General features: G+C 33.8%; 8 protein-coding genes across 12 annotated transcripts; 5 read left to right on the top strand and 3 right to left on the bottom strand.

The window, feature by feature from the left end:
- The first annotated feature begins 3282 nt into the window (after window positions 1-3282).
- LOC131004905 (GATA transcription factor 21-like) lies at window positions 3283-4655 on the top strand. 2 transcript variants are annotated; one of them, XM_057931672.1, is made up of 3 exons: window positions 3283-3670; window positions 3759-4028; window positions 4154-4655. In XM_057931672.1, the coding sequence occupies exons 1-3, from the start codon at window positions 3521-3523 to the stop codon at window positions 4454-4456; spliced, it is 723 nt and encodes a 240-aa protein (XP_057787655.1). In that variant the 5' UTR covers window positions 3283-3520; the 3' UTR covers window positions 4457-4655. The 2 variants fall into 2 exon arrangements, with proteins under 2 accessions (XP_057787655.1, XP_057787656.1); XM_057931673.1 differs by having other exon boundaries at window positions 3444-3670; window positions 3804-4028.
- A 6626-nt stretch (window positions 4656-11281) lies between these two features.
- Window positions 11282-14074, top strand: LOC131004904 (uncharacterized). 2 transcript variants are annotated; one of them, XM_057931671.1, is made up of 2 exons: window positions 11282-11599; window positions 13595-14074. In XM_057931671.1, the coding sequence occupies exons 1-2, from the start codon at window positions 11491-11493 to the stop codon at window positions 13903-13905; spliced, it is 420 nt and encodes a 139-aa protein (XP_057787654.1). In that variant the 5' UTR covers window positions 11282-11490; the 3' UTR covers window positions 13906-14074. The 2 variants fall into 2 exon arrangements, with proteins under 2 accessions (XP_057787654.1, XP_057787652.1); XM_057931669.1 differs by lacking the exon at window positions 11282-11599 and adding an exon at window positions 12271-13052.
- A 1184-nt stretch (window positions 14075-15258) lies between these two features.
- Window positions 15259-20167, bottom strand: LOC131004903 (potassium channel AKT1-like). Of its 2 annotated transcripts, none has more exons than XM_057931667.1 (11): window positions 19887-20167; window positions 18733-19098; window positions 18594-18651; window positions 18172-18498; window positions 17832-18077; window positions 17644-17742; window positions 17502-17534; window positions 17224-17409; window positions 16810-17001; window positions 16661-16736; window positions 15259-16326 (listed from the first exon to the last, which is right to left on the bottom strand). In XM_057931667.1, the coding sequence occupies exons 1-11, from the start codon at window positions 20060-20062 to the stop codon at window positions 15515-15517; spliced, it is 2571 nt and encodes an 856-aa protein (XP_057787650.1). In that variant the 5' UTR covers window positions 20063-20167; the 3' UTR covers window positions 15259-15514. The 2 variants fall into 2 exon arrangements, with proteins under 2 accessions (XP_057787650.1, XP_057787651.1); XM_057931668.1 differs by having other exon boundaries at window positions 18733-19117; window positions 19887-20024.
- Window positions 20168-30353: 10186 nt separating this feature from the next.
- LOC131004902 (enhanced ethylene response protein 5-like) lies at window positions 30354-35473 on the bottom strand. Its single transcript, XM_057931666.1, has 9 exons — window positions 35201-35473; window positions 34768-34904; window positions 34594-34687; window positions 34128-34492; window positions 33843-33930; window positions 32909-32985; window positions 32753-32827; window positions 32563-32668; window positions 30354-30914 (listed from the first exon to the last, which is right to left on the bottom strand). Exons 1-9 carry the CDS (start codon window positions 35369-35371, stop codon window positions 30783-30785), a joined length of 1245 nt encoding a protein of 414 aa, XP_057787649.1. The 5' UTR covers window positions 35372-35473; the 3' UTR covers window positions 30354-30782.
- A 13580-nt stretch (window positions 35474-49053) lies between these two features.
- On the top strand, window positions 49054-51596 carry LOC131004900 (uncharacterized). Its single transcript, XM_057931665.1, has 2 exons — window positions 49054-49517; window positions 49959-51596. The coding sequence occupies exons 1-2, from the start codon at window positions 49202-49204 to the stop codon at window positions 50024-50026; spliced, it is 384 nt and encodes a 127-aa protein (XP_057787648.1). The 5' UTR covers window positions 49054-49201; the 3' UTR covers window positions 50027-51596.
- Window positions 51597-51755: 159 nt separating this feature from the next.
- Window positions 51756-53687, top strand: LOC131004899 (uncharacterized). The gene has a single exon (XM_057931664.1). The coding sequence runs from the start codon at window positions 51914-51916 to the stop codon at window positions 53390-53392; it is 1479 nt and encodes a 492-aa protein (XP_057787647.1). The 5' UTR covers window positions 51756-51913; the 3' UTR covers window positions 53393-53687.
- Window positions 53688-55817: 2130 nt separating this feature from the next.
- Window positions 55818-57549, top strand: LOC131004898 (uncharacterized protein At4g29660-like). 2 transcript variants are annotated; one of them, XM_057931663.1, is made up of 3 exons: window positions 55818-56188; window positions 56413-56603; window positions 57099-57549. In XM_057931663.1, the coding sequence occupies exons 2-3, from the start codon at window positions 56421-56423 to the stop codon at window positions 57210-57212; spliced, it is 297 nt and encodes a 98-aa protein (XP_057787646.1). In that variant the 5' UTR covers window positions 55818-56188; window positions 56413-56420; the 3' UTR covers window positions 57213-57549. The 2 variants fall into 2 exon arrangements, with proteins under 2 accessions (XP_057787646.1, XP_057787645.1); XM_057931662.1 differs by having other exon boundaries at window positions 56063-56603.
- A 4655-nt stretch (window positions 57550-62204) lies between these two features.
- LOC131004897 (cytidine deaminase 1-like) lies at window positions 62205-63522 on the bottom strand. The gene has a single exon (XM_057931661.1). The coding sequence runs from the start codon at window positions 63337-63339 to the stop codon at window positions 62302-62304; it is 1038 nt and encodes a 345-aa protein (XP_057787644.1). The 5' UTR covers window positions 63340-63522; the 3' UTR covers window positions 62205-62301.
- Window positions 63523-71456: the final 7934 nt, after the last annotated feature.

Below are 71456 nucleotides of genomic sequence, written 5' to 3'. Positions count from 1 at the left end.
ATACTATTACTCTTTAATTTATATATATACATACATATGCAGGAAGAGGTTCTAATAAAAACCTCTGTTAAAATGAGAACTAGGAACCTAATCTTGACCTTTTAAATATTAGATCTAATGGTTAGGATTTAGTCAACAAAAGAAACCGTGCATCTATTATATTTTACTGTGCACTTAAAAAATATGCAATTTATGCAATTGAAACCAACAATGCAAAATACTCAAGCAAATCGAAATTGTGCATCTATGCAATTGAAACTGTGCATCTATGCAATCGAAATTGTGCTTATGTAGTTTAATCTCAGCCCTCTATTTTATTTAAATCAATAGCTTTAAATTGGTTCCTAGTTTTCATCTTAAGAGGGGTTTTTATATTAACCCTACCCTACATATGCACTCATAAATATAATAAAATTTGTGACATCTATTCATGTAATTAAATTTTACTACAATATTAAGAGTCATTATATAAAAAATTTGTTACACAGAGGTGTCACAATCTCTATCTGTATATGTACAAATTCAAATTCATATTTTCACTTTTTAATTTCTTTCATGCTCTTATTTTATTACTTATGATAACCTTTTTTAAGAACTTGTTATAAATTAATATATATGTTGTCATAATGTATGATTAATTACATGACTTTCACATCCATGTCATAGAAAATAACTATACCTTTAATTATATGTCACAAAAACTAATTACACCCTAAACTATATCATTAAATTTTGACATGCACAATAGCTACGCTGATCACCCAAAAAATATCATAATTTTATTTGGTGACATTTATAAATCTCACAATTCTTCCAAAATCATGTTAATACTGAAATATTTTATTGTTGTGAGATAATCGATCGTTCTCTGTGAAAAATGCCAGCGGGGGTGGAATATTTTACAAATTACCATTGTTGGATCCATATACACTTTAGGAGTATATTACTAGCTACGAAACATACATATCTTTTGTTTTGTTTCTTTTGTAGTGTTTTTTTTAGTTTGGGAAAATGATTAAGCTCGCATAGCCGTAGGGTCTATAGTCATTGACGTACGGAAGCAAAGATATATATGAATTTCGCCATATATTAATTGTAGAATAAATGAACAATATATGTAGCTAGCTAGGCGTTCAACATCATGATAGGATAATTAATTTGTATACCTAAATTAATGCTAGCTTTTCACTTTGATTAACTGCATCAGCATGCCTACCTCCTTGTGTAACTATCAAGAGCTAAACACACCCAATGAAACCAAACAAAACTCACTCACAAGTGTCATGCTATCTATACCCATGCATATAAAATATCCTCAATATTTCATATATGTATATATCCTTAGTAATGAAATTAACATAAATCTTTGGAGAATTTAGGTGGTGAATCTTCGTCCACTATCTTCTCAAATCTCAATGTACTCATCAGGAAAGCTTGAGATCTTAAGAAATTTTCTAAATTTGGAGAAAGAAAATTAATTGGATGATGTGTAGCAGGCAGGGCCGGCCCTGACATTCCGGGGGCCCTAGGCGAAAAGGAAAAAAAGGGGCCCCTAAAAGAAGAAGCTTCGAGTAGCAAATTTGAGATAGTTGTAAACATGTTATATTAATCATAAAGTGCAATAAACTAGAATATGAAAAATGTCTACTAAGCTCATCTATAGGGAATGTGAGATTGCATTCTCTTAAGGGGCCTTTCTCTATCAAAATATCTCTAGTTTTATTATCAAGATTATTCCAAGGTCCAAGGCCCGAGCAAAGGCTGAGCGCTGGAGTCTGGAGCAGAGTTCCGATAGGGTTAGGGAGCAGAATACCTTCCTTCTTCACACTTTAATTTCAGTTGAATGGTAGGGACGGACGAAGCAGTTAAACAAATTGAAATTCACAAATTCACAATCACAAGCAAATAGAGAGATGAGAGTATTGAGAAATTAGAGAGAGAGCAGAGGAAGAGCGCTGGAGTCTAGTGTCTGGAGCAGAGTTTCGATAGGGAGAGAGACTGAGAGAGAGAGTCAGAGTAGAGAGAAAGACGTTGTGAATGAATTAAAGAATGGAGAGAGAGAGACGCTACTTCTGAATCTGGTCTGGAAAAAAAGAATTGAGTGAGATTGTGAGAGACATTGGGCACTTGGGCTTGGGCTGCTGTAAAGTTGAATATTTTTTTTTTGTATAGGGTATAACACTATTGGGCTCTACAATTTTGGGGCCCCTAAAATTTGGGGGCCCTAGGCCATTGCCCCTTGGGCCTATCTAAAGGGCCGGCCCTGGTAGCAGGGCTCGGACACGACCACTAAATAAATAATAGTATCCTCTAAATATAAACGATCTTAAAATAAGCATATTTTTGTGTATGTCACGTACATAGCTAGCTTATTTGGTTTAATTAATTTAAAACTAAATTATATCCTTATTTCGGTAGGTGTTTGGTTTGCTTAAACAATTAAAAGTTTGATTTCTTATAGCTAAAACACATGCATAAAGACGCCTGCAGGCAGCAGAGTATGACTTAATGGAAAACTTAAAATGATATATCCCTCAACCCCAAACGAATTTGAAATGACTGCTATGATGCACGGATTCTTCAAAAATTAGTATGTACGGCGAATCGGATTCTTTTAGGGTGCGATTCTCTCGGATTCTCGTCGGATTCGCACTCGATTCGCCACGTGGCGTATCTTTTAAAACAATTTATAAAAATAAACCGGATTCGCAAATTCAATAGGCGAAATTCACGTGTCTCGTGCACGAAAGGCCTACACAATGTTATTTTGATAATTTTATTTTCGGTTATGACTTTTATATTGGACTAATAATATTTGAATCGTTATATTGTTGCTCAATTAACTTATATAATTGAAAATGCTTAACTTTTGGGTAAAATAAAATGTAAATTACATATAATTAATTTAAGAAAATTTAAATTGTATATATTTTATAAGCATTATATATCATAAAATTTTAATAATTAGATGTATCATTGCCGAATCGCACCCTATAATTTTTAAAAACCCGTATCCCCGTACACGTATCGTATCGCCCCCGCATCCGCACCCCCGTACCTATGCAACATAGAATGACTGCGACCTAAATTCCTAATGTAATATATAGCCCTCCAAAATATATATATAGGCTTGGCATAGAGCAAGTTAATTATGGAAAAGGCAGATAACGACTAAACTAACGGTTGTATATTTGAGGTTATACTAAACTTTTTATTAAGAGTGGATCTGTTAGCCAAAGGAACATAAAATAAGCATTGGTGTGTTAGAAATAGAAGTGTTGGAGATAGGGTTCTGTCGTGTGGTAGCATTCTGCTCCTTCCTTTCTACTTTGTCTTCTTTTGCGTTTTGTTTGTTTGGTTGTCATGATGTCACGTGAATGTCTACTGCACCCCACCCCACCCCCACCCCCCTTCCCTTCTTTTAAAACACCTCTAATCATCAGATCATTTCCACTCCTTAATGTGATCAGCCAACAAATTTCATTGATACTATTTTCCTATCAACCTTAACCTCTCTCCTATGGAGCAAATGAAGGATAAGGAGCAGCAGCCGCCCTTCAACTTTGGCCTTGTTTCTTCCTCCTCCTCCTCTTCTGCTTCATATCGTATTTTCTTCAATCCAACTCAAGATCACATGGGGTTTTATCACCCCCAGTTATACCACCCCCAGGTATATATACAAACTAATTAACTTTTTTATTATTCTTGCATGATCTGTAGCATAAAATGAATCTATGTTGGAATTTGATCCGAATTAGGATGAGTATTATGGGTATGATAGAGGATCATCATCTTATGAGAAGGTCGAAAATGGGGTGAAATTGAGGGTGTGGAAGAAAGCTGAAGATGAGGAAGGTGGAGTAAAATGGATGAGGAAGAAGCAGGATCGCGTAGGTGAAGTTAAAAAAGTGATGCCTTCGTCTTCAGTGGAAACTGATTTGAGCTCATCTTACACCCCAATTAGGGTTTGCTCAGATTGCCACACAACCAAGACCCCTCTTTGGAGAAGTGGTCCCAAAGGCCCCAAGGTACTACTGTTTTTTTTCTTCTTCTTTTTGGCATCTATATATATCATGTATCATACTAATTAATTTCTCTTTTTACATGATTATATGTTCATAAATAAATAAAATGTTAATTTGTTGGTTTGCAGTCTCTTTGCAATGCGTGTGGGATTAGGCAAAGGAAGGCAAGGCGCGCCATGGCGGCGGCTGCCAACGGCGGAGGGGCGCCCTCGCCATCGACGAAGCTGGTGGTGAAGGAGAAGATGGGCAAAAGTGGGTTGAAGAAGCGCAGCAAACTGAGCGGTGGATCATCTAGTGGGAAGAAGATGGATTTCGAGGATTTCTTGATAAATTTGAGCAACAAATTAGCAATTCATAGAGTTTTCCCTCAAGATGAGAAGGAAGCTGCCATCTTGCTCATGGCTCTATCTTCTGGCCTCGTTCATGCCTGATGTTTAATCATCAAGTTTGATTCTTGATTTAGACACACAGACAGGGAGAGATCTTCATTCCATGTGTGAGAGAGAGAGCTTTAATTAGTTTTTCTTTTCTTTTTGTGATCCATCAGTTTGTAGAAGGTCCACCACTTAGATTTTCTGGTGTTGATCGTTTTATGATTTTAAATAAGTAAAAATGAGTATTAATATTGAATATTGTGTGGCAAACCGTTGGAATGATTTGGACGGCTTCATACTTACTTAAGTTGATATGGATCACTTGTTCATCATCTATCATCAACTTACAATGCGGATTCATTCATGAAACCTTAATGATCTCCCATAAAATAAAATTAATCAAAATTATATTCCAAACCATACATATATAGCTCGATCTCAATTTTATATATATCAATATCACATCAAATTATATTAATTATTGTCTCCCTTCAACGATTGGGTAGGATAGATTTAGTTTCGATAATGAATGGATATTAATGTTTTGATTGATTGGATAGATTTGGTGTGAGGAGCCATATATATATGAATATTGAATTCGATAATTAATTGTTATTACATAATTTAAAGATAGATTTGTTATATGTTTATGTAGTATACGGAAACATGGCATGCATGATTTTATCTGATCTGTAATGTTGTAGACAATGGGACAACGGTGACCCTCATCAGCTTGGTTCATATTAATTAATGTAACAACCCTTCTTCCTATATAGAGATGAGCTATATATCCCTTTTATTAATGTACAAGTGTATCACATATATGTATCAATTAGCGCCTGATGTATTAGCAATGATTTATCTAATTCAGAATTTTTAACCTAATCCTTGTATATTTGGTTAATTTACGATTTGCAGAGATTAGTGCAGAGACAGAGAAAGAGAGGGTATAAATCTATTAATTTGTATATATAATCTTAATGCATGTGCGATCAGAAAACATATAGTATATGTTGTGGCAACGGGGGGACTGAAAGTGAAAACTTCCGACGCCATTGGAAAGCACATATTTTTTCTGTCTCAATTCAGTATGCCATATTTTTTTATTTGGACGTCCCTGTTCAATAAACCATTTCTTAAAATAGAAAATCATACATATAACAAACACCTCATGCACACAACTCATTATTTACCTCAAATGTTAAACATAACTTATTTTTCTTTCATTGTGACAATAATATCTTCATTTCTCTCTTTTACTTTTCTTTACAAATTTACCCTAAAAAAGTTACTTTCTCTCTCTTATTTTATAATTTTTTTTTTTAATATTCGTGCCCAAATCTTATGGCCTATTAAAGTAGAATAAAAAAGTTGGCGATTAATATTATGGAAAATGAATGAGTATATAATATGGGGGGCCTGGGCCTCAGTCCGCTTGATTATGATGATACGAAACATGTACATGTCGATCGCACCTTTTAGTCTGTTTAAAAAGTCTTCTTTTTCCCCTGCAGAATCTGCACATACACCTCACCTCTATTATTGCATTTACATGTATCTCAATTAAAACCACATATATACAAATTTCAAATACTGTGTGTCTGCTTTCTTTCTCCTTTTCTTTTTTCTCTTTTCTTCACCACACTTCTCTTCTCCATTTTGAGGCTAAGCCTATTGTAGAAAGTTTCTAAACTCTTATATTTGAACTTATAAATGTGGGATTTTAATTTAAAAGTAAGTCGTTAATTAAAGCATTTACTAGAAACGATTCCTAATATTATATATATTTCCTCCGTCCCACTTCAAATGTCTCAAATTTTTATTTTTATTTTTTTAAAGGAGCTTATAAGATCCTAACATTTTATTTGGGGTGCAATAAAATTATTTTTTAAAATATTTGTCAAATTCATTGAAAGAACTAATTAATTAACTATATGTTTTAAACAACTTATTAATATTACAAGCTCAACCAAACACTCTAAATATCTAGTTACACAGATGTAACCATTTTCGACTCAAACCTATTTTTTTTTCATCTGGCCATCTTCAGAAATCAGACATTTATAACCATATAATTATGGTAATTATCATCAGAGTCACACCTTAGTGTATCTATTATAACTAAATTTAAATTATAATTAATAAAATATAGTAATTAAAAATTGATGAATTCTAATGGAAGTGAATGCACGTTCATCCGGATTTACACCAGTAAGGGTTGGACTTGGAAGTTCATTTCAAGCCCAGTCGTGCTGGGCTATGAAGATCAGCCCATTTTTAAGAATTATTCACCGCCGTGCTGCGTCACTAACATGCCCATAATTATTTTTTCTACGGGTGATTATAGTCCCAATATTCACTCTTTATGGCCGCTTATTTAATACTCCATCCGTCCCCAAAATAAGTTCCTCTTTGGGGATGACACGGGTTTTAAAGAAAAGTGGTAAAGTGTATTAATAGTGGAGAAAAATTTAGTATTGAGAGTGGTGAAAAGGTGAAAAAGTATTATAACTAGTATTGAGAGTGATGAAAAAGTGAAAAGTAAGAATAAATAAAATATTATTAGTGGTGGGGTAGTTGTCCAATAATGAAAAGAAAGAAAGAAGAACTTATTTGGGGGACGTCCCAAAAAGGAAAAAGATGAACTTATTTCAGGGACGGAGGGAGTAAATATTAAAATTATATATATATTTTAATTAAAATTATAAAAAGTATTTAAATATAATCAAATAAGCAAATCGTACGCAGACAAGACCTCAATACCACACAAAGGTGAAAAAATAATCGTACGCAGGTGAGACCACTACCCAAACAAAGCTAGAAACACTAACCACAAAAGTGGAAAATCTACAATACATGCAGGCGGGAATTGAATCTAAGACCTCTCACAAATGATAATCTTTTGTTGCCTCAACTTCGATACTTGAGCTAGGCCTAATTGACATATTAAAAATTTATACTTATTATAAAAGAGTCTTGTTTTAAAAAAATTAATTTGTCTATTATATCCCTCATATATACTTAATGTAAGGTCAATTGTATATACTCTCTTCGTCCACCAATTAAAGGCCTATATGAAAAAACACGGTTTATTAGTTGAGTGAAGAAAGGGTCCCACTTTTTAAGAAAAGGTGTATTTTTATTAGTTGGGTGGAGAAAGGGTCCCACATTTTTGTAAAGAATCTTTGACTTTTTTGATTAAATAATGAATAAAAACTTACCAAAAATAGGTAGGCCTTGTTTTTGTGGACGGACCAAAAAGGCAAGTAGGCCTTGAATTGGTGGACGGAGGGAGTATTTAATAGTATATTAGACATATAATAAATTTAAATATATATTATGATTTACATTTTATATGTTAATAATTATTTAAGTAGTACTCCCTCCGTCTCAAACGAAATAGCCTATTTCTTTTCGGCACGTAGATTAAGAAATGTGTATAAAGTAGATAAAGTGGGTTGGTGGAAATTATTTAAATATTAAGTGTAGAGAGAGTGTGTATTGCCAGAAAAGGAAACAGGACATTTCGTTTGGGACAGCCCAAAAAGGAAAACATGACATTTCGTTTGGGACGGATGAAGTACTACTATTTGGTGAAATTATAATTAAACTCATCGGATATACGGTAGGAATTCTCCTATGATCTACCTGTGTTCCCATGATTATCATATTTTTAGGAAGCTAAAAGAGAGTTCTATTGGAAAAAGAGAGAGAGAGTGTACCGTTTATTTCAAGGTCACGGGTATTTATAGGCATTACAACTGAGGACAAGATAGTAATTTTTCAAAGTCACTTTTTTCGTGCGCTAACCACCTAACTGACTAGGCCTATCATTGACATATGTCTTGTCGGGTCCTTGTCTCCCAAATACAGAGCCAGCTTTCCAAGCCCTCCTCTGGTTCTCTCATCTGAAAACCTGTGGATGCTCATCTTCTCTGGACGAACATCTCAGTTAGTCTGCTCTGGAAGGTTGCTTCGGACTTCTCTTCTCTGCCCAATTTCTGCAGTTCTCTCGAACTCTGCTATTTATGTCGGGAGTGATTTATTCTGCCTTAATACGATCTGCTCATCCACACTACTTTGGTCTGCCCAGTCACGCCACGTGTCCTGATCCTAAAGGCTCACATACTTCACTCCTCATCACTATTCATTAGAACTCTTCATCCACATCCGTTAAAACTTTTTATTTAATAAATTTTAATTACAATATAAAGGATTTGGTTATTAATTTTAGGGTTAATTGCCGTTAAATCCATATACTTTTTCAAAATTCGGCTTTTTCCCATGACAAAAAAAATCTGAACTAGAATCCATCAATTGGAACACTTATAGTAATTTTCCCCCGCGTCCGTTTTTCCCCCAAATTTAATCCGAGCTGGCAGTTGGAGATCCAGCGTGTCATCATTGTTCGTTAAATGAAACGACGCCGTTTAGATTTAAATAAAACGACGTCGTTTTACTGTGCTTGTCTGTTGAAAATTTAAATCCAAAATTAAGGGTTTTGCTTTATTTCCAATCGATAGGGGAGACGAGTTGGGGTTCTTCAAGAAACCTCGAGATACTTGAGCCTGCATGTGAACGCCTTCCTTCTTACACAACCATCACCAAACACTGCGACAAACCGTCACTATAACATTGATGCACTTATCTCCTTCTACGACTTGATCAGAGGACCAGTGGTTCAAAATTATCACTACCGTGTATTTTTTTTTTCTCTCTTTCCATTTAGCATGAACTGGCCTCCAGACTCGCTCTGGCTGAACTCACTGCTTGAGCTTGACTTCTCCACTTGATTGAGGGTCTACATGAACATATTGGCGTCGCTCTTCAAATTGAGGGTCCACAATATTGGATTGGCGGTCTTGATGGAGATCAAGCTCTCAATGTCCAATCAGATGTGGTTCTTGTCGGGATCGTTGAAGTGGAAGTCGAGCTTGGAGTTGAATTCGACGACAACCAAGCTATTCTTAGTTTGTTATGAGGAGTTGACAAGGTCGAGGTAGCCATCAGGGCTGCCAAAGAAGTCTGGTTGTTAGGGTAGAAGAAGAAGGTGAGGCGTAGGTAGTTGTTGTGACTGCTAGAGGTCTAGTTGTTGGGAGGAAGAAAGAAGGTGAGACTCAAACGGCATCGAAATGAAGTTGTGGATAAAAAAGATCTAGTGGAGATGCGAAGAAATAGAACCCACTAAAACATTTTTATTTTATTTTTTTGCTTTTACAATTGAGGGTAGTATCCCATTAGACCATCTCCAATGCTACTTCAAAATAGGTTTAAGACGGTCATCCAACAGGAGATGTTTGACTTTACCTTTCCTTCACATTTGACTGGACAAGAACAAAGCGTCAATCGTTATTTTAAAGCAGCATTTCACTCCAACCATGCATTATTCTACGGTCTACTGGGTGTATTAATGCAATAAACAATGTTGCTCTATTAATATTTAATAGAGCAACATTCATTGTAGTATTTTGTTTTTATTTATTATTATTGTTGTTGTTATTATTTAGCGTAGTGTTTATTCTGCATTAGTTACAATGAATTTCATATATTAATAAAAAATAGATAATTAAAAAATTATCTTTTAATTTTTTTTTTCTTTATGTATAATAGAGATGGCTGAAGGTGGAAATGGAATTATGTGCTCATTTCCGCCACCAAATGAGTACTTGTATATCATTTTTGGTCTGTCCACCAAATGAATACTCATTTCTTTTATTGATAAGTATACCCCACACAATTCACTCACAATAAAAATGGGACCCTTATCCCACTCAAACATGCTTAATTAATTTCTTAAAACCCGTTAATCCCAAATGAGTATTTATTTGGTGTGCAGAGGGATACTATTTAGTGTAATAGTGTCACACTTTTGTATTATAAGGTTGGCAATTGGAGATACTCTTAGTCATTTAAGGTTAATTGTCTGATTTTTTTAATTTGGTCAAAAATATAGTTCATAGTTATATTTGGTTTTTGAGGCATACGTCAGGTCCTCAGGGTATTTGGACTTTTTCCCTTGATGAAATGTTTGGTTTGAATGATAAAACATGATTGATAAAATAATTCAATTTAATTCAATGCATTTGACTAACATGATGAGGCCTTCAAGACATTTTGTTTGCATGATTAGGCTTTTGATGAATAATTCAGCTCACATTTTAATCATCTAATTAGATTATTATTTATCAATTAAAATTTTAGTTGATTATTTAATCATACTTCAATCCTATCAATAATATCATTTTTATTTATCGCATCCATTAAATCAAGCGTCTCATAATTTAAAACCATTTTAATTTTGATTGAATTTGCAATAATAAGCAAAGACTTAGAATATGCTTGGTTTAATTGATAAAGTAATCCAACTTAATCAAAGGTTTGATTTGCATGGTTGAATTTGCGATAGATATCTCAACTTGCACGGTGAATTATTTTATTAATTATGCATTATCATTCAAACCAAACTCCTCATTAAAACAAGAGGTTTTGACAAATAAAATCACAAATTATTGCAATTTTAATGTGAATTTTGAAGTCTAACGAAGTAAATCACTATCTTTTTAGTTTTTGCAATTCTATCCCTCAATTTTTTTTCGATCACCAGAGTGTTGAATTGGAGCCTAGGTGGATTAATAAAGACAACGTCGTTTTTTTGAGACCTAAACGACAATGTTTAGTACAATCTACAACATAATTTTTAATATTAAGCAATTTTATTGTAAACAATATCGTAGATGAATATAAATCCACATAAACTCGAAGTTAATAATTCGGCAATCGAAAAAAATTTGAGGAACGTGATTATAAAAATTGAAAAGATATTAATTTAATTAGCCATACTTTAAAAAGTCACTATAAAACTACAACTTCAAAATAATTCATAATTTTATTTGTCAAAATCCCTTCAAACATACTCCTCTTACTTACTTTCTAGAACTAAATTAAAGTCCCAAATTTTCAACAAAACATCTCCTAATCATTTCCTTTTTCAAATCAAAAACTAATTTACTGCAAAATCCCAAGCCCTAAATGCAAGGAACATTCAAGTGGTAGTTCAGTTGTTTACATTCCGTTAACAAGGAAAAAGGGAAATGGAGGGGAGCCCACATGGAAATCAAGTTCAGGTTCCAAGTGAACCTGCTGTGAAACGTTTCAGGATTCTTTGGCGTGTTTTTCTGATTTTCAACTTCGGCCTTGGCGGTGAGTATCGTTTCTCTTCTATCAACAATCGTTATAATCTGAAAGTCCATTACGAAAATTCTGTTGTTTCTTAGTCATTTTAGTTTATTCAGCGTTCTTGTGCTCTGATTATGGATATGTGCACTTGTTTGAATTATGCTTGCTACACCTTCAAATTTATTCTCCATAAAAGTATTTATGTTTCCAGATCGGGACTATGCTTCCAGATTAGGGTAATGTATAAATCTGAGAGTTTCAGATGAAAATTACAGTCTGGCTTGGTAGATTGATCCGGTCGCTCATTTGATGTTTCTTCGTTTTCTTTAATGTTTCAGTGCAGCGCATTTTGAAGAAAATCACAACTGAAATCTTGAGTTGACTGCTAATTTAAGTATCTGTATTTCCATGAATTTTTGCTAAAGCTCAATGATGAGAACCATTTCCCTTTTTCTGGCAACGGGAAATGCATTGACATTAATTGTCCTTAATGCGGTTTGAAATTTCATCTCTCAAGTAGTGGATGCATATCTTTCCCTATCTTGGTGGGTTTGTAGAACAGTCTAATAACAACAGCTTTAGATAGTAGCCCTTTTTTGTGCAATTTTTGCTCCTAGCTGGTGATTCCCATTGGCAGTATGGAGCTATGTATCAAGAACGAGTTTGAATAATTTTATGATTTTCCATTGTGTCAGGAAGATGATTGTGAAATCGAGCTCACTTTTGTGACTTTCATTTGGTATTTGACTTAATGAAGAATTCAATTTGAATGGTGCCTTAAAAAGTGTGGCCTTTCCTTGCTACAGCCTCTGATTCATGAACTAGCGGAGTTGTGATGGTTGAAATATATTGTGGAGATGCAAGTTAGAAGTGACTGCTATGCTGGGGGAGATTGCTAATTCTATGAGTGTGTTGGTAATTATTATACTTTGCTTTCATAGTTGGGTAAAGTGAGGGGTATGTCATGGTTTTTTGCCATGGCTTGTTATATTCAACCTCACTGAAATAAGAGTTGATAGGACCTGGACCAGCGATGGCTTCAGATATGGTTGTTAACGAGTTATTATGGAAACTATTGGTGGCAAACAATCATGCTGGTGCTAGAGCTCCTAGTATCGCCAGAAACTAGGTCGTGTCATAGTATGACCATGATTATGATAGCATTGCAATGGAAGAACTACAGTCAGTTAACTAAGTTTACAGTTGCTGAAAGTAGATACTACTATCTGATGCCTATATCATTCATGATTATGTCTAACGGCTTTTGCTTTGGCCGGAGAGGGTCATAGGATATCTGGATAGCATGTTGCTGAAGATTTTATGGCCTATGTATGGTCTGGAATCAAGATAATGATTAAGGTTTATGGCGTTTCTGTTGTCATGAAATTGGGGAGATCTGTTAAGCCTTTAGTAGCAGTGATTGGTTGCATTGTTTTGTTGGTAGCGGCATCAATTTCCACACCTGGGAAAAAAAATGGTGAGGTCTGCATTGAATTTTTGTTTTGAGTTTCTGGAATTTCAGAGGTGCAAGAATGCCTGGCAGATCACATTGTTTAAAGAAGCGATTCATGCTGTTACGTTCTTAGAAGACTCTGTGCTGTGAAGGGAATGACCACTAAAACAAAATGACTAATAGTGAAGTTGGGAATAATAAGATGATTTAGCATAGCAGAGACTGGCAGAAAGTGCAGATGTAATTGTTGTGGTTTGTAACATAAACACTCAGGTTCACGGAAGATATACTGATTGAATGCGATTAAACAAAAATGACACTTAATGCATTGCTCCATTACTCGACTAGCTGGCGTGTTTTGCTTGTCCACGGCAACTGGCTCCTCTTGCCAGTCAGATTGTTTTCATGAAATTTATCCATGCGGTGTCCTATTCTATTAGAAAGAGAGACTGGGAATGACCAACTTGTTCTTGTGTCTCCTGTGCTCTTGATTTTTAAGTTATATGGAGCCATTGATGAATGATGCCTCAGAGGGATCTGATATTTGTTTGTTTATGTATTTGCAGCTTACATGTTTGCACAGGGCGGTAAGAAAGAAAGAGCGAAACAAAAAGCCATAGAAGAGCCTCATCCCTCCCCTCCTACCGCAGTGACTGCCCCTGCCCAAGAAGAGCCCATAATCATCACTCCCCCTGTCGAAAGGCCCGTGCCAGTGCGAAAACCGGTTCCCGAGGATCAGCAACGTGAGATCTTCAAGTGGATATTGGAAGAGAAAAGAAAGGCAAAGCCTCAAAACAGACAAGAGAAGAAGCGTATTGATGAAGAGAAAGCGATTCTTAAAGAGTTCATTCGTGCAGAGTCGCTTCCAAAGATTTGATGTCTAGTGACCATATAGTGCTTGTTGTTTGTCATTAGATACGCTGTAATTTTTTAAGCATCAAAAACAACATCTTCATCATTAGACTTGTAAGAAAATCAGAGATTTTATGGACCTGAGGAATTGTTTATTCTTTTGTTCATTGGCTGTGAATCTATCACTCTAGAAACCACTGTGTCATCTGAAATTTTCTTTTATTACAATTTGCAGTCTAAATTCTTGCTTTTCAAGCAGACTTTTTGTTTACCCCCAAAATCATCATTTAGGTTATTTTCATCATTTTAGGAGTGATAGTTGGATCTAGTTGTTCAAGTTTACATAAAATGTTCATGATCTGAGTTTCTTCTTCTTCTCCTTCTTCTTTATTATTATTATTATTATTATTATTATTATTATTATTATTATTATTATTATTATTATTATTATTATTATTATTATTTCTTCTCTTTTTTTTTAGTAGTTGGAATATAGGAGTGAGGATTGACTTATATAGGTGAACAATCGCTATTACATCAGTGCAACTGAATTATATGTAAATTTATTGAAATGATGCGTACTTCATGTGAGAGTAGAATCAATATTATTCTTAAAAGATAAGCTACAGCTCATATATTATTCTTAAAAGATAAACTGAAGCTTATCAATTCGCAGTTGATGTGTATTTAGTTATAAACATAAGTTGAGGTCAAGAAAAGATATTTTTTCACACAAAGTTCAAGTTGCAGGCGGATCCAGAATTTTTAAATTGGGGATGCAAAAAATAATCTTATAAACACTGGCGGAGCTAGGATTTTTTTGAGGGAGTTGAACTTCTATGCCCCCGATTTTTTTTTTTTTTGAGGCCTTCAATACATTTTAGACATTTTTTTTTACTAAAATACAAATATAATAGTAATAACTTTGCATTCGAAATGCAAAATGTATACTTTCAACTTTTTTGTTTAATTAAGAATTGAGGTAATTGATTGATTAAATGATGGGTTTGATCAAAAGAATGAAAAAAAAGAGATGATGAGCTCTCTTTTTTAGTTGGGGCAATGGAATTTAAGATTTTAAAAACTGAATTTCTCTTTTATTTTGGATTAAAACTTTTAATTGGTGGTGTAAAAACTAAATCTAAAATAATTTATATATGAATATTAATACTACTAATATTTTTTTTGGGGGCAGCTGCACCCCCATGTTCCTATCTGCATCCGCCATTATTCATGCAGTATGACAAAACAAAAAGGAACAGAGGTCAAAAGACAATTTTAACTCGAGTGGCAAACAGTAATTTTCCCAACTACTAATCATCCTTCAATCAACCCGAACCATCATACAAGCATCAAAATTAGATTTGTGAGTTGACATGTTCCCTAATTACAAGTTCTAATTCCTTTCGAAGTTCCATTAGGAGTAACCATATCAGTGAAAATAATATTGAATAGTTACATTATTATTTAAACCGGCGGCACGCAGTTATGTCGTCTCTAACAGCATGCATGCCAATCTAAACAAAAAGAATATTAATAATAAAAAACAAAAACTAATAAGTATATTTCATCACATGGAAACAAGGTGATCACTTGGTAATCACTCATCCCCGTGGACGTCAAGTTCCCGTCGATCACTCGGTGGCGGCGAAAGCCAAGCGATCGCCGTCTCTGACCACCTGGATATCATCAATCTCAGCTCCCCCTTTGCCCAACACTCTCACAAAGGAAGCACCATATCTCTTGGCACCCATCTCCTTCAGCTCTTCCAAGCTACCGGGGCGCACCACCAGCTTCCCGCCAACATCTCCCTTCTCCGGGCAGGTTACCGTGATCCGGGCGGGCGCCTCTTCCACCGATGACAGCAAGGTGTCGTCCCCAGTCTGCGCTGCCGCCTTCATGATCCCAAACAGGGAGTTGTGGTAACTGTTCGTTCTTCTCCTCCTTGCCGTCGTCCGAGATCTGCCCCACGATCCCTCGTCTTGACTCATAGGCGACATGATCGGATCGCTCTTATATCGTCCCAAGAAGCGGACCCCACTGACGCGTGCTTCGTCCACGTTGGCGGCGATTCCCTTTAATGAGGCGAAGAGCTCCTTGATGTCGTCGTGGCCTTGCTGCTCGGCTAGGTCCCTCGATGTGAAGCCATTTTCGTCTGCGACGTCGATGTTGGCACCTTGGTCGAGGAGAAATTTCACCATTTCGATGTTGCCTTCACAAACGGCGACATGAAGAGCTCTGCGCCCTTCGTGGTTCGGCCACGTCACGTCGCCGCCGTGACGGACTATTTCTTTGAGAAGATCCAAGTTGTTCTGCTCTGCCGCTGTGCAAGAAAACAGACCTATGTCGCCGGTGGATAATTTGGCGCCGTTATCGGAGAGTAGCTTGATGACCGGTTTGTGACCGCCTAGCATGGCCTCCCACAGTGGTACACTTCCTTCTGAATCTGCACAAAAAGGTGTTCATGGCGTTAGTGGGATTAGATGAAGAGAAAAAGTACAAAGTGGACTAGCCGTACGCGTGGAAATGTTGCAACATGTACTTTTCCAACAGCTATAATTTCGATCCATGTTGTAAACCACAAAAAATTTCGATTCATGTTTCTTGTGTCAAGATTTAAAGGTCGTGTTAGTAAATTAGAAAACGAAGAAATGGTGTTATTATATGCAATCGACAAACTAAGATGGTTTATAAGAACATTGACAAGCAAGCAACAAATTTCTAGTGTTAATTTTGACCAAGCAAAACAATGTTTTTTAATGGGAAAAATGATTAATTACCTCTGCAATTGGGATCAGCCCCAGAATCAAGCAAGAGACGGACACAATTCTCATTTCCTTGAGATGCTGCAATGTGCTGAAAGCGACGCACCACAAAGTGTTTTAGAGCCGAGCTTGAATCAGTCGATAAAATAGAAAAATGTACTCACCAGAGCTGTTCTTCCATTATTGTCTGTTTCATTTGGATCAATACCTCTCTTCAACAAATGATGCAACAGCAAGTCATCTCCTCTGAGTGCTGCAAAACATAGGGTGAGCAGATCCATTCTTCCACGTGCAATCATGTTCTCGATCTCCACCAGAATCCCCTCCATTATCGGGTTCTTCACTTCTTTCAAATGCTGCCAACAACACATCCCATTGCTTTAAATGTAATGGAGCAACATGAAAACTAATACAATTTTGCTTTCTTCAGCGAGTAAAAATATTAGCCAGTCGCGATCTCAACAATTGAAGAAACCATTTGCTTCTTTCTTTGTTCATTTGATAGTATATACACACTTTTGTATGAGACCCTAGAGAAGATAAAGATCATATCCAAAGATATATATCTATATACATACCTGCAGAAGGTTGTTCATGATTATTGTCCCATCTCCAACGTTGGCTTGAACGATGTTCAAAAATGTGGTGCGGTTCAGCCTTAATAGTTGAGTTAACCTCTTTGTTCTCACTGTGAACAGTTGAGGCCTATAACAAAGTACACCAATCTCTCCACAAAGCTCACCAGTTCGCGCCTCGCCAATAACCTGCATTTTTTTTTTTGCAGCAACTATCATCAGTCTTGTTATGGGTAGAGATATTTATCAACAAATATTTTGAACCCTTGAAATAAACTTGCCTGTTGAACTCCATTTTTCATAACCAGTAGCTCCTGTAAAGCAATTTATAGATGATGAGATTTGAATATTCAACACAAGGTTAAGATAGTACATATGAAAGAGAAATCGTGAGGAGAGAAGGTTTAGGGATCCAATTTTTACCACTGCCCCAGTGGCAAGAATATAAAAGTCGGTGGGTGTTTCATTCTGCAATATCACATCTTCTTTGGGAGGGAAATACTCTGCCCTCATCTCGGAGACCTGTAAAAAACAGAGTGGTTTATGAGGATGACAAAAGTGGTGAAGGGAAAAACAAAGAAAGCAAAGTTGAAGTGTTAGGGTGAATTTACTAGCTGGAAGAGTAAGTCGTTGGAGACTCCACGAAACAAGTAGACCTTATCCACCAGAGAGTAGAAAAGGTAGTGTGAAATACTCGACCTAATGGCCTTTGGAAGTGAATCGAGCGTCTCTTGCTGTTGCAGCCCCTCGGAGTTGGTTCTAAACTTCAAGGACAGATGTGAGAGCATCTGCTCTTGAAGGCGAGAAGGCAGTTGGTTCCTCTGTGAAAAACTCGTGGCAGCTTGAATCGTATCTCTCTATTGTTGGATCAAAAAAATGAACATAGAAATCAATAAACTCAATCCTCAAATTCGCCATATTTCCAATTGAGTCTTGGTAGAAGCTACTTACATAGTGCCTGGTCTTACTAGTGCCATGGACCACCAAATTGGTCATATTTCCGATCAAATATGCCGTCAGTCCAAGGTTGAAGAGCATGTAGAAGACGGTAAACACCATCTCCTTTGCATTCACAGCATGCAAATCACCATAGCCAACGGTGGAGAGGGTCGTGATGGACCAGTACATCGAAGTAACATAACGAAACCATAGGCTCAGTTGGCGGAAATCAACTCCAGGAGGCATAGATTTACCGATCCAAGTGTTTGTTGGATCATCATTATGAGCAGCAAGCAGATAATTGAAGCAACCAGCACAATGAACAGAAAAAACAGTAACCTATACGCAACAAACAACGGAATAGTTCAGTAACTAAATCAATGTTTCTTTATCCATAAACTGATCAATGAGTCTATAAATTATAGTGTACTTACACATATAAGCTTTGCACACCTCACCCAAAAGTAGTTGAAGTTTCTATTCTTCTCCATTCTGTTTTTGAGGTAGAAAAAGAATATTAGCCAGCAACATAACATGGGGTTCTTAACATGAGATGAGAAAGTATATTTTTACCTAGCAAATAAGGCACTAACTCGTCTGAGACGCCAGAGACGAAGCATGTTAAACAAGCCATATTCCCTCAAAGGCCTTGGGGAGATGTACCAAATAAGTTCAGAAGGGATTGTGGAAATCACATCAAAAGCCAACCAAGAAGTTGCATATTTCCTTGCAATCTTCCCACGATTGTCAATGAGAAGATACGTGCTTCTGTCCAAGTACGCTACGAAGAATGTGAGGATGATATCAATCGCGAAGAATCCATTGACAACATTGTCCAAGATAGACATAGGCCTCCTTGGTCTATCAAGAAAGCCGAGCTCAAACGGAGACGCCCAAGCCGTGTAGATAACCAGAATAACCAGAAACGCCTCCCAAACTCTGTCATATCAATCCAAGCCTGATGTGTTTTCAGTAAAAAGCAAACTATCCTTTTGAAGCAGAGGATTGTAAAAAAAAAGGATATTTTCATTTAAACATCCAAATTTATTTCATGTGTAACAATAAATTTCAGCCTCCATTATACAAGGTTGCAAGTCACTTGTTTCTGCAAGAAAATCCTCTCTATAGATGGCATATTCCAAGAAAAATGAAACGGAAACGAAAAATAATAAGAAAAGTTTAATGAATATATTGCAATACAAAGAAACTATGTCCCTCCATTAACCATTGATAGAGCATGCAAGATCGTGTATTTGGAATAAAAGGTGTGAATTAGAAGAATCCGAATCTTGAAGAAAAGGGGATGTTGATGTCGTAATTGTATGCGAAAGATTCGGAAAGGAGGTAGGTGAAGCACGTAGTGTAAAAGCACCACAAAAAAAAGTTAAAGTTGAAAATTCATTGAAAACGAATCAACGCAGATTTTGCTGGGGTTTAATTTTGACCAAAACAGACGTCGCAAAACAGTCAACTAAGCACTCACTGTTTGAAAAAAAAAAGAAAAAACATAGTTAAAAAAAAAAAAAAAAGGACTCAAATCTAGAGAGTATTTCGGCTATATCCCTGCAAGTGCAACCAACAATCTGAATTGGGGAAAACTCATGATTTTTCAAATAACAAGAAATTATTGATAAAACAGACAAGATTTATTTATACTATTATTCTACAAGAAGTAGTAAAACTAAGTAGAAGAAGAACATGCAAAACATGTAGAGAGAGAGAGGAACCTGTAGCGGCGATCATAAGGAGAGAGAACGAAAGAGCGGAGCTTGATTCTGCGATTGCTTCCGGCGCCGAGAGCGGGAAGAATGGTGGTGGAGAGGCTGTAATGGCTGCCGTCGCGGGAGAGCTGGTCAATGTCGGGCTGCCATGAAGCTCTTCTGTTGGTGAAGGAATCCTCCATTGTTATGGTTATGCAGAGAGAGAGAGGTAATGGAGATGTATATATAGGTGTGACGGCAGGCAGTTATGCGGTACGGGAGAATCAAGGGTGTGTCAAATATTTTATGCCTAAATATTAATATTGTTGGTTTATTCTGTCCCCACAGCCACGAATACATCCTTCGCTCTCAACAAACCTTGTCTTCTGCCGTTGGGCTTTGGGACTCGATCACTCTTTTCTTTCCTTCCTTTGACCCACTGTCTTCTCCTATCTTCTTATTCATTTTTTTCCATATTAATACTCCTTTTCTCTATCAAAATTATTATCGTATTTTTGCTATTTATGGTTTCTACCAAAACTATATTGTTTTCCTTTTTAGAATATCTCTCTAGATTTTACTCCTATAAATAATTTTTATTTACAAAAATAATATTTTTGACCCACATCTAATTTAAGATTAACCATTCATTTTAGACCTAATCAAACTCTTTGTCCATCACGTAAATCAAATATTACATTAAAATTTGTGTCATTCCAAATTACCATAATTTTAGTGGACAGAGCCAGAGGGAGTAATGTTTATTGTAAAATTGACAGTTATAGTTATATAGTATGTGAACCGTTGTTACAAGTTTAAGCGCTTATAAAAATTAGTATGACTTAATTATTGGATGATCAATCCTGATACAGTTATTAATTAAAAATAATTAAATAAATTTCAGAATCAAGTTACACAAAACGTAGCATTGGGTGTCTATTTATTTGTCGCCCTAATTTGTGTCACGGCAATTAATTCAAATCGCGTTAGAGGTCAATTTATTCATTTCCGATTTAATTTTTTTAAATGAGAGTATGACATAAAACGACGTCGTCTTGTATCATGTCATTTAGAAAAAAGTAAAATATAATTACACGGTAATACCCGATGAGTCACGTCATAATTATGGGGACGGAAAAATGGATGTGGGACATGTTTTATACAAACCAAATAATTTAAGGTTTTTAAAAATATTTCTTATAATTTGAAATATGCTTGATAAAGCACATATAATTTGGAATTTAATATGCTACTTACCCTAAAAATTATAAATTAAATGTTAAAAATAATTATATAATTATAAAGGGACGTTTGCACAATACTAGTTTGAATCTACTAATTTACTAAAATATATTGAAACTTCAAAACAGAACTAATATGTAAATAAGAAATATTATCTCAACGTTTCAGCTTATTCTGTCTCAAATATCCTCGGATCCTCGAATATTTACGTGTCGGGTTCCCTAATTACGCTTCTTTTTCACTTTTGTTTAAATATATATTTAATATTCTTTCTATACTTGAAAAAATAATTATTTTTACTTTTTGACACGTTTACAAAAAAATAATCTCTTTCCATTTATAAATATTACCCAACAACATATCTAATTTATTTACTTATTATATCATATCACATAATAAGCCTTTTTTTTTTACAATACAATTAATTATATATAATTATTAATACTACCTCGTAGATGGACTCTTTTCCACTTTTAAAAAAAAATTGTACAACACTATATATATCTAAAAAAGTGGGAAAAAAAAATAGCAAATATAATCTTATTAATTGTAGTCCACAATAATTAAATCAATAAGAGATCGATAATTTGTAAATATATAAGGGTATACTAAGGGGAAATGGTCTAAATGCATCTTTGACAATTAAAAGGAAGTTCAAATTTGTAAAGAAATAATCTTTTTTGTGGAAGGGATGAATAGTTATCAATATTTCGATAATATTTATGTGTGTCCCCCATCTAAATAACATTAATGATATAGAATTACATAAACTGTATGTGTTTGTTATAGAGTACGTAATCGACGCAAGTCACGCAACCTTTATGATGAAAATTGAAACTTCTTTTCAATTTTTTTTTTCCGAGAATTACAAGAGATATCTAAATATATAATCAAATCAGTAATTCACACGTAGACGAAACATTACCCACACAAAGATGGAAACATTATCCGCACGCAGACGGGCGATTGAACCCAAGACCTCTCACAAATAAGAGTTTTCGAGTGCCTCAACTACTTGAGCTAGGCCTTATCGGCGAGACTTCTCGTCAATTTAGTGATGATCTAATAATTGAGTGATTATTTTAAAAATAAAACATATTAAATTTGAACCTTACCAATTATCACATATTAAAGAATCTAAAAAGACACATTTCTTCAAAGATCAATCAATCGATGATCAATTAACTTGAAGAGATTCAAGTTCGAAGTTCAAATATAAGAAGCTTAAAGAAACATATTTCTTCAAATATCATTTGATGATCAACAAACTTGAAGAAAAGAATTGAAGAATCAAAATAGAAATTGTACGTACCGGCGCACATATATATGTATATATATGGGCCGCTCCAATGAGACCCCCTAATTTTAGTGAGATCTAGGGCACGATCTGGTGCGTTTATTTTATTAATCCTATGGGCTATGGCTGATATTGTATCTGGAGGGTGATTTTTTTTCGCATGGTTCGAATCATGGAGGGAGCAGAATATTTTAAATTTTATTATTCATCAGTATATACTACTTTGTTCATCAGTATATATGTCTTATTCATTACCAATTTTTTAAATTTTGTTTTTCATCAGTATATACATCTTGTTCGTTAGATATACGTCTTGTTCATTAGTATTATATGTCTTATTCATTGTCCTCATGTTACACAAAAAATAGGGTGTTTCACGGGAGGGCACTCCCACAATTTTGTTGTTTATTATATGAAACACAATAAATTTGTGTTTACAAAGTGTTGGTAAAACTCGAAACTTAAGACGTTGATCATGTGAGTAATTAATGTCAGAAAATCATTCTTTTACAACTCGGTATATAGCTCCAAACTCCACCTCTTCACAAATATATCTTTGATGAAAATTTGGTTAATTGTGATATACTCCCTCCGTCTCACTTCAATTGGCATATTTACCTTTTTGTTTGTCCCGTTTCAATTGACACTTTCCTAAAATAGTATGTGGTCTTTACTTTCTCTACTCACATAAAATAAGTGGACCCTACCTATTTTACACTCTTAACCATTTATTCTTAATCTCCTTGCCCAACTCAAAAGTACCAATTAAAGTGGGGCGGATGGAGTATATATATGATATGCATGTTGTAATGCCATTTGCAAATGGTATAATAAGAGCATCCGCAACGCCCCTACTCGATCTCCCTTACTCGAGTAGGGAGTTGCAAGCCCTCTCTACTCGAGGGTTACTCGAGCTGTCGAGTGATACTCGATGAGCGGTGTGTGAGGCGTGTGTTTTACATGCGCCCTATTAAAAAAAATTGAAATTTGAAACTAACGGCTACTTCCAATTTTTTGTTTTTTGTCTTTTTTTTTTTTTGCATTCAACGGTTATTTTGTCCGAATTTTCCTTTTTTTTGTTTTTTAAAATTTCATATCTATAAATACCACTAAACTCCTTCTTCATTCACACAACAACAATTCTTCTCATTCACTCTTCCAATATTTCTCTTTCAATATTTCCTTATTTTTCTTCAAAAAATGACAGAACCGTTGGACGATTCTTCGTCTGATTCATCCGACGGTGTAGCTCAAGCGATCATGGACGAGATAGAGTTGCACAAACAAATGTCTCAAATCTACTCCCAACCGGCGCCGGAACGTGTTAAACGCCCCCGGTCTTACATCCACCATGATCGTGATGATGCCCATCTACGTCTTATGCATGACTACTTCAACGACAATCCAAAGTACGAGCCTACATTTTTTCGACGTCGTTTTCGAATGCAGAAGGAGTTGTTCTTGTGAATCGTGGAAGTTGTCCAAGGTGTGGATAGTTACTTTCAGATGAGCAGTAATGCAATAGGTCGGGACTCTCTCACGCCTTTGCAGAAATGCACGGCGGCTATCCGCCAATTAGCCACCGGCGTCAGTGCGGATACGTTTGACGAGTATCTCAAGGTGGCCGAATCGACGGGGCGTGTATGCCTCAAGAGATTCTGCAAGGCTGTCATCCGGGCTTACAGAGACAAGTATCTTCGCCGTCCAACGCCGGAGGACATCCAACGCTTCTTCAGATGCACGAGGCGCGACACGGATTTCCTAGGATGCTCGGCATGTTTCAGACCTCTAGGACCGAAATAGTTATTTTAGGAATTATTTTTATTTAATTAAGTTTTATGTAATTTTTAGGATTTTAAAATTAATTTAAATTTGAATTAAATTGTGTTATTTAAATTTGAACAATTAAATTTAAATGAAAAGCATAAAAATCAAAACTAAAAAAATCAAGTAAGCTATCATATGACCTCCTTACTCATCATGATCCCCTCTTATTAAGTAAGCTATCATTCAAGTAGATTATCAAGTAAGTCCACTACGAATGCTCAAAAGCAAGAGCTTCCACCGCCACCGTAGGCCTCCATTTGTCACAGTCTCAGTGTTGCCTGCGAATATCATGACTATCCATATTATTATTATTATTATTAAAAGTCACTTGTCTTATATATATATTTCTTTAACTGAGACTCCAAAATACATTATGGCATTTGAAATAATCGAGGCTTCCAAACTGCAAACAGCAAATTACAAATGTCAATTTTCTTGTTAGATCGTTGTCTTTATAAGTTGGAATCCGTGCATCAGAGAGAAAAACAATGTTATATATATTATTTTCATATACAACAAAATGATTTAGTAACTAAAATTTGTCGGGGAGGAAACTATCTCAGTATAAAAAATCAAGTGAATGACTATGGTACACAGAAAATCAAAGCATAATCTGATTTCCAATTGATTGTTCAAAATAATTATCTATACATAAATAGATTCAGTTTAATATTATTGTAATATAATTAACTATAAAATGGTTCACAATATTCAACTTTATACTTTGAAATTCTTGAAAGGTAAATTATATTTTTCTTTGAAGTGGTCTTAGATACACCCGGGTTGACCCGTACACAGATCATCATGATCCAAACTTGCATCCTGTTTCTAATCGTGTAAATGATACTATTCGGTTATACAAATGACATTGCATGTAATTGACACTATTTAGTTATACAAATGACACTGCATATAAATGACATTATAACATTGTATATGACACTGTGTATAATTGACACTATTCAAAAATATAAATGACACTTCCTGTAATTGACACTATAAAATTTTAAATGACATTATAATATTTTAAATAATATTATAAGATTGAAAATGACACTATAATATTTTAAAATGTTGCAATGTTATTTACATAATTAAATAATGTCAATTATAAGCAGCGTTATTTGTATAACTGAATAGGAGTATCATTTATACGATTTGGGGCAGAATGCAGATTTGAATTAGCATGCGAGTCAGTCAGGATTTGAGTACAGAATAATTCGGATGTACGGTACATGCGGGTGTACAGAAAATTTATATTTGAAGATTAGATCTTATATTATTTGGCATAAATAACTCAGTCTACTATAATTAGGGATCCATCTTCCGAGAAGAGGACCATATGCCTTAATTAGGAGATATGATAAGCATGCAATCTCATAATTTAAAGGGTTAATTGCCCATAAAATACTGAACTTTCTTCCAATTCTGATTTTGCACACAAACTTTGAAATATAGCGTGAAAATTATTAAACTTTAGATTTTATCTGATTTTACTACTAATCCAAATTTCGGCCAAATACCAAGCTAATATGATGTGACATATCTATTATTAATTTCTTATTAATAATAAAAAAAAGAACACAAAGCAAATAACCCAAATTGTCAATAAATTAATATATCAGATCAAATAATAGTATTTTTTTTTTAATTCTCAAGTTTAATCAATTTTTTCTAGTTCACTATTACACAACTCATTACTCCAATATATAAAATAGAAGTCATTCAAATAGTATAAATATATATAGTTTATATAAAAAAAATTAATCTTTAGATAATGAAAATTTAATAAACTTTATTACTTAGCTAAATAATTTTTTTATATATTAAGTTATTGATAATTAAAATGTTCTTTGGTTGACGCACCTAAATTCGAAGAATCCCTTACTATTATCGAATTTATTCAATTAATTAATTCAACTAAAAAAAATACTATTATTTGATTTGATATATTAAATTATTGACAATTTGAGTTATTTGTTTTGTGTTCTTTTTCTATTGATAAGAAATTAAATAAAAAATATTATTTTGTCAATTAATTGTCACGAATAATAAATACATCACGTCAAAATTGGCACACCATATTATATATTAGCTTGCTATTTGGCCGGAATTTGGATTAGTACCAAAATCAGATAAAATCAAAAATTTAGTAATTATCACGTCACAGTTCAAAGTTTGTGTGCAAAATCAGAATTGGATAAAAGTTCAGTATTTTATGGGCAATTAACCCTAATTTAAATGTTATTTGAAGTATGGTTTGATTGAGATAAGAGATGATTGATAAAATAATTTAATTTAATATTTGATTTTTTTTATAAACAAAATTTTGATTTTTCACTCATGATAAATAACCGTTTTTACTTTAATAATCCAGTTTTGGGCAAGAGCTGAGTGTTGATCATTGATCATGATATACACATTAATTTGTGGATGGCTCTTTGAATCCATCACACTACTTTTCGTGTGTCAAAGATTGGATTTTTATTTTGTTTCAAGGAAAAACAGCCACGCGTTATATCCATTATCATTGAAGCTATTCCCTAAATTAATCAGCTAAATTATGAAAATGTCCTCGGACAAAACAATAAAATTATACTATGTCTTTTTCGCACGAGTCAAAAGGCGCTTTCCTACCAAAGAATCTCCGATCCTATTCTTTCATTTAATTTAATTTCATTTCATTTCATTTCATTTCCCTGTGATTAAATCATGTGTTAGTTTTTGTTCATACTCACTACTAAATTAATACATTAAACTTTGCAGTTAACAACATATGGGCCGCAGGTCAATGACGACTTCCATGCTGCATCCCTCCTTTTTTTTTCTTTCGAGACTTTAATTGATTAATTTAATTAAGGCTTAAGTATTAAATAAGTCTCTGTCATAGTGGCCCTTATCACGTTTAGCTCCCTATAGTGAAAGTTGGGCCAACTAAACCCTCATACTACCTAAAATCGAACAATCAGGCCCTCTGCCCTAATGGCGACTTAACAGCCGTTAACTATTTTTTTTTTAACATAGTTAATTTTTTGCCGGAAACTGGCCGGAAACACATCGTGGGTTTTAGCACAGTTAATTTTTCGCCGGAAACTCGCCAGCAACCTTCAATAATGCGTGGGGATGAAATAGAACTCCCACTTCTGCAGCCAACCGCCGACCGCTTCTCAAGCAGCGGGGTCGCCCTCTGCAAAGTCATATCTCCCAAATCGCCTCATTTCTCAGCTCTAGGTTGTGCCGCTGCCCCACGCAGCGTCGTCCCCTTCCGTGGTGGCAGCGAAGCCATCGCCACACTTGCTCAGATCTCTCGAACAAACCCAAATCAGACCAACCCCTACTTCTCCTCTCTCAAATAACCGGCGAAAGGCATGGCCTCTGACCACCGTTCGCCCAACAGCCTAGGTCACACCTGAAAAACCCTAGCCGCTGTCGCCGCTCCCTCTGTCCTCTGACGGCCAAGCCTCTAACAGATGCAAGATGATTCCTCTGTTGAATCAAAAAAGGTTAGATGGCGTCTCGCCGCTGAGTCATAAGTACGACGACAACCGAGACCCAAAGCTCAGCAGCGGCAGCGACGATTCCAAAAATGGGGCTAGGGCTCGGTTTAAAATGCATGTTCCCTGAAATGGTCCAACCACCACTTTAATCTTTTATCCTTACAAACACTCTTTATTTACAAAAAACCCACCTCAAATTCAATTTCAACCACACATCTCATAAAGTGGTGGGACCCTTTTTCCACTATATCAAAATCATCACCAATTTTATTAAATCACGTGTCCAATTAAAATGGTCTACTTTTGACGGACGGATGGAGTATTAATTAACTACTCCCTCCGTCCACCAATTCAAGGCCTAGGGCAAGTGTAAATTACACTTGCCCTAGGCCTTGAATTGGTGGACGGAGGGAGTAATATTTTATTAATAATAGTACATTAGTTGCGAACATCCGCCCCAAATTCTTTATCCACCCATGCAAATATTCAATTTCATATGAGAAAAACAAAGCTATACTATTAAAAAATTTAAAACTCCTAAAAAGTTATACAGTTAAAGGCATTTAAAACTCCTAAAATGAAGTCACAACATTCAATCTAAAGACCAAAATCTTTTTGTTTTCCTTCTTTTATCTACCCCCCTCCTTTTTGTGGTGCTAAAGAAAAGAGAATTTTCTAAAGGGAGAATTCAAGCAAAGGAGGGAAGTCAAAATGTGTAGGTTAGGTGGTATTCGTACACCATGCATGAACTTCGCGCGGACCGCCAATGATTTCTTATACTTTCCATAATTGATGAGATGGGTAATTACCCCTAAATACATTACATTTTTTTATTTTCTGAAATTATAGATTGCTTTTAAAATTTACTTCATAATACACACACACACACACATATATATATATATATATATATGGAAGGACTACAGTGAAAACACTTCTTAAAATATAAATATAAACATTTTTTAATGTACGAATTTTATTCAACAGAGTTACGAATTCATCCGACATGATTACGAATTGTGAAAAATAAATTTTTGCTACATTTGGGATTCGAATCCAGGACCACGAATTCATCCAACAAGGTTACGAATCAACCGTAGATCTTGATGATCTAAGGGCTGAAAATTATTTATATTTTATATTTTAAGAAGCGTTTTTATTTTAGCCCTCCCATATATATATATATATATATATATATATATATATATATATATATATATATATAAATATAAATTGCACATGGTACTATACTTTTTTAGCTCAAGATGCGATCGTGTAGTCACGGTGTGGAGCCATCGTGAGCACGTATATATACCCCTAATTGCGCATACGATGGCTCAAGACACGATTGTATCGTATGCACAATTACGTATCTCAATTGTGCACACGGTGACTACACGACTGTGGTTTGCCATCGTGTGCAAGCCGTAACTTATACTTTTTTATTTCTTTTAACTTATTAATAGTATGGGTAATATAGTAATTTAACACATTTTCGTATTAAAAACTTATACTTTTATAAATGGGTATACAAAATTTCTACATTTTATTATGTGGTATTAAAAAGATTTCCCCCTTAAATAATTTTATTCTCGTAAGTAAAATTTCTCTCGTCACACCCTTTTAATGTGATATGAATCAAGTAAAACTAAATTAAATGATAAAAATAATTAAGGATCGTAGGACATCTCAAAGTTTCAATCATCTAAGTAAACAAGAGATTGGTCTTACTATTTTATGTATTAAGGCTAATCCTTTAGGACCGTTTACTTTGCATAATTGATAAGATACATGGTTGAATATTTTTATCCTCAATAGTAGGATTTCTCTAATCCCACATTTTCAATGGAATAAGAATCAAGCAAAACTAGCTTACATGATATAAATAATTAATAATTTTGGGATATCCCAAAATTTCAATCTTTCAAAGTAAAGTTACTAATTTTATCTATCAAGGTTATTCTTTAAAGTAAACGTCTCTTTAAAGTAAGCACCCCTGATCAATACACGGCTAATCATATTTTTGTATCCTTAATTTTCAATATTGAAAAAAAAATATTCTTAACTTTCACATTCTAGTAAAAAAAAAAACTCAGTTTTTAGCATTTTAAAAAAACTATACGGAGTATATCGTTTTACAAAATTTGGCTACAGAATAATAAGTTAATCCATTATATTTTTATGTGAATTGTTTTTTTCCACCTCATCCAATAAAACAACATTCATATTATTTCATCAGACTAAAAGCGACATAAAATTGTATTTCACCTCAATAACACAAAAAAAATTGCACCTCTACAATAAAATAAAAAAAGATTTCTGTGGACTTCGGGGGGAAGGAGTTTTCATGACATTAGAGAAGAAGTATTCGCGTAAGGAATTTTTGGTCCCTTAATAATTTTTTTTTTTGTATTGAGACGAAATTTTTTCTTAGGTGAAAATTTTATATTATCTTTTTTGGGTGAAACGAGTATTATTGGGTTAATGTGGAAAAAAAAAAATCACCTAAGTATCTGATGAATTGACTCATAATTCTGTAGTCAAATATTGTATGGTAAAATATTTTCTGAAAAACGCTAAAAGATCCGAGTTCTTGAATAAACACGCGAAAACTGGACACAAAAAACATGATTTATCCAGAACACACCACACATATATAAATAGTGTTAATATTTGAATGAGGGGCTTTAGGAATATGGCGTTAATACAAGCAGCGGCAGATCCTATAATTCATACATCAAGTCAAAGCAAATCTCTAAAACAGAGGCTACATGCCACCTGCAACCACCACACACCAACCGTTTTACCTGTATTGGAAAATATTACACGGAGCGTTCAACTTTGAGTTAACTAGAAGCTTCCCAAAGAAAAGACCTTGGCTATTTATTCGTTATACTTTTCATCCCCTGAAAGCAGTGAGCTAAAATTGATTTTTCTCTGGTTTTGGTCAGCGTCGACATTCATTCATATACGAAACCAAGGCAGCTCAGCTCAGTCTACATAGCTCTCTCATCTACTAAAGAAGAAGCTTCTGTAGAAATACTCACAGTGTAGTAATGTCTATGCGTTGACAGGTTTGCCATTTAATTTGGGAAAAGGGTCCTGTTTGCTTAAAACCACCACTTTACTTTTGTGAGCGAAGTACCCTTTCATAAGGTTCTTGTATATCAGAATCGCCATTATGCACTCCACCTGCACAACCAAGAATAAACATATGAAATAACGAGGAATAACATAAGAGGTTTTCGTTGTTTAGTACTTAGATTGTTCTTTCCTCCAGTTAAGCTTTAGAATGAAGAGCTCATATCGTTAATTATCTACTGTGTGTATTCTATTTCACCAACACATACCCACGCATATAAAATAAGATTGCTGCTGTTTACAAAAGACGCGTGCAGTTACAGAACTATTGAGTGCGTAGCAAAAGATTTAGTAAAAGCCCATAAGTGAACCTATTGAAAATGCCATTTTCTCCATACAGAATGAAACAGATTCCTGTTCTGCAGAGAGCATTTTCTGGGATAGAATTATCTTTAGGCAAGCCAAAAACGACATGCAGTCATGATCAGAGTCTTGTCGAACCACCCACTTAAAATTTATTATTTTCACAAACGAGTAGATAACATAAAATAAGGAAATGCCCAATTTTTGAAAACCACCAACTCTTATCCAGAAAAAGTCCATGCTACATATATGAAATAGGCTGTAAAAAGGGAATCAAGAAAATTTGTTCTGTGCCATCTTCTGTTCTAGGAAAAGAGGTAACATATATATTCGGGGGTCTTATTAAGAATGATATATATATCCACAAAATTACCCAGGAACGGGAAAATTATTCTTCAATAGATTAAGGTGTTTAAAAATGTGGAAAATATGGTATTTCTAACAAGGAAAAAGAACAGAGATGGTGATCACTGTGGACAAATTTAACAGTAAAAAAGAATTGTAATATTTGCTACATTTATTACCCCGCAACAATTATAAACTCAGAGTGAAAACACAATTTGGAATAGAAATAAAAAATAGGAACTTATGTATCACTACATCATGACATTTATCTGTTTTTGGAGAAAAAAGTGGCATTTTTTACATGGTTGAAGTACAGAGAGATGATCACAATGGACAAACATAACAGTATTCAATCGCTTGTTTCATTATTTCTCATCATATAGATGTATTAACTTTTGTCATCAAAGGTCTTGTAGAAATCAATAGCAGGGGATTTATGCAATCAATGATTTTGCAGAAAGTATGGCATAGTTTTGTATAAATGGCAAAGTTGATCAGAAGTATAGAATATGATGAATGAGATACAGAACAAATTAAAATGTTTAATAACTTAACTATGCTAAATTTGAACTCCATAAATTAATAGTTTTTACAATACAAATGATAGTGTGAGGATATATTTATACTCAATAAACAAATATATCCTATTATATATAGTTTTATAGTCCTAAATTTCTTTATTCATAACGGTTTCAATTAATTTGTTTGAACAGCAATTAACATGTTCTGATAACAAATGTAAGGATCTGTTAAATCCTCTCAATCAATAAACATTTATATTTTCAAAATAAAGAAAAATAGAAACATCATAAAAGCATTTCTTTTTGGACCAACATAGTTCTTTCATATTTTTTACTTCAACTTGTAATCAAGCAGAAACCATCTAGAGTGGTTTTACCTATGTTGGTAAAAAAACCATAATGGATTGAATTATTAATGTTCGACAGCTATTTGGTTAGACTATTTCCTTAAGCAGCGCGGAAAGAATCTGTTCAGTCAATGCATGCCACATGCATATGATCTGAAAGGAGAATAATGAGGAAAGAACTACCTCATCAACATCCATGTCAATTTCAAGCCATCTCAGTGCTTTAACAATAACATCTAACTTGATCTGGTGAGCTTTATTTGGATCTTTCTCCTTTTGCATAATATAGCTGCAACAGGTACAGAAAAGACAATAAATGTGGACTCTGGGCTCAATTAACATAAACAGAGTCACATGAAACATCACAACTTACATCTTCTTAACTAGTCGTTGGTAAACTTGGAGTTCTAACTTCTCCAGAACAAGGTAGACACCTGACCTTAAGAACCTGATAATGTTTGACTTGGATAAGAAAATTTGGGAATTCACTATCAAATAAGTAATACTAAAAAAGCAAAAACATTTGTACCTGTCCTCGTGTTCTTCAAGGGCGTGTCTTAGGAGTCGAAGATCGCCTCTTTTAAGAGCAAGCACGACATCATTATACTGCAACAAACAGATATATTACAAGCTTTCACAACAGAGTTCAAAGATGAGAAGCAGGTCCATTGCATGCTACAAAGAAGCACACACGTGCAGACAGACAAGCAAACACACCCAGGAAAACACAACCAATTATATCAAAACATTTTCACATTTAAGATTTTAATGGAGGTTACTATATCCATTAATGTGCTCCAATGTTTCCCCATATGGAGGAAAACACAACGAGTTCTGATTTAGTTAGGTAAAAGTTTCCCGCTAAACAAATTACTTCCATTTTTTTTATATATATATTATCGGATATATCTGTTGCTTCAGAACAAGGGACAAAAACTGATTCTACCATGCTTCCTTAAATCTTATGGACTCATGGAATAGTTTAAGTAAAGAACTAAAGATGATAAATTTTAAAGAAATCTTTACAATCTAGAGTGGGCAGCAGTCCCAAATAATTATGCAAGGTTCTGTGGGGAAGGCCAAAATGTTTTTAAATCCATTTTAATTATGAGCCTTTCAAAATTCGCTCAGTTCCAAAGTCCAGCTGTCTCTAACGTAATTTCATATATACCTCCATCTAGATAAGTTCCCTTGCTACCTTAACTCGCACATGCTCATGCCTATACGTGCATCATACATACATAAGAAGGCTAACTTGGAATACTTAATCCTGATAATTGCTGATTGTGGTTAAAATTGCACCAAAGAGGTTTTCCCTAAAGAGACTATACATTGTGCTACAACTATGAGAAACAACAGGTCATGCCATCTTAAGAAATTTGAAATGATGCGGCTAATAGCGAGTATGTCCTCCTGAATTTATGATAGAATTAAATAGTTAAGGCAACATGTATAGATCATACCTCATTTAAGTTAAACTTCTCAAGAAGCGACGCCCTAGGTAAGATGCCTATTGAAAGCTTCACAGGTACAAGATATTTTAATATCATCCTATTACAAGAACAAAAGGTTATTTCGACAGTGTACCAAGGAAAATACTAAAGATTATAATGTCACGCATATATGAAGAGCATCTCACTATCTGGCGTAAACATATCACATTGGCTGTGGCTTTCATTTTACAAACTTGTCTAGATTCAGGTTTATCATCGGCAATAGAATGAGTAAAAGAGGACGTATACCCAGACCTTATGTTTGCCTCTTTCTTTCTGCTGCAATGTGCCAATGCGTATGATAATTTGTGGTCAGCAGCAGGAAAGTTTTCATTGTACACCTCCAAACGACCAGTGTAATACATGTAAGTGACCTTATCCCTCACTGGAAATTCCTCAAAGTCAAATATCCTAGCAGTTTCAATACTCCTTATCACACTGCGACACAGGTGGACGGTCCCCAGCTTGAAATATATTTTAAAAAGTTGGCATGTCACATACAAAGCTCCAACACGTTTTGGTCCTTTTCCAGCGAGAACTCCGAACACTTTCATGAGGAAAGAACCAGCACCTTTCAGTTTTTCTGGGGTTTTCCCTATTGAAGCCAACTCTATATCAGCCTTCAAATGCAACAGCATAAATCAGTTAACTTTGGACTCTTGATACATATACATACACATATATAACTATACAGAAGGAGTGAAATTCATGAATTTCTCACCCTCTCAGCAAGAATCCTAATTTCATATGCTATCACGTACAATGCTTCCAAAGCCCAGGCCGTTTCCCAATTTCGAAACTCCTGAATGATAGCACTACAGTTCTCCATAATTAGGAATAACAGCAGGACATAAAAAACTTAATCATACAAAAACTTCATCAGACAACAACATACTTGGATGCTTTTTCAAAGGCCACATACGATTCAACCAAATTCTTCACCCGGTAACTCTGCAAGGCCCGAAATACATGAAGTAGAATGTCCCCATACTGAGAAAATTTCTCAGATTGCCGAATAACTCTGTTAGCATCCTGAAGATATATTCAATAAAATCAAAGACCGATATAATTGGATGTATCTAATCATCAATCAATACTTAATGAGCACATAAATGGAAAGAAAAACATATGTACAATTTCATCAAAGACTGATGGAACTGGAAGCTGAGCTTAGAATGATGGAGGAGTTCATACTTTAGATATTCTGTAATTGTCGATGAAACTGAATAATACAGAAACGCATACTTTCCATAAAGCCCCAACTTGTGTAAGTTGAGATAAGATCCTTCAAGTTTGGGAATACGAAATTTAACAAGTAAGAAGGGGACCTGGAAAGTATTGAGGGCGTCGGCGAGGGAGAGGAGGGCTGGGGAGTCGGAGGAGACGGAGAGCAGGCGGCTGAGTGATTTGCCGTCTTGAGAGAAGATCGCATCGCAGAAGCGTGTTAGGTATTCGGTTATCCGCCGGTGAGCTTCACCCATGCTTATATATGCCGCCATTGTCGAAGCCACTGAAGGAGCATAGGAAGGACCTGCAACCTTCTATTTCTTGAGAAGGAACAGGCAGCAATTGCTACGACGACGTCGTTCGGTGACACCTGATTTTAGGGTTTTTGGGGTTAATTTGGGGGAGATTTTCAAATTGAGCTAATTTTACGATATTTTGAGAAATATCATCGACTTATGAGTATTTTAAAAATGGGGTTTGGCAAATAAAATTACAAATTATTATGAAATTGTAATTTTAATGTAATACCAGCGTCTAATCCGTCGAAATTCGACGAGAATTATTTTATATCATCATTTATAATTATTTTATGTTATTTTTATTACTATAGCATATGAAATAGTTTATATATAAATTATTTCTTTAATTAATTTGATATGATCAAATTAAATTAGTAGTACAATATTTGAAATAATATTAATCTTAATAACTTTCGCCAATTAAATGTAGGTTGTGATAATAGAAATACATTTTTATATAAATATTCATTTGATGAAGTTTATAAAAAGTTGATGTGAGATTGAATATTTTAGAAGAAAAAAATATGTAAATTTGAAGTATGATATGATGTACGATTGATGTGTTGCATCTGCTATTAATCGTATATCGATAATATTTACTATCTTCGTCCCTCAAACATTTTTTTTTTCTATTTTGGTTCGTCCCCAAAACATCTTCCTAACTTATTTTTGGAAACAATTTCACTAATTATTATTCTTACAATTTCACTTTTTGTGGGACTCTTCTCCACTTTCACTAACTATCACTCTTACAATTTCACTTTTTGTGAGACTCATTATCCACTTATCAAATACATAACTAACTTTTATTAAAACTCGTGTCATCCTCTCTTAGAAAGATGTTTGGGGGACGGAGGGAGTATTAAGTTTGTTCAAATTCTTTAAATTTGACGGATAAGAAATAATTTAATTAAACATATGTCATTTGAGTATCTCGCATATGGACCTAATACGACCAGATAATCATATGAAGCTCTAAAGACCGCACATGACATTTCAACGTCAAAATTTTGAAAACCATATTCTTTGGAGTTTGAAATACCATATCTGAATTTTGAGTATCATCTTGTATGGAGCTTGAAAATTATAACTTACTTGTGAGTATCATTTTGTCTAGAGTTTGTGAAACTATAATTAAGTTATGAGAATAATCTCGTTTGGAGCTTGACATGCCATCTCTGACTTTTGAGCACCCTCTCGTGTGGAACTTGAAAAATCACAATTTAGTTTTGAGCATCATCTTGTCTGAAACTTAAAATGTCATAAATGAGTTTTGAGCATTATCTTATATGAAGTTTGAAAGACCATAACTGACTTGTGACCATCATCTCGTCTAGAGTTTAAAAGATCATAATTGAGTCTTGGTAATCTCGCCTCTTACTTATGAGCATCATCTCGTCTCAAACTTTATACAACATCGTCAAATTTGAAATCATATTCAATCATATATATATAGTTAATTATTTAAGTGAATACATCTATATATAAACGTATTATATATCGGAAATGATGTTTGGACACTAGGTGTGCAATACACCTCCAAAAAATCGCCGGTTTTCCTACTAGTCCAAATGGGCCGGTTTTTAGTGATTTATTGATTTACTAATTTATCCTTTATTAGATATATTATTTTATTATTTTGCTTTTTTTTTCTTCTGTGTTATGATTTTTGAAATTTATGGTTTTTTTGTTTCCTAATTTTTTAGTTTATTGTTTCCTTATATTTTCCAACTTTAAAAAATATATATATATATTATTTATTTTTATTGATGATTAAATTATTTATTTATATTCTAAAATTGTGTTTTATTTTGTTTCCACTAATTTTATGATTCTCTTTAAAAAAAATTCTTTTTTTTGTTTCCACATATTATTTTTTTATTGTTTCGAAAATATTTTTTTTCTGAATTTTTTGTATTTTTCGAAAATTATATATTCTTTTTTTTTGTTTCCACATATTATTTTTTTATTGTTTCGAAAATATTTTTTTCTAAATTTTTTGTATTTTTCGAAAATTATATATATTTTTATTTGTTTCCACTAATTTGGATATTCTACTAAAAATAATCCAAGATTTGTTTCCACAAATTTAGAAATTCTCCTAAAATAATCTTTGATTTGTTTCCACTAATTTAGATATTATCCTAAAACAATCCTTGATTTGTTTCCACTAATTTATAGATTTTTATTCTCCAATAAATAATCTTTGATTTGATTCCACTAATTTAGAGATTCTTATAAAATAATCCTAGATTTATTTCGACATTTATTTTATTTTTTCGATTTTTATTTTTTATTTTGCGAATTATATGTTTATTTTATTTATTTCTACTAATTTAGAGATTCCTTTCAAAGTATTCCTAGATTTGTTTTCATTTTTATAGTTTTTTTCAAATACTATTTAATAAAAAAATTCGAAGATGATTTAAAAAAAAAGCGAAATACAAGAAAAAAAGTGCTTGGTGGATTTAAACCTGAGACACCAATAATATGTGAGTTATACTTTGCCACCTTGTCCGGTAGTGGCAACCGCATTAGTGAAGCGTTAGAAAGAAAAATAAAATTAATCATACGATGGGGCATCGATTGAAAAAATAAATAACATATACTTGGATTAAATGTATTATAATAATCCAGTAAATGCTATATAACTGACAATATGAAATAAATTTTAATTAATTAATTAAAATAAATTAGTGAAGTTCAAAAAAAAATTGTGAATACAATGTAATTTTGGTTGGAAAACTATATAACATATACTTTAAGAGAATGTATTATAATATTTTATTGAAGTCGAAATAATTAAACTCAACGTTCATCAAGTTTAATTACATAATTGAAATAAATTAGTGAAGTTGAAAGCAGAAATACAATATAATCAATCCTACGTAGAGATTTTACTCGGAAAACTATATAACATATACTTTATTAAAAGCGATATGATAATAAGAAAATGAACTACTATAGTGTGAGTAACGAAACAGAAAATTTTCAATTGAATCACGCGATGAGATTTTCGAAAAACAATATTACATATACTTTATTGTAATATATTATAATAAAGTATTGTATTATATTACATGTTATATGGTTCTCCGAGCAAAATGCCATCGTATGATTCATTTTTTTTTTTTCAAATTCACTAATTTATTTCAATTAATTAATTCATCTCTATTTCATTGAGTATAATTATTTCTTATTATTATATCGCGTTTAATACTATATTATAATTCATTGTATTCAAGTATATGTTATATAGATTCCCAGCAAAATCTCTACGTATGATTGATTATACTTTAATAAAATTTCCTTCATTATATATATCTTATAAAAATTTATTTTTATTACAACTTCACTAATTAATTAAACTTCATTTCATCGAGTATAACTATTTCGACTTCGTTACTCACGCAATAGTAGTTCATTTTGTTATCATCATATCGATTACAATACTTCATTATAATATATTCAAATAAAGTATATGTTATATAGTTTCGAGCAAAATCCCATTGTATGATTCACTTGAATTAATTTTTTTTTCCATTACTCACACTATAGTAGTTCATTTTCTTACTATTATATCGCTTTTAATAAAGTACTATATGTTATATAGCTTTCCGAGAAAAACCCCATCATATGATTCGTTTTTAATTAAAACTTCACTAATTTAATTCAATTAATTAATTCAACTTCGTTTCATTGAGTATAATTATTTCGACTTCATTATTTACACTATAGTAGTTCATTTTTTTTTATTATCAAATCGACTTCAATACTATATTATAATACATTGTCTACAAGTATATGTTATATAGTTTTATAACGAATAGTTGAATCGACCTGCTATACATAGTCTTGCAAGTGAAATACATTCATATCAACCATTTCACCTCATTTTATTATATTTTTCCTCAAAATCACTAATTTAATTTAAAATAATTAATAAATATTTATTTTATAACGAATAGTTGAATCGACTTGTAATACATAGTCTTGCGAGTGAAATACATTCATATCAACCATTTCACCTCATTTTATTATATTTTTCCTCAAAATCACTAATTTAACTTAAAATAATTAATAAATGTTTATTTTATAACGAATAGTTGAATCGACTTGTTATACATAGTCTTGCAAACGAAATACATTCATATCAACCATTTCACCTCCTTTTATTATATTTTTCCTCAAAATCACTAATTTAATTTAAAATAATTAATAAATATTTATTTTATAATGAATAATTGAATCGATTTGTTAAACATAGTTTTGGGAGCGAAATATATTCATATGAACCATTTCACCTCATTTTATTACGTTTATCCTCAAATTCACTAATTTAACTTAAATTAATTAATAAATTTTTATTTTATAACGAATAACTGAATTGAATCGACTTCGTTACATAGTCTTGCGAGCGAAATATATTCATATGAACCATATGAATCATTTCACCTCATTGTATTATTTACAATAATACATAGTTTTTCATTCAAGTCTATGTTAAATAGTCTTGCGAGCGAAATACATTCGTATCAATTATTTTTTTTCTCATATTCACTAATTTACTTCAATTAATTAATACTTTATTATAAGAGTTGAAATAATATAATGAATATGTTATTTAAATTATTCACTCGATGTCCAATCGCATGAATCATTTTATTATCAATTCTAACTAAAGACTTATGTTGTTGCAACTACCAGACAATGTGACAAAGTATCATTCACATTTTATAGAGGTCTCAAGTTCAAATCCCTCAAACATCTTTTTTCTTATTTTGATTTTTTTTTTTAAATCTTCAAAATGTTTTTTGCACATGAAAGTCAGAAAAAATAAATAATTATCGAAATTAAAATAACTTTACCCTCATTTCGATTTTTTTTACAAAAACGACTTCTAAATATTATTTTGGGCGAAAAAAAAACAATATCAAAAAATAAAATATATGTAGAAACAAATCAAGGATTATTTTTAGGAGAATTATAATCTCTAAATTAGTGGAACAAATCTATGATTATTTTTAGGAGATTTAGAATCTCTAAATTAGTGGAAACAAATCTAGGATTGTTTTTAGGAGAATTAGAATCTCTAAATTAGTGAAATAAAAAATAATAACAAAATTTTAGAAACAAATAAAAAAACTTCCGACATAAAATATAACATAAATTTCAAATAACAAAAATTAATTTTAGAAAAATAAATTCGAAACAAAATAAAAATATCTGCAAAGAATTCAAGACATATATATTACATTTAAAACTCAGGAATGAATAAATAAAAACTTCTTTTATACATAATCGATTTGCATATAGTAAAAGAAGACACCTGCTTTTTTCTTTTTCTTTTTTTCTTTTTATGAAGAAACTTATTCAGTTTGCAGTTGGTTTGACATTCAACCATTTAACCATTTTATTGCAAGTGAATCCAGCTAATTCCTTTCTTAACAATTAATTAACTGCATTCCTTATTTAAAAAAAAACTGTATTCCAATATAAAAACAAGTAGATAAGAATAATAATAGAATAATGTTTTTCAAAAACGGAAATATAGATTACACTAAAACTCGTATATAATTATACGGTTTTATCCGAATTATGATACTGGCCGAAAAAAATGAAATAATATGGCAGATTAAAAAAGAAAGAAAATGGATGAAATAAATCAAGGATAAATCAGTAAATATACTAAATCCATAAAACCGGCCCACACTCTAAGCAGGTAAAAAACCGATTTTTTACCAGGTGTAACGTACACCTGGTGTTCAAATATCACTACTCATTATATATATACATATTAATTTGTGAGTATGATGTGATAAACTTATACTAATAATATATAATAAAATAAAATATAAATATAAATCTTTTTTTAGATATGAATGTATAAATAAATAAGAATGAATGAGAATTGAGGAAAATTAGAATGGAGTGATTATACGATGCCACGTACTAATGTAGTTATATAATGGTTCTGATAATCAAATGGATATGTAGGATTATAAATAAATGGATATGTTGGATTTATCTAATAGTTTTATACGATTATTTAATAGTACATACTTTATCTAATAGTTTTATACGATTATTTAATAGTATAAAATTTACCTATAATTTTATATGATTATTTAATAATTTTTAAATGTAAAAATTGATTAGAAAATGTATAAATAAATAAGAATGAATGAGAATTGAAGAAAATTAGAATGGAGTGATTATACGATGCCACGTAGGATAAGATTTATTTTACTATAATGTAAAAATTAGAAATGTATAAATAAATAAGAATGAATGAGAATTGAGAAAAAATAGAATGAAGTGATTATACGATGCCACGTAGGATAATATTTATTTTGCTATAATTTATAGATTTGAAGTGTGGGAAATAAAATCATCATATTTAGAATTTTTGAAATTTTATCCCCTTAATTTTTTTTCATGGAAGTGTTGTTAAAGACATGCTATTTTACGTGTTTGTTTGTTGTAACCTTCTCCTTCACAATTTTGGCCTTGCGGTTGGATTTTACGATCATAATCCCTCTACAACCTCGGTTTCTTTGAAGAAACGGTGGAGTTCGCTTTGGTGTATCAATATACCCCCAAAAGTGAAGATTTTCATGTGGAAAAAGATATCTAATTTGCTTGCTGTGGAGGATAAACCTTTGTTGTCACCATGTTCCGAATAACGACATTTTCTCTTGGTGTCGTAAAGATTGGGATACAATTGTCCATTGTTTGCTTTTATTTTGATTTTATTAGAAAGCACTAGAAGAATACGACTTAGTGGAGGTTCTTAAAAAATAAAGATCGATTGTCTCTTGAAGCGATTTGCCGCCACTTTCTGGAGGAGTTCGGCGTGGAAGACTTCGAGCTATTTAGTGTTTGCATATGGTAGATTTGGCGCATTATGTGCGATGTTAAACATGGAAAAAAAAAAGTGTTTGAGGCTGTGGAGATGATTGATGAGAGTGAACTCTTCTTAAAAAAAAAAATTCAAGAAGTGTGTCTGAAATTGACAGCCCAGCATCAGCTGCTACTGAAAGAATGTGACAAGCGATGCATCATTCCGAGGCGTGGGGTATTAAGGTTGGACGTCGATGTGTCGATACACCAAGGTGGAATTTTGGCTGGAGTGGGTTTTATTGTTAGAGACCATTTGAGCTCGATTATAGCAGCTGGGGCGCAGCATGTTGGTGTTACCAATATCATTTTGATGGGAGAACTTCATGCTATGTTGTTGGAGATTGATTTTTTCATTCAACATGATATCGGTCCAATCGTGGTGTTCTCGGAGTCTATATTGGCTATCCATGTGGTTCATGGTGATTGGTGTGAGTATAAGGGCATGGATTCACTGTGTGGTGACTTGTTTGCGACCTTCTCTCACGTCAATAAACAATTTGTGTTTGATTTATGTCATGTTCGTATGGAGGCTAATATAGCAGCTCATAGTTTAGCAAAATTTGTTATTTCAATTAATGACGTAATGGTTTGTAAGCCCGACTTTTTGACTTTTAGATATTGTTTATCAAGATTTAATATAATTTTTTTATTTTATCTCCAAAAAAAAGAAAAAAATCTTATTCCATCTCTGATGCTAACTCAAATAAATTGGGAATCATTCATTTCCTTTCTTTTCAATATTTTATCTTTAATTAAAGTAATGTCACATATAAAAGGATTTTCATTTGTTTCCAAGTTAATTGTTTACATTCCTATTGTCACAAAAACTTGGGTGCAATCGATTGTATCGTATAATTGGATTGTACTCTGATTCGTATCCTGATCTGAACTAGCATCCTGACCTAAACTGTGTAAATGACATTATTCAATTAAACAAATGGTACTGTCTGTAAATGACACTATTCGATTATACAAATGACACTATGACATTTTAAAATATTATAGTGTCATTTGTATAACCAAATATTGTCAATTATAGACAGTGTCATTTGTGTACCAAATAATGTTATTTACACGATTAATATCATTTGTATAACTGAATAGTGTCAATTATACACAGTGTCATTTATACGCAGAGTCATTTATATAATCGAATAGTATCAATTACATGCAATGTCATTTGTATAACCGAATAGTGTTATTTACACGGCTCGAATCAGAATGTAGGTTTGGATCAAAGTGCGGATCATGATGCGGGAGGGTGCAACTCGATTGTACAGTACAATTTATTGTACCCAGGACCAACTCCCCTGTTATTTGGTGAAATTAAACTATGACTAAACATAATTATATTCGATTTTGTCATTTAACCATTTATAGTATGAAAATTAATATAGAACCCCCTTCGTCTTAATAAATCTATGCCGATTTTCTTATAAGTCTAAACTCATTGGACTTTGGAGTCTTCCATCGAGTTGCAATAAATTTAAAATTTATTATTCGCATTGCCAATATATATTTATAGATGTGTGGTAAATTGTGAAAAAAGATTAAAAATTCTGTCATTGGGTGTGTTGTGCTTTCAATTTATTTGGATATGTGTTTGTAAATAATATTTCATCTATGCGTATTTTATTATTTTCGTCGGTCTTCAACAATTTCTAATTTTGAATACTATTCTTTAATTATTGATCTCAATATCTAAACTTATTTTAAATATTAGTTGTGGGTCTTTTTCTCTACTTACAATAAAATGAATATGTTTTTCCAATAACAACATACCAATTAACACTTTTAAAATCGTGTTAGAAGAAATAGTTATTTTTTTGAGACGAATGTAGTAATTTATTAGATTAAATTTAAAAATAAGTATTACTGTTATCAATATATAATACGATTAAGGATTCCTACGCTCTCCTTAATTCGAGGTCCTAGGTGGCATATCTAAGAAATCAAGGTTTAAAATCCCTGCAATTCTAGAGCTTCTAGCTCAATTCTCTATCGCTGACGTGGCAATATAATTCCACATGTAATATATATATATATTTTAATTTTACATTTACCATCCAAATTACCTACAAATCGAATTAGAATCTATATATATATATAAAAGTAAAATAAACTCTATCCTACGTGGCGGCATATAATCACTCTATTTCAATTTTTCTCAATTCTCATTCATTCTTATATTTTTCAATATCTCTAATCAATCTCCACCTCTAATCAAACTCCATCTATTAAAAAATTTATAAAAATCAATAATATATATATAAATCTATAAAAATCAATCAATAATATCACTTATATAATATATGTAAGTTACTCCAACGAATATAACATTTATATGCATTTTTTGAGTTTCAAGTTGTACAATTAATAACAATATAATGCTCCAACGACTTTTACATTAATAAGTAGAATATATACATCAACTTATTCTAACGAATTTTAGATTCATATGCAGATCATATACATCAAAATACTAATTAGTTAACATCTGAGTTTCAATTACATATCCCAAGTTTAATTATTTTTTTTCAATAATCATTCATTCTTTTATTTTTAAAAATTTTAATTAATTTTCAATAAAAATAATTTATGAATATGTCTAAGATTTATAGTTTATAGTTTTGATTTAGATATTACATTGTTCTAATGACTTTTTTTTAACAAATTTGCAATTCACAGATGATCAAATAATAGCATTGGTTGAAATTAAGAAGTTGCTTATTGCTAATTTCACCAGTTTAACCAATTTTCCTGACATGTCGTTATCAAACGGAACTTTCATGTCTGATTCAGACAATCTACTGATATTAGAAGAGATGTCCCAAGCATATAATATAAACTCATTTTTTCTCAATTCTCATTCATTCTTATATTTTTCAATATCTCTAATCAATCTCCACCTCTAATCAACTCCATCTATTAAAAAATTTATAAAAATCAATAATATATAAATCTATAAAAATAAAAAAACATGGAAGAAATGAAAGAAGACAACGTTAAAATATATGTCTATATCCCTCTTTGACAGATGAGCAAATAATGATTTATGAAAAAAATAATGGCCGTAGTTGATAGTGGTGTAGACGTGTAGAGAGGATTTTTCTTTCTATATGGATATAGCATCATTATTGTTGTCTAGGGGAAGTACTACATACTCTAAATTCGGTATACCATTAGATTGCCACAAAGTGTAATTTTTTATAGCTATTAAGTTTTAAAATTTTAAAAATGCAACTTTAATTTGTTTTGAGTTCGTCCTCCATTTTAGAAAATCGAAAAAAATATTAAAATATAAAAATTACTAATTATCTTTATGTATGTATGTATTTATATGGTCAGAAACATTTGAGTTTCAATTACATATCCCGAGTTTAAATTTTGTTTTCAATAATCATTCATTCTTTTATTTTTTTTAAATTTTAATTAATTTCTAATAAAAATAATTTATGAATATGTCTACGATTTATAGTTTATAGTTTTGATTTGGATATTACATTGTTCTAATGACTTTTCTTTAACAGATTTGTAGTTCACAGATGATCAAATAAAAAACTTAGCATTGGTTGAAATTAAGAAGTTGCTTCTAATTTCACCAGTTTAACCAATTTTCCTAGCATGTCGTTATCAAACGAAACTGTCATATCTGATTAAGAGAATCTACTGATATTAGAAGAGATGTTTTACAATATGGGAGAAATGAAAGAAGACAACGTTAAACTATATGTATATATCCCTCTTTGACAGATGAACAAAGAATAATTTATGAAAAAATAATGGTCGTGATTGATAGTGGTGTAGGGAGGATTTTTCTTTCTATATGGATATGGTGGTATAGGAAAGACATATATTTGGAACACCTTATACTCGATCATACGTAGGAAGGGTAGTACTCCAGGTAGCTTCGAGTGGTATAACATCAATAATGTTGTTTAGGGGCAGCACCACACGCTCTAAATTCAGTATACCATTAGATTGCCATAAAGTGTAATTTTTTATAGCTATTAATTTTGAAAATTAAAAAATGCAAGTTTATTTTGTTTTGAGTTCATCCTCCATTTTAGAAAATAGAAAAAAGTATTAAAATATAAAAATTACTAATTGTCTTTATGTATGTATGTATGTATTTATATGGTTAGAATTGTTGGTCTAATATATTTTTCTCATTAGCTAAAATTCGTTATTTTGCTATTTAAGTTTTAATTAATTGTCTCCTCTGTACAGAAAATCAATTAGTACACATTTGATAAAAGTACATTTTGATTTCAAATATACATTTTGATAGGCAAATGCTTATGGTTCGGATATAGAAGAAACCAAAGAATTTGCATAATGGATACTTAAAATAGGTGACTATACTGCCGGTCAAAGTCTTGGTTTTTTTTTTTTTGATCAGGCAAAGGTCAAAGTCTTGGTGATGGAGAATCTGTTGTGACATTATCAAAAGACATTCTTATATGTGATGTAACAAATCTTATTGCAGCTATAGTAGAAAACACATATGCATTTGACCTATAAATGTTTAAGAATAGAGCTATCTTGGCCCCTACCAATGAGATGGTTGATACGATAAATGATGACGACATGTCTTTAATGTCTATCAAAGAAAGGGTTTGACTAAGTTCAAACAGCATTCGCAAAGAAGATGGACAAGTGGACCTCGATGAACATGTATTCTCGGATGAATATCTAAACACGATCAAGTGTTCACGATTGCCGAGTCATGAAATTAAGAGGGATGCATAATCATGCTTTTTAGAAATATTGATCCATCTAATGAGCTTTGCAATTACACTAGGCTAATAGTAACTAAACTTGGGGAACGCGTAATTGAAGGCAAATTCATTTCAGGAAAAAATGCGGGCAAATAGTTTCCTATAGCTAGAATGATTATGAGTCCATCAGATTTCACTAAATTTTCAATTCGGTTTTAGAGAAGACAATTCTCTGTTGAGTGTTTGTTTTGCTATGAAAATAAATAAAAATCAGGGACAATCTTTTTTAAATATAGGATTATATCTACCGAAATCTATTATGATTTAATTTAATTTATTTATTTTCTTATTTTTTCAGTTATTGGTTCCAGCTACATGCATCTAATTTAGGTACGTTTCAAATAATTGTTCAAATTTCTCTTTTAATATTTTGTGGGTTAAATAAAACTATGCTTACATATAAATTTCCTAAAGACATTTAAATTAGATCAATTTCAAATAAATATTACAATCTTTTACTTTAAAATAATTTTATTAAATTATCTATTTTAGTGAAAAGAAATTCATAAATTTCAATAATGTTGTTTAGGGGCAGCACCACACGCTCTAAATTCAGTATACCATTAGATTGCCATAAAGTGTAATTTTTTATAGCTATTAATTTTGAAAATTAAAAAATGCAAGTTTATTTTGTTTTGAGTTCATCCTCCATTTTAGAAAATAGAAAAAAGTATTAAAATATAAAAATTACTAATTGTCTTTATGTATGTATGTATGTATTTATATGGTTAGAATTGTTGGTCTAATATATTTTTCTCATTAGCTAAAATTCGTTATTTTGCTATTTAAGTTTTAATTAATTGTCTCCTCTGTACAGAAAATCAATTAGTACACATTTGATAAAAGTACATTTTGATTTCAAATATACATTTTGATAGGCAAATGCTTATGGTTCGGATATAGAAGAAACCAAAGAATTTGCAGAATGGATACTTAAAATAGGTGACTATACTGCCGGTCAAAGTCTTGGTTTTTTTTTTTGATCAGGCAAAGGTCAAAGTCTTGGTGATGGAGAATCTGTTGTGACATTATCAAAAGACATTCTTATACGTGATGCAACAAATCTTATTGCAGCTATAGTAGAAAACACATATGCATTTGACCTATAAATGTTTAAGAATAGAGCTATCTTGGCCCCTACCAATGAGATGGTTGATACGATAAATGATGACGACATGTCTTTAATGTCTATCAAAGAAAGGGTTTGACTAAGTTCAAACAGCATTCGCAAAGAAGATGGACAAGTGGACCTCGATGAACATGTATTCTCGGATGAATATCTAAACACGATCAAGTGTTCACGATTGCCGAGTCATGAAATTAAGAGGGATGCATAATCATGCTTTTTAGAAATATTGATCCATCTAATGAGTTTTGCAATTACACTAGGCTAATAGTAACTAAACTTGGGGAACGCGTAATTGAAGGCAAATTCATTTCAGGAAAAAATGCGGGCAAATAGTTTCCTATAGCTAGAATGATTATGAGTCCATCAGATTTCACTAAATTTTCAATTCGGTTTTAGAGAAGACAATTCTCTGTTGAGTGTTTGTTTTGCTATGAAAATAAATAAAAATCAGGGACAATCTTTTTTAAATATAGGATTATATCTACCGAAATCTATTATGATTTAATTTAATTTATTTATTTTTCTTATTTTTTCAGTTATTGGTTCCAGCTACATGCATCTAATTTAGGTACGTTTCAAATAATTGTTCAAATTTCTCTTTTAATATTTTGTGGGTTAAATAAAACTATGCTTACATATAAATTTCCTAAAGACATTTAAATTAGATCAATTTCAAATAAATATTACAATCTTTTACTTTAAAATAATTTTATTAAATTATCTATTTTAGTGAAAAGAAATTCATAAAATAAAAAATATAATATTAAATAATTTTATAAATTTATATTTTAATAGATCCCGTCGAAATTCGACGGGTCACTTACTAGTTATATCATAAATTATTCAACAATCAAAACCCCCGTCTCACTCCAAATCTTGAGAACCCGTCTCCACCGTCGCTGGCATTAGCTTCGACCGCCACCGCCGTTGTCTGCTCCATCACCAAGCCGCCTCCAGCGATCTGCCCCCTCCACCTTTCCCCGCCGCGATATGCCACCTCTCTTCCCCCCTCGCAATTCGTTGCAAACTCCACCACCACTGCCATCTGCCCCGTCACCAAGACGCCGCGAACGATCTGCTCCATCCACCTTCTCCCTTTCCCCTCCACCGCCGTCCGCCATCGCGCCTCGCCGCCCCGGCACCCTTCGCGATCTATACCCCTTCCGTCTCCACACCAGCTCTCATTTCCCCCACCGCAGCCATGGCACAGCTGCCGCCAATGGCTGCCCTGCGCCTAGCACCACCGCCGTCAATGGGTGTCTCGCCGGACATTACTTGGTTCCGGAACGGTTCTTGATTAGCTATGGTAAGTATTTTATTAGGAAACATTATATTCGACTATTGTGAATATGGAATGATTAGTGTGAATTTTAAAAGGAACAAATTTTGGAAGAATAAAATTATATACAATTATATGATTTACCTATCAATCAATAATCAGTCAATTTTAGATACAATTTAACAATGGAAACTTTATTTAATCAGCCAATTTTAGATACATTTTAACAATAGAAACTTCAAAGTTTAGATTTTAGCTATAAATTCAATAGTTCAAATGATAAGAGTTTTACAACCAACCGATGGTGCTTTGTGGCTTCCACTCTTCGTTCTGGTTCAAAGTAAGCTTAATTTTCTTTTTTCTCCAAGTTGTCTTCGTGTTGCAGATTGGAATTTTCTTCCCCAAATGTATGTTAGATTTAGTTGTTGTTTCTTTCTTTTGTATTTATTTTATGGATTGGTTATATAGGTTCAAGCTTCACCGTCGAAGAATTCAAAGTACCTCTCAATCCAGTTCCATCATTAGTGACGCACTGACGGTATGATTTTTATTCCTGTTGGGATGAGTCTCTTCTCCTGTTAGTTGTCTTTCAGAATTAGTTATGCATGACAGCTTTAGCAATTCTATGCGATGAATAGTGAGAATTTTGGCTGGTTAATCTTGCTGCTACTTTTCTCATTGCGTCTGCCTCGCCTGCTTTTGAATTCTCTCAATAAATGATAGGCTAGAATCACAAAGTCTAAAGAGTGTTGCCCCGAGTCCAATAGTTCCTAATGTAGTTCATCAAGATGCTATTAGCACTTGGGCATGCATGGTTGATTGTTCTCGTGGTGACCTCTATGATGTAGTACTTTTTGTGAAGCACTTGGGCATGCATGACTTATTTCATAAAGATGATGATACACAGACCTTACGAAAAAAAATGGCAGACATCTTTAGCAGCAGAGGATCATGATTAAAATATGATAGCTAGATTGTTTTATAATTGTTAAGCAAATCTTATTAAATTAATAATGTTTTTTCTTCTTCTTTTGTTGCGTTTGTTGTTCTTCTTTGTTCATTGCTTCATTATCTTCACTAATAGAAAAGATTAATATTATTATCTGCCCCTGCTTGCAATGGTAATCTCTCCCCTTCTCTAAGTCACTGTATATTTCCATTCTTAGTGTTATAAATATTGGTCAAATATGAAAAGGTTCCACCTTTATTGATCACGCTTATTGTGTGATTTTTTTGTTGGATTGTAAATGACATTGGTCCTTGATTTAGTGAACTTTTAATTCAATTAATGTGTGTTGTGGCATTAACTGATCACTCATTTCTATTTGTGATTTTTCGTTTGTGTTTTTGTTTATTAGTTGAGGTTTAGTAGACTGCATTTCTTGGATGGATAATTTATGTGTTGTTTTTTGAATTCATAAGCTGAAATTGAAAATGTTTGGAAATTAATTAGTACACTATGTGCGGTATTGCTCAATATATTGTTGTTCGATTACTTTTGAAGTTCCTTTGCATGAGATTTGGATTTTTTGAGTAAAAGAGTAGCTCTTTTGATTTGTTCTATTTCCACGAGGGTTACAAAAGATGAGGGAAAGAAGAGGAATTAAGTGAACATTTACATTTTAGCTAGCCATCCAAATTATGTGCATTATACACTATGTTGCTTTAGCTTTTCCTTATGACACTATTATTGATTGTTTTGCCATGTCAACGCCGAGAAGCAACAGCGTCCCTACCTCTCAAGTCTTGACGGGTATCCGACGGGTAGCGGGTGGCGAGTATCGGACGGGTAGCGGATATGGATGGCAAATAGTAGTGTACAATAAGTTGAAATTTTCTTTAAAATTTGTTGCAGTTTCGTGGTAATTTATTTGTTGGGTGATTTATTGCATTTGTTGCGTGGTTGATTATAGGATGTCGACGCCGAGAAGTAGCAGTGCTCCTACCTCTCAAGCATCGACGGATAGTGGGTGGGGGTATCCAATGGGTAGCGGGTGTCCTCTTTAATTTATTTTTTCATTTTAGTTTGACATGTAATGTAGACCTATGTCATGTTAACACTTATTTTATTGAATAATATTCATCATTTATAAATATATTATGAAAGGGAAGTGAACTTTTTATTTATAAACTATAACATCAAATAATCTTCATAATTTATAAATATATTATGAAATAATTTCTACGTTTTTTTTTTTATATAAATTATAACAGTAAATAATACCCGTCGAAATTCGACGGGTTACACACTAGTTAAATTAGATTATATTTGCACGAGCTTCATGATACAAGTCGTAGTTGATGTCACCACCTACCATTCTCTTCTTCCTCTACTCTCTTCTTGACTTCTTCAACTATCAACCTTCACTCCATTTCAACATCACCATACAAACAATCGCGCAGCTTTCTCCAATTCTACACCAATGGCTTCCGATCCAGAATCCACTCTAACCACCTCACTTCCAATCTCAACTAACGAACTCGAAGACGATCTCCGCGCTTCCTCCTCCTCCTCCGCCCTCCTATCCACCGCCGCCCACCCCCACTCCCCCAGGAAAACCGCCGCCGCCACCCTCGTTTTCATCTCCCTCGTCATCTCCACCGCCGTCGCTCTCTCCGCCGCCGCCGCATTCTCCTTCCTCTTCTTCTCCTCCGCATCTCCCCCCGCCCAAAACCCCAGCCTGGGTTCAACCGCCGCACTCTCGCGGCCCCTCTCCAAGCTCAAGCACCCCGTCGTCCTAATCATCTCTTCCGACGGATTCCGCTTCGGCTACCAATACAAAACCGATCTCCCCAACATCAGTCGCCTCATTCACAACGGGACCGAAGCCGAGCGCGGATTGATTCCGGTCTTCCCAACCCTAACTTTCCCCAATCACTACTCCATTGTCACTGGATTGTACCCTGCTTATCACGGAATCATCAATAACTACTTCACAGATCCCGTCAACGGCCACAAGTTCAACATGGGCAGCCACGAGCCGGAATGGTGGCTGGGCGAGCCGCTGTGGGAGACGGTGGCGAATCACGGATTGAAAGCCTCCACCTATTTCTGGCCTGGCTCTGAGGTACACAAGGGATCTTGGGATTGCCCTAAATTTTACTGTATGCCTTATAATGAATCTGTGCCTTTTGAAGAGAGAGTTGATACTGTTTTGAACTACTTCGATTTGCCTAGCGATGATATCCCTTCGTTTATGACATTGTATTTCGAGGATCCTGATCATCAGGGCCACATATACGGCCCCGATGATGTGCGGATTACTGATGCTGTTGTTGAGATTGATACACTGATTGGGAGGTTGATTCATGGTTTGGAGAAAAGAGGGATTTATGAGGATGTTAATATCATATTGCTAGGTGATCATGGTATGGTTGGCACTTGTGACAAGAAGGTGATAGCTTTAGATGATCTTGCTGAATGGGTTAAAATTCCGAAAGAATGGGTTCAATCGTACACTCCGTTGCTCTCAATCAGGCCGCCACCTGGTTACTCATCGAGTGATGTTGTTGCTAAGATGAACGAGGGGTTGGAGTCGGGTAGAGTGGAGAACGGGGAGTTCTTGAGAGTTTATCTCAAGGAGGACTTGCCTAACAGGCTGCATTACTCTGCAAGTTATCGGATCCCACCTATAGTGGGATTGGTAGGGGAAGGGTTCACGGTGAAGCAGACGAGGTCACAAGGGCAAGAATGCGGTGGAGCTCACGGATATGACAATGCATTCTTCTCCATGAGGACTATCTTCATTGCTCATGGACCTCAATTTGCCAAGGGGAGGAAGGTTCCATCTTTTGAGAATGTGCAGATATATAACATGGTTACTACAATCTTGAATATTGATGGAGCCTCCAATAATGGATCAGTGTCATTTGCAAAAAGTGTTGTTTTGCCTACTCATTGAAACTCGCTCTCAACTTTGCAGTGAAGGTAACTGATACTGGTATTTGGGAGTTCATGTAGTTTATCAAGTTTGTGTTGTAATTGTATGATTTAGGTGGATATTGGTTTTGGTTTCTACATGACGTGCTACTTGTGCACTGTATCTTGAATATTTCACAGATCTTCGTGGCCGTTTTCATTAGAGGTTAGCTGCAAAGCTAATTTATTCCATCCATACTAATTACGATGGAAACTAGTGTTGTCTTAATTCAGAACTATAATTGGTTCAACTGTTGAAGGAAACAATTCATTATTCACATGCTCCAAGTGGACCGATATTTCTTACCTTGTGCATTAACTTTTCCAAGATTGATAAATTGCTACATTACAAGTAATTTAATAGTACAAAGTTTTGCTCGACATAAAAAATACAAAGTTTTCCTCTACTTATAGTATGATTTTTCAAAATTAAAATATTTCGCAATGGGTTTTCCGATGAGTATCAATTGATTTAGGAGAGAATTATTCTACAGTTAAGAATAGATTCTTAATATTCTAAAAAAAAGAATAGATTCTTATTGGAACTATAGTAGTTCTTTATATTCATTCAAACTTCTGTTTTTTTTTTTGGTGTGTGTGTGTGTAATTTTCCCTTTGAAGTTTGAACTATTCAATCTTTTGTGCTTGCTAAATGAAAATTAACAAAAGTTGAAATAGCGATTGGAAAAAACAATATAAGAAATTCGTATAGCAAATTGAGAAAGCAAAAATTCGTGGCTCAAGTGAGAATAGAACCAGCTTGTAGAGTAATTTTTTTTTCTCACTTTTGGAGAGGGAGAGCGGTGGGATTTGAACCCTGGACCTCAGGGTCGGTAGACAGGAGTTGGCACCGTTTGGTGTACTCTTGAGGACATGTAGAGTAATTTTTTAAACACTATCAATATTGACATTCATCACACCATCCACATCAGAAAATAAAAGACAAGTACTTGCAAGACAAGTGCTATGTTTGCAACTTTTGTTGTTATTCCAAGAGTTCATTACAAGTCGCAAAAGTTTAAAGGTTTTAATATTCAATGTGGTTCCACAATTAATGTTATATATAGATAAGTGTTTCAAGATTTACAATATAAATTTATGTTTTTATTGTGTTCTATTTTTCTATATTATGATATTGTTATAAATTCCTTTGAAACAATAGGGCCGAATGGCCCTATTGAGCATACAAAATCAAAATTTAGCCCTAAATCTAAAAACATCAAAATTTAGCCATTAATTAGGTGGAATGCCTAATTTGCCCTTTCTACCCATCGCACTGCAGTTCTTCGATTTGGCCCAATCACTCTGGCGCTCCTCGTTTGTTCCGGCGTAGTTTCGCAGACGCAGATGGAGGGCTCTCATATAGAGCAGCCGTGGCTGCTAGCGCGGTGGAGAAAGCGAGCTGCGCCGCGGAGGTCGAGGAAGCGGGAGCGATTGCTGGGGCTCTCGTCGCCAAGCAAAGGCGTAGTGTCGACGGTGGATGCCGCCGTGGGCGACGATGGGCTCTCGTTGTTCGACGACATCGTTTCGATTGGGGGAATTTCGAGTTTCTGATTTTTTCTAATTTTTTTGGGCGTGTCTGGGATGATTTTTTGGATCTGATCTGATGAGGCGGCGGCGGTGGATCTGATCTGATCGTTGCGTCGCCTCCTCCATCGGCAGATCTGATCTCCGCCTCCTTCGATTTCAGCCATCGACAGATCTGATCTGATCTGATCTGTGCTGCACTTATGGCACTATTAGTGCCATAAGTGCACACTTCCCCATAGGGTTTAGATATTCCATTTAGTGTTTAGATTATCCATTTGGGGTTTAGATATTCCATTTAGGGTTTAGATGTTTCATTTAGGGTTTAAATGATGTTGTTGTTTCTGTATTTGTGCTGCACGTATGGCACTTATGGCACTATTAGTGCCATAAGTGCCCAAATGACCATTTTACTTAGTTTTATGTGTATGACGCTGGTGTGCCAATTTTGAGGCATGATTCCAACTAAATTAGCGGTCTCATGACAATGAGCTACCTAATATTAGAAACCTTTTTTTTCTGAAAGGGAATATTAGAAATTTTCTTTATTATGAGTCTCTGATTTCTAGCAATGGTTCATCGTTTCAAGTGTAATATTGGCAAAAATTAACCATTGAGTCATAATTTTAATGGAATTATAGCTATATTTAGATATGATCTTCAAGTTCAAGCTATATAAAAAGTAAATCAAAGTAGCCAACAATAATGAGACAAGCTAAAATGGAAATGTTGCCAACTTTAATAGGATGAGGGGAGTAAAATTTATTTAAAGTTCAAGCTATAAGAAGTATGATTAACTCTTAGGAACCGTTTGAAAAATGAGAGAATATATATACTTCTACTTTTTTTCCACTATTGTCATATATAAACTATGATATAAATTTTTCTTTTTCAACTCATTTTTTCTTTAATATCGGATAATATTATCTATATTATCTTTGGGTAGTTGTATAAAAATATTTTCTAATATTTTAATCTTTATTAAAATCTAATAAACATCTAATAGAAAAAAAAAATCATCTTTTTTTATTTGTGTTTTACAATCAAAGTAAAGGCCTTAAAAAGAGATACAGAGAAAAAGATAAACGGTTAAATAGGCCGTATCGAACCATAGTCGAAGGAAAAGAAAAAAAAAAGTGGAGATAAAGATCAAACAGAAAGCAGCCGTTCGCACACAGTAGCAGAAGATCCGCTTCTGTCATCACCAAATATTTTGAGTGGAGATTTAAATTCCCACTTTTCTCCACAACAGGCAAGTTCTACTCACTAAATTCTATGTTTATTTTTTTGTCACTTTAACACAGTAAACAATCACATCTTCTAAATTGATCGGCGGATGAAATGAATGTTGTGTGCGGATAATCTGATTCTTGAGCGTCTTCGAATTGATTTTCCTAGAAACCGCTTTGTCGTTGTGGTTGGTGGGTTCTGATCATGCAGCCCACGTGTTTGTGTTAATGCTTGTTTGGTTTTCAGTTGTGAAAATGGCGAGCTACCTGTGGAGGAAATACGCTGATTATGTGTACACGAAGTGGGAGAGAACGCTTCTGTGGGACATGATCGAGAAGTATAAGCGTCCCAGATCGTTTACCCCTCTCATCACAATCTATGTCTGTGCTTTTTACACAGGGGTTGTTGGGGCTGCAATCACCGAGCAACTCTACAAGGTAAACACCTCACCTCTACTCAACTTTGCCTTCTTTATATTACCACAATTCAATACAAGAGTTGCTCATGCATTTTCTTTATTTTCTATGCTCTGCCAATATTGAATCTGTAAACTTATTTATTATACACATTCAGCTTCAAGTTTTGTTGTCTGCATATTTTATAAGTTTTGTTGATTGCTTTAGTTAAATCTTGCATAATGTGCTATAAAAAAACATATTAAGATAGTGCTAGTCGGAGATGCTGCTCTAAACTTTTTATTGATCATAAGATATTTCTATAAAGAGTGCTGCCTTGGTTTAGACACATAGTTGTTTAAGTACTATCATATTTACTGAAGAAAAATATGGAATTGTAAACTCAGGTGCCTGAGAAATGAGAAATATAATCTTTCATCGATTAGCTGGTGCCCTTGCAATTTGCCTTTCATCGATTAGCTGGTGCCTGAAAAATGAGAAATAAGTTTAAACTAATCCATGGCTGCACTTGTTCAGGAGAAATACTGGGAAGAGCACCCTGGGCACGATGTTCCATTGATGAAGCCAATGTTCTATAATGGGCCTTGGAGAGTTATGAGAGGCGATGTTCCTCCATTCGTCAAGAATTAGTCAAAGCAGCCACGGGTTAGCCGTTGCTACTCACTGCATACCATATATGCACTTGCACTTTTCCCAGGAACTGCAGCATCATATTTGTTGTTGATGGAGTGCCTCACGTATAAAACTATTAGAAAAATCCGATGCGTTGTGATTCTTAGTCATGCCAAGCCAAGTCATAGATGTATGTCATCAAATTATGGTCATTTGCTAGATATATACGAATAATCTTGGTATGATGATGATCCCCAACTTTGTTTGCGTTTATGAATGCAGAGAAAAGTGGAAGTTGGATACATCATAAATGATCAATAGATGAACTCATGTGGTTGAGCTTATGTTTTTGCCACTACTGTTGTTCATGGTTTATGCTTTGGGATGTTGATTCTCACTCATGTCTCGTCTACTGCACTTTGCCTTTCTTTTCATATTGCACAAAAATATAGGATGGAGAGCTTTAAAGTAGCCGATTTGAGTAGTGCTATTTGGACAAAATTTGTCCGGACAAAAATAAGGTTAAATTTTTTTAAAAATCAATTTATTTATAAATTTTGATTCAAGTTTAAAAGGATTTAGTTAGTTTTATTGTTTTTTCCATATTGTAATTTTTTCGTATTTTTTTAATAATTTTCTATTTTTTGTTATTTTATTTGTAGTTTGTGTACTTTAAAAATAATAGTAATAATTAAAAATGTTATTAAAAAATTACAAAAAAATTACAATATAAAGAAAACAATAAAACTAGTTAAATCCTATTTTATTTTGAACCAAAATTTTTAAATAAATTTATTTTATAAAGTATTTAACTATATTTTGTCCGGACAAACTTTGGCCAAATAGCATTATTGATTTTATAAATAATGCTTTTTCTAGTCATTTCTTATATCTAGTCATAAATACCCATCATTTGATGTAGAGAGAACAAACCGATTGATATAACCGAAAACCATGGATCGAGGTGGATGCTTTTGCACATGAATGGAGAGCTTGTTGTTAGAATAGGTTAATTATAGTTTATGGCTTGAATTTTAGAATTATTTGTAAAAATGATTTGATTTTTCTTTTGAAACAGTAAAATGATTTGAAATTTTAAAAATAGAGTATATATAAAAAAAATTACTCCTTCAGTCTCATTTATAATGTTCGAAAAAAATGGGTCATGCGAATTAAGGAGTGGGTATTTAGGCAATAAAGTGGTATTTTTAAACTCAACTAAAAAAATAAATGATGAGATAGAAATAGAGAGTAGAAAAGTAAATGAGAATAAAGTGAAAATGGAACACTCAAATTAAGGGAATGACCTTAATTTATTTTCCTTTGGGTTTGAAACGTTATTAATGAGGCAGAGGGAATATGAACTTTAAAGTTATTTGTAAAAAAATGAGCTCTCTCATCTGAACATCCATACATTGCGAATTACTCACAAATTCTAATTAAACATTTACAAGTGTTCAATTAAAATATGTGAGTGGTTCACACTTGTAGACAGAAGTGGGAGAATTTGTGTTCGTAAAAACGGCTAGAACTTTAAAAAATGCAAAAAAATGCTTGGACTTTTGGCATCAAATTATAACGTGGAAGCTCTTAGTTTATGAAAAAAAAAATAATAATAATAATAACATGAATTTGCACTTTTTGGCATCGAATTATAACGAGAAAGACTCTTAGTTTATGTGGAAATTCTAATTAAATTCACTTTGAACTAGGGATGTTTATCGAAGTTTCGGTGGGTATGGGGTATATTCGATCCAATCTGATAAGTATTAAAGTATTCGATATCCATAAATTTGACGATGAATCTGTACCAAGAATTGAGTTGTATTTAATATTAGGTATCAACTATACCCAATTTTTTTTTTATAATTTTAGTTTTAATATGCTTGGGTCCCCATTCAAATGAATCTAATCAATTTTTATTATTAAAATTAAATATCTTCCGATCTCCCCCGTTCTACATTCTCTTTAGTCTTCACAACAACTCTCTTCATTGGATAACGGAGGGAGACAAGGAGTCTAGGAGAGATTTAATTTTGAGAATACAAAATAGAATTTTGATTTATTTGAATTTCTATAAACTGAACTCATAAATAATTAGAAAATTCAAATTCAGGTAATCGAGAGTAATACCCATTACCTGATTTCAAGACAACTCAATACCCGACGCCGATGCACCCCGAATTTTTACGGGTACCGGGTACCCCTAATACCCGACCGAGTATCGGGTCATGTCGATTGGGTAATACCTGATATTCAAAACTCATATAAACACTTCTAGCTCCAAGTGAATTTAATTAAAATTTCTACATAATTTCCATGTTGATTACGAGCCTTTTCATGTTATAATTCGAGTCCGAAACTATAAGTTCATGCTATTTTTATAATTTTTATGAAAGTACAAGTTAATTTTGTATTTTGACTCTACTAAACATTCCACCATCTCACGTAAAAGAAGAAAAAAAAATGAGCACTGTACATTTGATCTTTTTTGTTTGGGGCGTGTAGGATGTCTATGTATTGCTACATTATTTTCCTTTCTTTTTAGTTTTAACATTAAAAGTATGTGCAAGCTTGAATTTAAGTTGAAGCATGAAACTTTTTGTAAATTTTTAACGGATTAGGGATTCTTTCTTCACCCTTGTTTTTATTGGATAAACAAAAAATTTAAAGGTCACGCTATAATAGAATTGAACTCAAAATAATACTAGTATTAAAAATTCTCCCTCGTGTGTTTTCAAAGATGGGGTGGGTGGTTACTTCACTACTTGTACAACTTTAATTCGAAAATTCTTCGCTGGCACGCGTTTTCTTATTTCAAATTGACTAGTCTTATGTATTCCATTTCCCACAAAAATAAAAAAATTTAAGAAAGAAAAAAGGAAGTGTTGTAGGTGATGGTCTGAGTTTTATACGAGAAGTAATGACGCCTATTGTAATATTCTTCTTCCCAATCTTGGATGGATCATATCCGTCCATTAATTATTGAGGCACACTCATATACACCTAGATCCACACCACACTAATTAAATGCTAATTGTAATTAATACTAATCATAATGGTTGGAGATTATAAACTCTAATAGGGGATTGATGAATCCTAATAAAGTGAATGTATGTGCAGATGCATACAAGTTTTTTCTCAAATAATGACGCACCACAGAATTTGATGAGACACCTTAGTTACAACACATCAAATGGAGCCACGTTAGTTGCAAGTATTATACAAAATAGGTGTGTGTGTGTGTGTATCACAGTCACAGATAAATATATATACATAGATAGAGGAGATCAAGCCAGGTTAAAGTTTCCACTTCCAACTTTCGTTTCTATAATTAGAAATGAATGTCTTACCATTTACTTTCCCAACCTTGAATACTAGGCAACTGGGGGGGTTTGGCATCCATTGATTCGGCAGCAACAACTGTAGCCCATCATCAAATCATATAGTAGATGCCTATGAATATATTCTCAACAAATCTAACTGGATAGGATTGAACCCATTATGTTTCAAGTCCATACAGTGGGTGGAGTTTATGCTCCAAACTGCCTCTATTTTTGGTGAGTGGTGTTCCACTCTTATATTCCACTTCACCTTTTGGGCAATTCACCTCTAATCTATATAAGTTGGTTGCGAATAAGTTCCTAAACATTAGACAATCATGGACCTGGTAATTACCTGAGAATAGGAAGACTCTTCATTCAGATCTCTGCTACAGCTAAACACGCGCAAAAATGCGTATGCACATAATGGAAGGGCATTTTGGTTCAACAGATTCATCTTTAAGAATAGATGGCCAATAATGTATATCCCACACAAGCATGCTTTCAAATAGGATTGGAATGAATAACTCAAAATCAGATACCTTATTAGCTGGAAACACGAGCTTCATTCTCCATGCATCACATCAAGACACATTGGCATGCTGTCGTTTTTTCAGAAGTAACTGTAACTTAACTCCTCGGGGTCTTAGTCCAAATCCATACCAAATGGGGATAAAACAGCACTGCAATCCTCTGTTCTCCAAAGTGAAAGGTAAGAGAAGACAGAAATATTTTCCAGTTTGTGTTGTGTTAAAAAGAATGACCACCAACTATTTTCCCTTTGTTGCATGTAAATGATTTATACTTCAAATTCAGAACCTTCAAAATGATAAAGCTACATAAATATAATCCAAAGGATCGTTACCTCAACTTTCTAAAGCAGAACTAATGGCGTTTTTTCCAGTGTCTAAATCAAACATTACAGTCACAGAAAACGTGGAAACCCAAGATAAGCTCTGGGCCATTTGTTCATAGACTCTTTTATACATTAAAGATGATTAAATCTACGACCCCATTCATGCTGCGCCTGGTGTGTGATGACAATGTCAATGATGCTTATCAAGTGTACGTTTATGAGAAAGAGATGTGGTGCACAGGTGGAAGTATGCACCATGAAACATTAAATGAACTCATTCGCTATAGCAATTGAAAGAAGTGAAACTAATAAGCTATTCACATTAATGCTACTTTATTGCTGGTAAAGATGAAAAGGTGGGGAACTTTGCTATTCCATCTAAGCACATAAAAGGGACTTTGAAAAAGCACCTAAGATTGGAATTCCAACTCGGAAAGCTCCCTTTGACATGTCCCTCTCCAATTAAAGACAAACAAAATACGTTAAAGTAGAAGGCGAACCTATTAACAGAGCACATAATAGATAAATTTGTTAAAGTCGCAAAGCAACTAGCACCATGCCTTCCATCTTAAGACTCGTGAAAGTTCGGAGAGCACTATGTCTATCACTCAACACAAAGTCAAGCCTGTTTGTGCAATGAAAACACAAACATAATGCCTAGAATTACCAAGTGATCAAGGCATATCAAATATTTTGAGATACCTTTTCCTAAGCATAAACTAATCCAAAATAATACACAACTTGTAAGGCAATAATAGAATCAATGACTAGCTGCAGATAAGATATTAGTATTAAGGCAGTAGCAAGAACAGAGAATCTACAGTTGCAAGATATTAGAAATGCAGTTATTCATTCATCAATATAAATTTGCAGGACCAATCTACAGTTGCAAGATATTATATTTGAGATCCTAAAATTTGATAAATAACTAGACATCAACCTTTTTACACATTGCCACATTGCCGGCCGATTGGCAGTTGTAAACCCGAAGTTCGCACTTGGGCGAGATTGCTTTCAACAGCAGCCTCGCCGTATCATCCTGCCTGACCTTGGCCGGTTTGGTCTCAACCAGCGCGGCCGCAACAATCCTCTCATAATCGCCTCCTCCTCTGGCCACATACGCCACCAATGCCGACTGAACCGGCCCGAGACTAGGATTATACGCTGCAGATTCGGCGTAGGAGCCCTTATACACCTTCCCTTCGCAATCCATCAATGCAACCCCCGACGGGCACCCACTGTAGGGAGCGTGAGCATTGTTTGCAGCTTCCAGCGCTGCTTCCCTCAAAAGAGACTCGTTTATTTCGTGGTTTCTGCAATTTCCGTTGCTTAATTTACCGGAAATGTCATTTCCGTTGCAGAGATTTACAGAATAGTCGTCTGTATGGGAATCGTCTTGATCCAATAGATCTAAATGATTGTGGTGCTGCTCTAGCAGAAGCGGGGCTTCGTCATCGAGCAAATCGCGCGGGCCGAAGGGATTGGGGAGAAATTTCAATAAGGGCATGAAATCGGGGGCTTTGTTTTCAAGCATTCGGATGCGGTCGTGATTCTGGACGCAATTGTCCTCGTCGGTGACGAGGATTTGGAGGGAGGCAGAGTGACGGAGTTCCTGGTAGAACTGGCGGCAGTGGCCGCAGGGGGCGGCGGAGACGGCGACGGCGAGGAGGGTGGGGCAGCGGTGGAGTTGGAGGTTGGTGAGGAGGAACTGCTCGGCGTGGACGGATTGGTGGAGGGGGACGCCGGGGAATTCGAGATTGACGCCGACGAAGACGCGGCCGTCGGAGCCGAGGCCGACGGCGCCGACGTGGAAGTTGGAGATAGGGGGGCGGGCGAGGGACTGGGCGGAGTGGACGAGATGCGGGAGGAGGTGGAGGACGGAGGGGAGGTTCAGAGATTGGGCGATGGATTCCGCCACTGAGGCTTCCATCACGAATTGCGTCACAGTCGTGCCATGCTGATTCATTGTGCGCGCGCGTCTGTGTGTGATATACAGAGGAAGAGTGAGAAATTGGAGAGGAGGTGGTGGTGGTGATGATGGTTGCGGAGGAGGAGGTGGTGGTGGTGGTGGTGGTGTATTTATAGGGGGGATGTGGTGCTTGTGTTTCAAATAGCTCGTCAACTCACTTTCTTTTTCGTTAAAATCAAAACAAAATGGAAATTATTACGCTCTACGTTCCCACAAATTAGTTCACATAAATTAAATAAATATATTTAATACTTTTAAAACGGGTTAAGTATCAAATACCCCCAACGTTGAGGCCCCTATCGCGTATAGGACTCTATAGTCAGGGTAAGCGCTGTTTACTACCTCAACGTGGCTAAACCTGAGCAAATCCCCCCGCGTTTTAACGGTGCTTAACACCATTAGTTTTTTAATTTTTTTTTTAAATCTAATTAGAGTGAGCCCCTCTTCCCTCCCTCGTCGACACCGACCGCCCCGCCTGCTCCCTTTTCATCTCCTCCGCCGCCTACTCCTCCCTCTCTGCCGCCTCCTCCGGCTCCGCCAACGTCTCCCTCTGCCAGTGGCTCTACGACACCTAGATTCACGTCGGCGACGACGTCGTTTCCCTCCGCCAACGTCTCCCTCCGTCTTCCACGTCACCAAGATTCACGTCGGCGACGACGTCGTTTCCCCGCCGTGTAAATCTTCTGCGAGAATCTCCCTCTCTCTCCTCAAACTGCCCTACCTCCGAAGAGATTCCTTCCACAATCTCGACTCCAATCCCGCCCTAATCGGAGAGATTCCTTCCACAATCTCGAACCTCGCATCTCTGAAAACGTTGTGCCTGTCGCAGAACAATCTCAGCGGCCAAATCCCTAAGCAAATTGGGGATCTCGTTAACCTGTAGCAGCTCGTTCTCAGCCACAACAACTTCACCGGTCCGATTCCTCGAGAAATCGGAGCCATGGAGAAGCTCACGATCCTCGATCTCAGCTTGAATTCCTTGTAGGTAACGCTGCCGAGCTCGATCGAAGGACGCTGCCGAGCTTGAATCTCAGCGGCCAAATCCCTAAGCAAAGTGGGGCTCACTCTAATTAGATTTTAAAAAAAATTAAAAAACTAACGGTGTTAAGCACCGTTAAAACGCGGGGGGGATTTGCTCAGGTTTAGCCACGTTGAGGTAGTAAACAGCGCTTACCCTGACTATAGGGTCCTATACGCGATAGGGGCCCCAACGTTGGGGGGAGGATTTGGTACTTAACCCCTTTTAAAAATATATATAATTAGATGTATTTGTTTTTTCACATGAGTTTATATGTATTTGTTATTGAGGCAAAATGAAAAATACCTTTTATAAAATAGCAAAATAAATAATAACATCACTTGTGAAAATATATAAAAAATATCGACTCTTACCATTTTATTTTATAGTGTGCAGGTGTGCATTAGGCCAATTTTTTAGCTAATACACGCTTACACGGCACAAGACCTAATGTGTAAGCGTGCGTTAGTTAATATACGCTTACATGCTCGCACGACACAGCGTATAAACTTATATTGATCGTGTTTCGTTTAAGTTAATGCACGCTTACACACTCGCATGACCAAATGTGTAAAGATAAACAAGATTTGCACTGACATCATTAATGAAGAACAAGTCGATCATCATTAATGAAGAACAAGTCGATCTAACTATCGTCCGAGAAAGCTCGAAGATGAACACCACGTTAAAATCGAGGGCAGAAGATGCGAGATTCGATTTGCTTCGAATGAGAGATCGAATGAGAGAAAAAAAAAAAAAAAAGGCATCGATGACAGAAGAAGCGAGATTCGATTTGCTTCATGGAGATTTTGAAGGAAATGTCATAATTTTTTAGTAGACAAATATCGAAGGGGTGAAAATCGAATTTGAACCTGATTAATTAGAAAGAAAGCGGTTTAAGGCAAAGTGTGTCGTTGGATCATTCTCTGTGTTCATATTTAGGGGACATGTTAGTTTCATAATAAGTTTATGCCTAACCAATGAATTGTAGATGATGTATGCTTCGCAGAGAAACAAAAAGGGTTAATTGTCCCTAAATACATCACTTTTTCTTGAATTGTACAATTACACATCGCCATTAAAATCCGTCCCTAAATACACCACATTTCTTTGAATTCTAGAATTGCACATCACCTTTAAATCCGTCCCAAAATATATCACCTTTATATTTTTTCTGTTTTTGCACATGACTTAAAAATCCTCAAAAAATAAATTAAAGTGTTAATTTATAAATTTAAATATCTTTTTAGCAGCGAAAATATAATAAAATAAAATTCTTTATTTATTTTTATAAAGAATTTTATTTTATTATATTTCTGCTGCTAAAAAGATATTTAAATTTATATTTAACATTTTAATTAGATTAGGGTGTTACCACTTTAAATGACGTGACTTCCAGATTGGCAAAACTGTGTCGTTTTGAATGTTATGATCGTATGTGTTACCATTTTATTAACGTGGACAATAATTGCATGTTCTCACACTAAGTATACTATGTATGCTTATCCCATATTTAGTATTTTAGGTAAATGATATTGGAGGCGCTGGGCGCGTCGAACCTCTTTTAAAAAAAAAAATGTTTCTTTCAAACTCATTATATTATTCATGTGGTACTTTTGATTATTGTAACTCTAAATTCCAAATTATATCGAATTCGTGTGAAATTTATTAAAATAAAAGTTTCATTTTATTTTCTTAATTTCATGACTTGTTTATTTTTTTAATTCAAGTTCTTTCTAAAAATTTATTAAAGAATTTATTTCTTTACGAAAATACTTATATATATATGATTTTAAACTTTATAAAGAATTTTATTTTATTATATTTCCGCTGCTAAAAAGATATTTAAATTTATAAATTAACACTTTAATTTATTTCTTGAGAATTTTTTAGTCATGTGCAAAAACAGAAAAAATATAAAGGTGATGTATTTTGGGACGGATTTAAAGGTGATGTGCAATTGTAGAATTTAAGGAAATGTGACGTATTTAGGGACGAATTTTAAAGATGATGTGCAATTGTAGAATTTAAGGAAATGTGGTGTATTTAGGGCCAATTAACCCAAACAAAAATATGTTAGCTAGAAACTTAAACTACAATATTAGGTAGTGTGGCTGCAAGGCTCCAATGGTAGGAACTAGTTTGAGCTCTCAAATTGCTGTATCCACTTTTGATCTTACTTAGTTTTTTCTCAAATACTAGCATTTGCACCCCGTGCAATGCACGGAAAATATTTTTATATTTATAAATTTATATAAAATTGATATCAACCAATATCATATTTATAAATATAATAAAAAATAACTTTTATTAATTAGATATACTTTATTTGAATATTAAAAAATGAAAAAATAAAAAAGAATTCACAATAATAAAAATTGATATTATGTAAAAACAAAAAAAAAGTTAAAAATAAAAAATAAAAAAAATTATTCAAAAAAATATGAGAGAGGAGAGAGATTTTTTTAAAAATTTTAATCTTTAAATAAATATAACTTTTATATTTCAAATAAAATATTTACATAAAATATATCAAATTAAAGCACTTATCATGATCTTTAATTTGATATGCACATTAAATATAGAGGCACTCTCCCGTACAACAGGTTTTTGAATAACACTACTTCAACATACAAATGACACTTGAAGATCTTCAAGTGTCATTTGTATGTTGAAGTAGTGTCATTCGAAAATGTTCAAGTGTCATTTTCTGAATGAAGTAGTGTTATTCTGGAAACCAGTTGCACAGAAGTATTTGTGTTAAATATATTATAATTAAGCGAATTCCATAATTTTAGAAAGAAATAAAACAAAGAATAAAAAGTTAAAGAAAAAGAAAATAGTATCCAATCCGGAGAGAAATTGGTATAATCGGCGATTGGCGATTAATTTCCGGTATTTGTTTATTCCTTCTTCACAGCAGCCGAGGGGATTCGGTTCTCTTCGGTCGATGGTAAGCCATATGGCTTGGAGCTCATTCCAGTAATCCTCCAATGTAAGTTGCCCTTGATTGACTTTGTTTGCTTTCACTTCCAAATCATAGATTTGGAATGGGTATGCTCCACTCCCATAGGTAATTGCCAAGCTATCCCACACGGCCTTGGCGGTTTGATGTTGGGCGAAGTTGGTAACTAATCGCCCCTCCATATTTTGCATGAGCCATGAGAAAACTGACAAATTTGTTTCCTCCCATTGATAGTAGGCTGGATCGGTTGTTTTTGGTGGTGGTGGTTGTCCAGTGATGTGGCTGGACTTGCCTCTGCTCCCTATGGCTACCCTCATGAGGCGAGCCCATAGTGGATAATTGTTTCCGTTTAGTTTGAATCCGAGCGTAACATTGTCGGAGTTTCGCACTAGATTTGCAATCTGAAGAGTTAATTCTTTTGAAGCTGTTGAAGGGTTGGTTATGTGTGTCTCTTCTGATATTCTGTATTGTTAGTGTTTCAGGGAAGAGAGAAAAAAAAAAAAAAAAAAACAAGGCTACTGTCATGATCGGTTCAAAGGGTTGAGAAAAGGTTATGAAACAATGATAATCTAGTTTTGAGTTCCTAGGATCATCCCTGCTCTAATACCATGTTATAACATGGTATAAACATATTGTAATAGAGAATAGAGGAAATGATTGAAGGCTGTAGTTTTATTGTATTTCTTGTTATTTTTACTGTGAATTACAACCACCCTTTTATAGGATTGGAGAAAGATTGTAAAAGGAAAGTAAATAAAGGAAATAATAAATCAAGGATCTTGATTGAAAGATTGTCCCTTTAATCTTACTGATTGATTCTTTCCTTTCAACAATTTCAATAAATAAAAGTTAAACATGGCATATTATGAATAGCAATGTTTTAAACACATTATAAATAGCAATGTTTTAAAATTTTCGTCAGATTAGCTAAATATGCTAAAAGAGATACTCTTTCAGTCACTTCCACATCTTCGTAATTTATTTTTAAAAATAATTTTACTAAATATTACTCTTATAATTCTCATGTATTTACACACATTACCACTACTAACCACATTACTTTTCATTTTAATTGATTTATTAATTACTATTATCACTTTTTCTATCATCGCTTTTTTAAATTTATGCATCCCTTCTCCAGTTATTAAATACATAACTAATTTTTATTAAAACTCATGTCGCCTCCATTTAAGTAGATCCGTAGATGTTTCAGGAATAGAGATGAGTAATTTTTTTGACAATGATCTTTTTATATAGGGGTTCTGGCAAATAGAATCACGAACTATTTCGAAATTATAATTTCAATGTGATTTTTAAAGTGTGGCGAATTAAATCACTATTTTTTCAATTTTTGCAATTATGTTCCCCCAATTTTTTCCTGTAGCTGAAGTGTTGAATTGAAACTTACGTGGATTAGTAAAGACGATTTCGTTTTTGTAAGGCATAAAAGACGTTGTTTCATACAATTTCATTTTTTTTTCAAATTATAGAGAGATTATATTTTCTATCTGCACCCTAATTTTCGATATTCAACAATTTTATTGCGAACGACGTCGTTATATAAATATTACGTGACGAACTAATCCATGTGAATTTCAATTCTACAATTCGACGATCGAAAAAAATTACAAAGGACATAATTACAAAAATTGAAAAGATAATTACTATTTAATTCGCATCACTTCAAAAATTACATTGAAATTATCATTTCAGAATAATTCGTAAATTTATTTATTAAAATCCCTTGTAGATATTTCGAACAGTTAAGATTGGACAATGGGTAGATGTAGATAGAGCTGCCCAAAAAAATTAAAATCGAGAATCGAACTGCTGTACTGAACCGACGTCAACGATTCCGGAACTGGGACCGTTGACAGAAACAATGGTCCAACCATCCTTTTTCTATTACTACCTTCGTCCCAATATCAGTGAAACCCCTTTTTCTGGGCACGAAAATTAAAAAATGTGTATTTTGTGTGTAAGTGAAAAGGTGTTTAAAGAGTAAAACTTTTACCCAAAAAAGAAATAGTCTCGTTTATGGTGGGACATCCAAAATGAAAACAGTCTCACTTATAGTGGGACAGAGGGAGTATTATTTTTTACTATATTTTGAAGTATTGTATGAAATGTAAATAATGTTAAACCATTTATTTAGGTTATAAATGGTTGATTTTTTTTTTGATAAATTTATAATATTAAATAAAGAAATTAAATGGCCGCGCCACAGGGGACTCAAACCCAAGACCTTTGGCCTTAGACAGTCACACATAAATGGTTGAAATTTAGTATGAATTAGATGTGAGAATGAGATATGAGGATTGACCATTTTATTTAAGTTGTAAATGATTGAAGTTTAGTATAAATTCGATGTGGGAATCATGTGCATCGAAAAACCATAATTTCATGTGCATTTTTTTATATCCTTTACTTTAATCTATCTCAAAAAAAAAATCTCATATCGAATTTATAGTAAACATCAACTCTTTACAATCTAAATAAAATGATCAACTCTCATTCTCACATCTAATTCATACTAAATTTAAACCATTTACAACCTAAATAAATAGTTCAACATTGTATACGATTATAAATTTCAAACCAACACTTTTAAAACATTTAAAAAAAATGGTTTCATAGTTTAGAACCATTAACCGTCGGTTCAGAACCGCCGATTTAATTCCGATTTGAACCGGAACCGAAACCGTGGCCACCTCTAGATATAAAGTTGTACTCCAAGACCGACGGTTAATTGATGAATAATTGTAAATTTGATGAGAAAAAAGGGGTCCTCATAACTTATTTTATTTTTTCTTCTGTCCATTATGTCCAAGGACTTACATATTACTCTCTTTGTTTTATTAAAAATGATTAGTTTTTTTTTCTTCTTTTGGATTGTCTTACTAGAGAGATTTATTTTCATAGAAATCAATATTTAATTTTGAAAAAAAATGTGAACTTTATCACTTTTATCCAATTTATATTTTCCCCTTAAATTTATTTTATTAAACCTAAAATAATCATTTCTCTCTCTTCAATGCTGCTCCATCTTCTCTCCATCTTTCCTTCTCTCCATGGCGGCTGCTTCAGCTCAAGTATTTTTTTTAGTACGTGTAATACACGCATATATCATTTCTACCGAACAAGCCAAACTTGTTGAGATGAGTCGCACCTCGAATCACCGCGGTTTATATTGGGAGGCTCATCACCGTGGCTGACTTGAGTCGGATGAGCCTCACCGATGTGAATGATTTATAATTTGTCAAAATTATAGACATGTGAAGTCAACTTCCCCTACCCCTCAAATGGGGATACAAACAAAAACAAGGACATCAAGCGATGCAAATTCCTGCCTATAAATCATAAGGTTCAAGGTTTAAAATTCACTGCTCTCTCTTCCCCCAAAGTCAAAAAAAACAAAAACAAAACATGGACATCACAAATATTTATTAAATTCCCAGTAACTACCGTTAATTTATGGAGTATAACTTTTTGTGGATGTTTTCAACAGCTAGGTGGGTAGAAAACACAATAAAAGTCCATCTTCGAATTGATAGAAAACATTACTATTCTAACAATATATCTTCAGAAAGTAACTACTCCATAATTCTAAACATTGTATTTATGCTGGCAGATTCTCATTGCTGAAGACTAGCTCTAATTTTTAAATTATATATTCCTTTTCTGACAGCTATTGGATTATATATATATGTTACTCGGATGGTTTATTATATATACCGCAGTCACCAAATTTGTTTAGGTGGGGATGAAATATTTGGAAAATATTTTTGATTTTTGTATTGATATTAGATTATACTTAATAAAATATGTTTTTTAGTGTTGTATCTGTTGTGAATGAGATAATTTTTCATGTTAAAATTTATCCCACTTTGCCACTTTGGTGTAATATGCACACTAAAATGATGATATATATGCATTGGCTATGCTTTGAGGCGCCGCTCATGGATGAAATAAAGCACGAGATGAAATAAACCAGGGGGCTTAGCCCACTGGCCACCGAGTCCTCACTTAAGTGAAGTGACCCGGGTTCGATCCCTCTTGGGAGCGAATTGGAGATTGGAGATATAAGGTGGATTTGGTGAATGGAGAGATAAGGTGGTTCTTGGAGTGGAT

Source organism: Salvia miltiorrhiza, unplaced genomic scaffold (genome assembly GCF_028751815.1).
Source record: "Salvia miltiorrhiza cultivar Shanhuang (shh) unplaced genomic scaffold, IMPLAD_Smil_shh original_scaffold_468, whole genome shotgun sequence".
NCBI classification, from domain to species: Eukaryota; Viridiplantae; Streptophyta; class Magnoliopsida; order Lamiales; family Lamiaceae; genus Salvia; species Salvia miltiorrhiza.
Note: the sequence above shows the minus strand (reverse complement) of the source record. Positions and strands in the feature narration are given on the sequence as shown.

Excerpts from the sequence above, each read along its gene's own strand:
- LOC131004905 (XM_057931672.1), top strand. The coding sequence starts at position 3,521 with ATGGAGCAAATGAAGGATAAGGAGCAGCAGCCGCCCTTCAACTTTGGC. Across the intron at positions 3,671-3,758 it reads CCCAGTTATACCACCCCCAG|GATGAGTATTATGGGTATGA; the intron begins GTATATATACAA and ends GATCCGAATTAG. Across the intron at positions 4,029-4,153 it reads GTGGTCCCAAAGGCCCCAAG|TCTCTTTGCAATGCGTGTGG; the intron begins GTACTACTGTTT and ends GTTGGTTTGCAG.
- LOC131004904 (XM_057931669.1), top strand. The coding sequence starts at position 12,896 with ATGGCCTATGTATGGTCTGGAATCAAGATAATGATTAAGGTTTATGGC. Across the intron at positions 13,053-13,594 it reads CACACCTGGGAAAAAAAATG|CTTACATGTTTGCACAGGGC; the intron begins GTGAGGTCTGCA and ends ATGTATTTGCAG.
- LOC131004903 (XM_057931667.1), bottom strand. The coding sequence starts at position 20,062 with ATGGAGGATTCCTTCACCAACAGAAGAGCTTCATGGCAGCCCGACATT. Across the intron at positions 18,078-18,171 it reads CTAGTAAGACCAGGCACTAT|AGAGATACGATTCAAGCTGC; the intron begins GTAAGTAGCTTC and ends ATCCAACAATAG. Across the intron at positions 17,410-17,501 it reads TGAAAAATGGAGTTCAACAG|GTTATTGGCGAGGCGCGAAC; the intron begins GCAAGTTTATTT and ends AAAAAAATGCAG.
- LOC131004902 (XM_057931666.1), bottom strand. The coding sequence starts at position 35,371 with ATGGCGGCATATATAAGCATGGGTGAAGCTCACCGGCGGATAACCGAA. Across the intron at positions 34,905-35,200 it reads ACGCCCTCAATACTTTCCAG|GATGCTAACAGAGTTATTCG; the intron begins GTCCCCTTCTTA and ends ATATATCTTCAG. Across the intron at positions 32,828-32,908 it reads CTTGAAGAACACGAGGACAG|GTTCTTAAGGTCAGGTGTCT; the intron begins GTACAAATGTTT and ends AAACATTATCAG.
- LOC131004900 (XM_057931665.1), top strand. The coding sequence starts at position 49,202 with ATGCCACCTCTCTTCCCCCCTCGCAATTCGTTGCAAACTCCACCACCA. Across the intron at positions 49,518-49,958 it reads ACGGTTCTTGATTAGCTATG|GTTCAAGCTTCACCGTCGAA; the intron begins GTAAGTATTTTA and ends TTGGTTATATAG.
- LOC131004899 (XM_057931664.1), top strand. The coding sequence starts at position 51,914 with ATGGCTTCCGATCCAGAATCCACTCTAACCACCTCACTTCCAATCTCA.
- LOC131004898 (XM_057931662.1), top strand. The coding sequence starts at position 56,394 with ATGCTTGTTTGGTTTTCAGTTGTGAAAATGGCGAGCTACCTGTGGAGG. Across the intron at positions 56,604-57,098 it reads TCACCGAGCAACTCTACAAG|GAGAAATACTGGGAAGAGCA; the intron begins GTAAACACCTCA and ends GCACTTGTTCAG.
- LOC131004897 (XM_057931661.1), bottom strand. The coding sequence starts at position 63,339 with ATGAATCAGCATGGCACGACTGTGACGCAATTCGTGATGGAAGCCTCA.